Here is a 72,089-nt window from a genome sequence, read left to right as displayed (position 1 = left end):
TGCTCAATAACGTGAATAGGAGGTTTAGCAATCAATGATCCTTCTCAGTGTAACAGCACAGCACTCTGCACTCCTGCCTTTCCCTAATGCTGATGTGACTAGCAGTTGCAGTATAACGCTGTGGTATGAGCTATTCACACACACGCAGTCCCGTCCTCTCCATCTGAGTGCATAGATGAAATGAAGAGAAACAAGATGGCTGCCGATTATATAGGGGCTGTGACATCACAGGCTGCATCTCACATGTGATTCAGGGTCAGCCCGCCTACCTTCATTCCCGCCGCTGTTTCCCACTCTCCCATAATCCACTGCCTCATGTACTCACATATGGATCCGCCATCTTAGGTTTCCAATAGCCTGGAATGCTGTAAAATGGAGTTTAATGAAGCGATTCGTGCAATAGAATTGCGGCGATATTCTTATTCGTTGCAAATAGAATTTTTCATGAAATTCGTAACGAATTTGGGTTCATCAACTTTGATTCGCTCATCTCTACTGATAACGGGAGCTCAGGCCTCTCGCTGCGACTCCTGCTGCCACTCGCCCAAGTCTGCTGCCAATTCTGCCTGAAGTGTTTAGGCCTCTGCCACTCCTCTGTGCACGTCCTGGCACTTCTCTGCCTGACATACTTAGTGCATTTATGAGGGTATTACAATACGCTACACTACTTTTTAAACAGTATTTGTCTAGAACAGCAGCAGGTGATTACTTACGGCTGTCCTTTCACAGTATGTAGGCCCTTTACTGATTAACAGGTACAAGATGGTACACTACTTGGATGTACTTATGCAGTATGCACTGATGAGGGCAGTAATATGCGTAACTATCTGCAGAAAAAACTCAGTATTTTTGTAAAACACCAGCCGGTGGATACTATTGTTTGGACTTTGAAGGTATGGAGCACCTTGACAGATTAACAGGTATTAAATGGTACAATACTTGGATGTACCTATGCGGTATGCACTGATGAGGGCAGTAATATGCGGAACTATACGCAGAAAAAACTCTGTACAGTGACCCCCCCGACCTACGATGGCCCCGACATATGATCAAATCGACATACGATGGCCTCTCAGAGGCTATCACATGTCGATGTCAGCATCGACATACGATGCTTTTTTATGTCGGGCCATCGCATTAAGTGTCATCCGGCAGCACAAAATGCTTAAGCTGCTGCCAGATAGCAGCTTAATAATCCCCGTGTGGTGTGGTAAGTATTACTTACCCCTCTACGATGCTCCGGGGTGCCCTCCGGGTCCAGCGCTGGTCTTCCGGTGTCTTCTCTGCCCTCTCCAATGACGTCAATACGCTGCTGTGCATTCAATAGGAATGGCGTATGCAGCGGCGTAATGACGTCGCAACGTAGGCCCAGTAAGGCCTTGCGGAAGACAGCAGAGGACCGGAGAAGACCAGGAGAGTCCAGCGGAGGCCCGGGGTCACCATCGGGAGCGGCGGGGACACCATCACAAGCGGTGGGGACAGGTGAGTACAGCTTCCTATACTTTACATTGCACGAATCCCTCAACATACGATGGATTCGACAAACGATGGCTCGTTTGGAACGAATTACCTTCGTGTGTTGAGGGACCACTGTATTTTTGTAAAACACCAGCGGGTGTATACTATTGTTTGGACTTTGACGGTATGGTACTTGGATGTACCTATGCGGTATGCACTGATGAGGGCAGTAATATGCTTAACTAGATGCAGAAAAAACTCAGTATTTTTTTAAAACACCAGCCGGTGGATACTATTGTTTGGACTTTGACGGTATGGAGCACCTTGACTGCTTAACAAGAACTAAATGGTACAATACTTGGATGTACCTCTGCGGTATGCACTGATGAGGGCAGTAATATGAGTAACTATACACAGAAAAAACTCTGTATTTTTGTAAAACACCAGCGGGTGTATACTATTGTTTGGACTTTGACAGTATGGAGCACCTTGACAGATTAACAGGTACTAAATGGTACAATATTATGATGTACCCAGGGCCAGCCTTAGATGTGTGCGAGCTGTGCGGCCGCACAGGGCGCCATATCAACAGGGGTGCCGGGCGGCCGACACAGCTCCCACCAGGTATATGTAATTTGTATTGCCCGACGTGCAGTCCGGGCGCCGGGCAGGTAACTTCTTCAGACATTTAGCGCTGCTTTGGGCAAGCAGCGATAAATGCCGGTGTAATGAAGAAAACTGTGCCCTGTAGCGGAATGTGACCCTCCGCACAGGGACACAGTTTTCTGCTTTACAGGCCGCTCCCTCTCATTCCATTCCCACTACCCTCCCTCAACTGTGTCCCTATGCAGAGGGTCACATTCCGCTTCAGGGCACAGGTTTCTTCATTACCCAAGTAGGTTTCATTTACCCCGCCCTTCTTTGCGTCTCAGGTTTGCTGGCGGCCGGAGTCTGAAGAGGGACGTCGCGCATGTGACGTACCTCCGCAGACCCGCACAGGAGGACGTCAGTGACGTCACTCGTCAGGCCAACGCCGGAGAGAAGCGCAGTGGAGGACAGGTAAGTGTGTCTATGTGTGTGTGCATGTGTGGATGTCTGTGTGTGTGTGCATGTGTGGGTGTCTGTCTGTGTGTGTGTGTGTCTGTGTGTATGTGTGGGTGGGTATCTGTGTGTGTGTGTGTGTGTGTGTGTGTGTGCGTGCATGTGTGGGTGTCTGTCTGTCTGTGTGTGTGTGTGCATGTGTGGGTGTCTGTCTGTCTGTCTGTGTGTGTGTGTGAGTCCGTGGGGGGGGGGGGGGGGGGAGGGAACCTGCTACTACCTAATGTGGGGAACCTGCTACAACCTAATGTGGGGAACCTGCTTCTACCTAATGTGGGGAACCTGCTTCTACCTAATGTGGGGAACCTGCTACTGCCTAATGTGGGGAACCTGCTACTACCTAATGTGGGGAACATGCTACTACCTAATGTGGGGACTATACTGCACCAAATGTGGGGAACTATACTGCCAACCTAATGTGGAGAACTATATGGCACCTAATGTGGGGGGACTATACAGCACCTAATGTGGGGAACTATACTGCACCTAATGTGGTGGAACTATACTGCATCTAATGTGGGGGAACTATACTGCACCTAATGTGGGGAACTATATGGCACCTAATGTGGGGGAACTATACTGCACCTAATGTGGGGAACTATATGGCACCTAATGTGGGGAACTATACTGCACCTAGTGTGAGGGAACTATACTGCCAACCTAATGAGGGGTACTATACTGCACCTAATGTGGCGGAACTATACTGCATCTAATGTGGGGGAACTATACTGCACCTAATGTGGGGAACTATATGGCACCTAATGTGGGGGAACTATACTGCACCTAATGTGGGGAACTATACTTCACCTAATGTGGGGAACTATACTGCACCTAGTGTGAGGGAACTATACTGCCAACCTAATGAGGGGTACTATACTGCACCTAATGTGGGGAACTATACTGCACCTAATGTGGGAAACTATACTGCACCTAATGTGGGGGAACTATACTGCTAACCTAATGTGGGGAACTATATGGCACCTAATGTGGGGGAACTATACTGCACCTAATGTGGGGGAACTATACTGCACCTAATGTGAGGGAACTATACAGCACCTAATGTGGGGAACTATACTGCACCTAATGTGGGGGAACTGTACTACACCTAATGTGGGGAACTATGCTGCATCTAATGTGGGGGAACTATACTGCACCTAATGTGGGGAACTATACTGCACCTAATGTGGGGAACTATACTGCACCTAATGTGGGGGAACTATACTGCCAACCTAATGTGGGGAACTATATGGCACCTAATGTGGGGGAACTATACTGCACCTAATGTGGGGGAACTATACTGCACCTAATGTGGGGGAACTATACTGCACCTAATGTGGAGAGCTATACTGCACCTAATGTTGGGGAACAATACTGCATCTGATTAAGGGGAGCAGGGGACTGGTGAAGGGGTACATGGGACTGATTAAGGGGGCAGGGGACTTATTAGATGTAAAAATATTTGTCACAAATATTTTTTTCCTCTTTGTGTACGTTTATGGGGGGGGGGGGGCGGCACAAGGTTAGCTTGCACAGGGCGCCTGAACACCTAAGGCCGGCCCTGCATGTACCTATGCGGTATGCACTGATGAGGGCACTAATATGCGTAACTATACACAGAAAAAACTCTGCATTTTTGTAAAAAACCAGCCGGTGGATACTATTGTTTGGACTTTGACGGTATGGAGCACCTTGACAGATTAACAGGTACTAAATGGTACAATATTTGGATGTACCTATGCGGTATGCACTGATGAGGGCAGTAATATGCGTAACTATACGCAGAAAAAACTCTGTATTTTTGTAAAACACCAGCAGGTGTATACTATTGTTTGGACATTGACGGTATGGAGCACCTTGACAGCTTCATAGGAACTAAATGGTACAATACTTGGATGTACCTATGCGGTATGCACTGATGAGGGGAGTAATATGCGTAACTATAAGCAGAAAAACTCTGTATTTTTGTAAAGCAGCAGCGGGTGTATACTATTGTTTGGACTTTGACGGTATGGAGCACCTTGACAGCTTAACAAGAACTAAATGGTACAATACTTGGATGTACCTATTCGGTATGCACTGATGAGGGCAGTAATATGCGCAACTATACGCAGAAAAAACTTAAATTCTGTAAAACACCAGCCGGTGGATACTATTGTTTGGACTTTGACAGTATGGAGCTCCTTGACAGATTAACAGGTACTAAATGGTACAATATTTGGATGTACCTATACGGTATGCACTGATGAGGGCAGTAACATGCATAACTATACGCAGAAAAAACTCTGTATTTTTGTAAAACACCAGCGGGTGTATACTATTGTTTGGACTTTGACGGTATGGAGCACTTTGACAGCTTAATAGGAACTAAATGGTACAATACTTGGAAGAACCTATGCGGTATGCACTGATGAGGGCAGTAATATGCGTAACTATACGCAGAAAAAACTCTGCATTTTTGTAAAACACCAGCCGGTGGTTACTATTGTTTGGAATTTGACGGTATGGAGCACCTTGACAGCTTATCAGGTACTAAATGGTACAATACTTGGATGTACCTATGCGGTATGCACTGATGAGGGCAGTAATATGCGTAACTATACGCAGAAAAAACTCTGTATTTTTGTAAAACACCAGCCGGTGAATACTATTGTTTGGACTTTGACGGTATGGAGCACCTTGACAGATTAACAGGTACTAAATGGTACATTACTTGGATGTACCTATGCGGTATGCACTGATAAAGGTAGTAATATGGGTAACTATACACAGAAGAAACTCTGTATTTTAATTTAAAAAAAAACAGCCGGTGAATACTATTGTTTGGACTTGCACAGTATGTAGCCCCTTGACAGATTAACAGGTACAAAATGGTACAAATGCACTATAGTCCACTGAACAATCACGTAATTCTGAACAGCAGCAGGACCCAACAGTGCAGCACCACAAAAAAACAAAAAATCCAGGGATTAAACCCTAAATTGCACTCTGTCACACAATTCTGAGCAGCAGAAGATTTGTGGAGCAAAAAAAATGAAAGAAAAATGAGGAGATAAGATGCTTCAGAAAGTTCAGGCAGCTTGGAGATCTGTATGAGGCAGCTGACAGCTATCTGCCCCTCTCTGCTGCAATGCTCAATAAAGTGAATAGGAGGTTTAGCAATCAATGATCCTTCTCAGTGTAACAGCACAGCACTCTGCACTCCTGCCTTTCCCTAATGCTGATGTGACTAGCAGTTGCAGTGTAACGCTGTGGTATGAGCTATTCACACACACGCAGTCCCGTCCTCTCTATCTGAGTGCATAGATGAAAAGAAGAGAGGCAAGATGGCCGCCGATTATATAGGGGCTGTGACATCACAGGGGTCAGTGAACACTGATAGGCTGCATCTCACATGTGATTCAGGGTCAGCCCGTCTACCTTCATTCCCGCCGCTGTTTCCCGCCCTCCCATAATCTCCTGCCCCATGTACTCACATGTGGATCTGCCATCTTAGCTCTACAATAGCCTGGAACGCTGTAAAATGGAGTTTAATGAAGCGATTCGCACGATCGTATCGCGGCGATATTCGCATTTGTTGCGAACATAGGCGTGCGCAGCCTATTGCATTAGGGTGTGCACCCTAAAGCACAAACTCACTCCGCGCACGCGTGTGTATATGTATATGTATATACATATACACACACACACACATACATACATATACACACACACACACACACACGCACTCCTGCTTGCATAGTGTAGGAGGATTGGATCCAGGGCCAGTTTTAGGCTTAGCGTGGCCCTGGGCAAAATCAGAAGTGGGGTCCCAAAAGTTGTAATAGTGCACTAATCAGATTAGCACATTTTTGGTCACTTCAAATACCATAAAAAATATCTAAAAAGCAAAAAAAAAAAAAAAAAATGGTACCGATAAAAACTACAAATCACAGCGCTAAAAATGACCCTCATACATCCCCATATACAGCAAAATAAAAGTGCTATAGGGATCAGAATAGTACAATTTTATATTTGTGTATTCACATTAGGTTGGCAGCATAGTTCCCCCACATTAGGTTGGCAGTATAAATCTCCCACATTAGGATGGAAATATATTTCCCCCACATTAGGTTGGCAGTATAGTTCCCCCACATTAGGTGCAGTATAGTTCCCCCACATTAGGTTAGTAGTACAGTTCCCCCACACTAGGTGCAGTACAGTTCCCCCACATTAGGTTGGCAGTATAGTTCCCCCACATTAGGTTGGCAGTATAGTTCCCCCACATTAGGTTGGCAGTACAGTTCCCCCACATTAGGTTGGCAGTACAGTTCCCCCACATTAGGTGCAGTACAGTTCCCCCACATTAGGTGCAGTACAGTTCCCCCACATCAGGTGCAGTATAGTTCCCCCACATTAGGTGCAATATAGTTCCCCCACATTAGGTGCAATATAGTTCCCCCACATTAGGTGCAATACAGTTCCCCCACATTAGGTGCAATACAGTTCCCCCACATTAGGTGCAGTACAGTTCCCCCACATTAGGTGCAGTACAGTTCCCCCACATTAGGTGCAGTACAGTTCCCCCACATTAGGTGCAGTATAGTTCCCCCACATTAGGTACAGTATAGTTCCCCCACATTAGGTGCAATACAGTTCCCCCACATTAGGTGCAATACAGTTCCCCCACATTAGGTGCAGTACAGTTCCCCCACATTAGGTGCAGTACAGTTCCCCCACATTAGGTGCAGTACAGTTCCCCCACATTAGGTGCAGTATAGTTCCCCCACATTAGGTACAGTATAGTTCCCCCACATTAGGTACAGTATAGTTCCCCCACATTAGGTACAGTATAGTTCCCCCAAATTAGGTTGGCAGTATAGTTCCCCCACATTAGGTACAGTATAGTTCCCCCACATTAGGAACAGTATAGTTCCTCCACATTAGGTTGGCAATATAGTTCCCCACATTAGGTACAGTATAGTTCCTCCACATTAGGTGCAGTATAGTTCCCCCACATTAGGTGCAGTACAGTTCCCCCACATTAGGTGCAGTATAGTTATAATTGTAGGGAGGAGGACAAGTCTAGAATTTACCATGAGGCTTACGGGACTAATTCTACCGCTGATCTTATATTTGCCAAGGGGTTCAATGGGCGGAGCCAAAGGGTTGTCAAAATTAGGTTTTGCCTAGAGTGTCAAAAATCCATGCACCAGCCCTGACTAGACCTCCCACTTGTGTGTATGTTTGGTGGTCGGTGTTTATAGGGAGGCATTTCATGTGGATTTGAAAATAAAATTGTAAGTTGAATGGTAAAACTCATGTTTTTCTTTACTTGGCAAACAGAAGAACACTTTTACTATAAGATGGTGGCACAGAGGGGGGAATATTCCAAATTACATTTTTTTTTGCACCAGATTGGTTGAAAAAGTCTGCAGCTGACCCAAAACTAGGACTCCCAGCATGTTGCACCATAATCTAAATTGTACTCCTATATAGTGCAAGATGTGTGGAGTTGTAGTTTTGGTCATCATAGATTGTATCAGGGCATGCTGGGAATTGTAGTTGGTAACTGCACCTCCCAGCATTGCATTCCTTGAAGGAATGCAATGCTGGGATTTGCAGTTACCAACTACAATTCCCAGCATGCCCTGATACAATATATGGTGACCAAAACTACAACTCCCATTATGTTGCACTATACTATAGTATAGGTTATATGGTGCTACATGCTGGGGGGAGCTGTAGTTTCGGTTCAGCTGCAGAGATATAGGCTGGAATCTGGATCAAGGAAATTTCTTGATCCAGATTCCAGCCTATATCTCTGCAGCTGAACCGAAACTACAGCTCCCCCCAGCATGTAGCACCATATAACCTATACTATAGTATAGTGCAACATAATGGGAGTTGTAGTTTTGGGTCAGCTGCAAAACATAAGCTGCATCAGGGCATGCTGGGCATTACAAATAGTAACTGCAACTCCCAGCATGCCCTGATACAATCTTGGTCTGCTCTGCAGCTGTCCCAAAATTAATGCATTGCTTCCCCAGGACTTAGGAGTATAGTGCAACATAATGGGAGTTGTAGTTTTGGGTCAGCTGCAAAACCATAGACTGTATCAGGCTGATGCAGCCTATGGTTTTGCCGCTGACCCAAAACTAATTTTGGGACAGCTGCAGAGCAGACCGAGATTGTATCAGGGCATGCTGGGAGTTGCAGTTAATACTAACTGTAATGCCCAGCATACCCTGATACTATCAGGACATGCTGGGCGTTACAGTATTAACTGCAACTCCCAGCATGCAACTCCCAGTATGCCCTGACCACACCACACATGCCCAGGCTCACAGCTCAAGACTACATCCCCATCATGTATGATTGTGACTGTCTATTATATGTAGGCTCACAGCTCAGGACTACATTCCCATCATGTATGATTGTGACTGTCTATTATATGTAGCCTACATATAATAGACAATCACACATGATGGGGATGTAGTCCTTAGCTGTGAGCCTACATATAATAGACAGTCACAATCATACATGATGGGGATGTAGTCCTGAGCTGTGAGCCTACATAATGTAGGCTCATAGTTCAGAACTACATCGCCATCATGTATGGCAGCAGGTCAGCAGCCACTTACCGGCACTTGCTGCTGCTGCAGGCCTCTCTCTCCTTAGCCGCCCTCTCCAGCAGCCCAGATTCCAGAGCTGGGGGCCCGGGTTTCTCCTGTCCTGGCCCTGGCAGCAGCCTCTCCTGTGCGGGCTCTCCAGAAACAGTGCGCGCGTGCGTCATGACGTCATGTGCAGCCGTGCGCACTGACGCCGGACCCATCAGCCCCCGCGCTCTGTAAGGTCAGTCAGCGTAGGGATAATGTGTGTAGTAGCGGTTGCGGCGCCGAGCGGGGGGTGGTGGGGGGAGTGGTGTGTGGGTGGGGGGTCAAGCTGGTGATGTCGGCGATGTCCGGTGGGGCTGGTGTTTAGTAGTGAGAAAAAAAAAAAAGTTCTGCAGCAGCGGGCCGCGGCTGCGGTGATTAGGGTGTGCCTGTGCACACCCGGCACACCCCGTGCGCACGCCTATGGTTGCGAATAAAATTTTTCATGAAATTCTTGAGGAATTCGGGTTCGTCAACTTCGATTCGCTCATCTCTACATTCCATCTGTACTGAGAGGCCTAACCAGCTGTTTGCTCTGGATCATGTGAAGTTATTTCCTACTCGATCTGGATACACCTATGCCTTGACTATGGTGGATCATTATTCCAAGTGGGTGGTTGTCGTGCCCGTCAAGGATCTAACTGCCAGGACAGCCGCCCAGGTCTTCTACAGCCATTGCGTCCAACCCCTCAGGTGTCCTGAATCGGTCCTCACTGATCAGCACGAAGAGTGGCCCCGACTACTGCCTGAACTGTTGGAAATCTACAATAATACTATCCACTGTTCCACCTGGTACACTCCCTTCTTCTTGATGATGGGCCGACACGGCCAACTGCCTAAAGATAGAGCCTTCGGCTTGCAAGCACCTTTCAACAACTGTCTTCAGGCTTCTCAAGACTGGGTTTCTGAACACCAAAGGAGGATTAAAGAAGCTAAGGATATGGTGGAGAAGAAAATGGGTGAGGCTCAGTACAGACAGCAAAAGGACTACAACCGGCATGCACCACTGCAACTTGGGGATAGAGTCTGGCTCTGAAAGTTTCCTCGGTCGCATAAGCTGGACTCTCTGTGGGAGACGGAGCCTTACACTATTACTGCCATGCTATACCCCGACGCAGAATTTTATGAAATACAGAAGGAGGGGTTCCAGCCACAGGTAGTCCACTGAAATAGGATAAAGTTGTGCATGAAGGATGACTTGCCCGAGCCACCTCCTTCAGCTTCCTCAAGGCAAGGCCGACAAGAGAGTATGTTCCAGGACAAGGAATCCACCCAACAATGGATGTTACACTGTTTTCCTCTCATCGCCCTACCACGTTCTTTGGGGTACAGTGTCCGGCTGCAGCACAACCGGCTTTGATCTCTTCGCCTGGCACTGAGTGCCCTACAGTGACAGTTCCAAGTACACCCGTGCTTGAACCACGTACTCCAGGACTTCCCTCACCAAGCCTGATGGGCCATACCAGTCCTCCAGAAGATATGACTCCTGTTTCTAGTCCTCGAGAGGGTCCCACACTAAAGTAAATGCTTTGGAGCTAATGTCAAATTGTTCCAATTCCTGCCACTGTCATGTACACTAATTCTCTGTTCTTATACGTGTGCGAGATGTTCTGCCTGGCCAGTAGATACTCTTGCGAGCTGAAATTAATGCACGTAATTAAAGGTAACCTAGGTAAGGTTTATCTGTTGTGTTCTAGGGATAGGAGTGTGTAGCCAATAGTAGCCAGATTTATTGGTAGAAAGCCTCAGGCAAGCCCATATACTTCCAGTGTACTAAACAGGTAGCTAATATGGCAAAAATGCATGGTGAGATTTAACTTGTCTAGTGAGCTAGAGAAAGGAAAAAATGTTAAGTGGGATGTCTCTCATGTGAATAATATCATCCTGTTACTAAATTCATGAACCAATCCTATTCGTGAGTTTACCCAAACCAATGTATGTACACAAAAAAATAAATGTTAAGTAGCTTTATAGGTTGTACCCGACCTTCACTTCGTCCCTCTGTCTTAGGGGACTGACGTCGAGGCCGACTTATCTTAAGTAAGGGGGTTTGTGGTGTCCCGGTACCGTATTGCATACTGTTCCTAGTGTAGAGGTCCCCAAAGTCAGAGTAACTACATTCAGGAAGGGTTCATCAGGTGGGAAAGCCCCTAGTCACCTCTCCTAAAGTCTAACTTTAATGTTAATATATGTCTATATTTAATAATTATATCTATATTTCATAGGAATGTATAGTACTTACCTTGTTCAGCGCCGCAGGACCTTCGGTCATGTGACCATGCTAGTAGCCTCTATGGTATGTTGTAGGACCGTAGGAGGTCCTTGGGTCACGTGTTACCCACAAATCTCTGTAATGGTGATTGACATCGGTATGGACCAATTAGCGTTAGTCCAGACCCTGCCCATATAAGGGAGCTGCGTCCAATTATCGCTCTCTTGATTTGCTGCTCTCGTGGATGCCAGACTAACAGGACGGTGTGCTACGCAACTTTCAAAGAAACGCTAGGCCTCAAAACCTACGGCCTCAGCAGAACCAAAATTGTGAGTTCAAATCTAAATTCCTGCTAATGCTAGCGTGACTACTGGACCGCAACTAATTCTCCTAAATCCAGTGGAACAGCGCAATAGACTAAATGACTCTGAATGCTAAAGTCCCAACCATTGTCAATCTCCAAAGGAAGCTGTTGTTATGATAAGAGACTATTATGTTAATGAAGTGTACAGAAAATCTTCAGTAAAAGTTAACACTGTTTACAGAAGCTCTCCGGTTGTGGACAATCTATTATTCTCTGCCTCAAACCCATTATCATCTACCTCCCTATTGTTCTTGGGAAGGGCGGCGGTAGGAAAAGCTTTGAGGAGCCCACACCCTGGTGTCACGAATAGCAAGGGTTAACAATCACCCTTTAATTACCGCGCAGCTACACTCCCGATCCCTTACAACCCCCAGGCTACCACATACACTTACAGGCACACACTAAAGACAGATACACTTAGCGACACATTCTACAGACAGATACACTTACAGACACACACTAACAGACATTTACTTAAAGACACACAATAACAGACATACACTTACAGAAACACTACAGACATACACTTGCAGACACACACTACAGACAGATACACTTACAGACACACACTAACAGACATACACTTACAGATGCACGCTACAGACATACACTTACAGACACACACTACAGACATACACTTACAGACACACACCACAGACATACACTTACAGACACACACTAACAGACATATACTTACAGATACATGCTACACACATACACTTACAGACACACACTACAGACATAAACTTACAGACACACACTACAGACATAAACCTACAGACACATGCTACAGACATACACTTACAGACACACACTACAGACAGATACACTTACAGACACACTAACAGACATATACTTACAGATACACGCTACAGACATACACTTAAAGACACACACTACAGACATACACTTAAAGAGACACGCTACAGACATAAACTTACAGACACGCTACAAACATTCACTTACAGACACACAATACAGACATACACTTACAGACATACACTTACAGACATACACTTACAGACACACACTACAGACATAAACTTACAGACACACACTACAGACATATACTTACAGACACACACTACAGACACACACTCAGGGCCAATATTAGGCCCTGAGTGGCCCTAGGCAAAATCAAAAGGGGGGCCCCAAAAGTCGTAGTAGTGAACTAACCAGATTTGAATATTTTTGGTCACTTCAAATAATATAAAAAAATATCTAAAAAGCTATTGAAAAGTCTGATCAAAACAAAAATGGTACAGATAAAAACTACAAATGACAGCGCAAAAAAATGACCCTCATACATCCCTATATACAAAAAAATAAGAGTTATAGGGATCAGAATAGTACAATTTTATATTTTTGTATAGTTCCCTCCACATTAGGTAAAGAGTATAGTCCCCCACATTAGGTTGGCAGTATAGCTCCCCCACATTAGGTGCAGTATAGTTCCCCACATTAGGTGCAATATAGTTCCCCCATATTAGGTGCAGTATTCAGTAATCCCCCCACAATAGGCACAGTATACAGTAGTCCCCCACATTAGGTGCAGTATACAGTAGTTCCCCACATTAGGTGCAGTATACAGTAGTTCCCCACATTAGGTGCAGTGTACAGTAGTTCCCCCACATTAGGTGCAGTATACAGTAGTCCCCCACATTAGGTGCAGTATATAGTAGTCCCCCCACATTAGGTGCAGTATACAGTAGTTCTCCACATTAGGTGCAGTATACAGTAGTCCCCCCACATTAGGTGCAGTATACGGTAGTTCCCCCACATTAAGTGCAGTATACAGTTGTTCCCCATATTAGGTGCAGTATACAGCAGTTCCCCACATTAGGTGCAGTATACAGTAGTCCCCCCACATTAGGTGCAGTATACAATAGTTTCCCCACATTAGGTGCAGTATACAGTAGTTCCCCCTCATTAGGTGCAGTATACAGTAGTTCCCACATATTAGGTGCAGTATACAGTAGTTCCCCCACATTAGGTGCAGTATACAGTAGTTCCCCCACATTAGGTGCAGTATACAGTAGTTCCCCCACAATAAGTGCAGTATACAGTTGTTCCCCCATATTAGGTGCAGTATACAGCAGTTCCCCACATTAGGTGCAGTATACAGTAGTCCCCCCACATTAGGTGCAGTATACAATAGTTTCCCCACATTAGGTGCAGTATACAGTAGTTCCCCCTCATTAGGTGCAGTATACAGTAGTTCCCACATATTAGGTGCAGTATACAGTAGTTCTCCCACATGAGGTGTAGTATACAGTAGTTTCCCCACATTAGGTGCAGTATACAGTAGTTCCCCCACATTAGGTGCAGTATACAGTAGTTCCCCACATTAGGTGCAGTTTATAGTAGTTCCCCCACATTAGGTGCAGTGTACAGTAGTCCCCCACATTAGGTGCAGTATACAGTAGTCCCCCCACATTAGGCGCAGTATACAGTAGTTCTCCACATTAGGTGCAGTATACAGTAGTCCCCCCACATTAGGTGCAGTATACAATAGTTTCCCAACATTAGGTGCAGTATGCAGTAGTTCCCCCACATTAGGTGCAGTATACAGTAGTTCCCCCACATTAGGTGCAGTATAGTCCCCCACATCAGGTGCAGTATAGTCCCCCACATTAGGTGCAGTATACAGTAGTCCCCCACATTAGGTACAGTATAGCTCTCCACATTAGGTGTAGTATAGTTCTCCACATTAGGTGCAGTATAGTTCCCCCACATTAGGTGCAGTATAGTTCCCACACATTAGGTGCAGTATAGTTCCCAACATTAGGTGGAGTATACAGTATTCCCCCCACATTAGGTGCAGTATACAGTAGTCCCCCCACATTAGGTGCAATATACAGTAGTTCCCCCACATTAGGTGCAGTATACAGTAGTTCCCCACATTAGGTCCATATACAGTAGTTCCCCACATTAGGTGCAATATACAGTAATCCCCCCCCCCCACATTAGGTGCAGTATAAAGTAGTTCCCCCACATTAGGTGCAGTATACAGTAGTTCCCCCACATTAGGTGCAGCATACAGTAGTTCCCCCACATTAGGTGCAGTATACAGTAGTCCCCCCACATTAGGTGCAGTGTAGTTCCCATACATTAGGTGCAGTATAATTCCCCACATTAGGTGCAGTATACAGTAGTCCCCCACATTAGGTGCACTATGTTCCCCACAGACATACAGCCTTCAGACATATACAATGTATGGCTGGAGGCTGTATGCCTGTTTACTGCCCCACTTGAGTATTCCGACCACCGCTCCGGGGTCACGATCTACTGCTATGGCCTATGGGCCATAGCAGTAGATCCCAGGAGCGGTGGTCGGAACACTGAAGATGACCGCTGGTCACTTACCATACCCGCCCGTCCTCCTCACAGCTCCACTCCGTTCTACTGTTGCAGTACAGCACTGGGGCCGCTGTACTGTTTCTCCCAGCGGCCCCAGTGATTTTAAAGTTAACCCGGGGCCGCTGTGAGGTAAACAGGGCCTCCTTGTGTGCTGAAAAGATTTTTCGGATCTGGTCACTGTTTTAAAGTGTCCGCGGCTGGGCTGCTAATCTTTAACAAGAAGCCAATGCTGCGGCCACAACAGTTACCCCCCCCCCCCCCTACTGAGTAGCCGGCGGGACGGGGGCCCTAGGCAATTGCCTGGTTTGCCCCACCCTAACGCCGGTCCTGCATACACTAACAGACATACACTTACAGACACACACTACAGACATATACTTACAGACACACACTACAGACATACACTTACAGACACACACTACAGACATACACTTACAGACACACTCACCTGGCCATCCCTGGTTTCCTCTTTCCTGGATTGGCTGAGACTGACGTGTGATTACGGTGACGTCCTCCTGCGCGGGTCTCCGGAGGAACGTCACTTGTGCGGTGTCCCCTGTTTGTCCATGCCGCAGGCTCACTGTTTTAAAGGCCACTGTGCCACTTTAGAACAGTGAGCCGCAGTGTAGTGGCAGGGCCGGCCCTCTCTGGACCGGCGGCAATGGCTAGCTGCTTTAGCATGGAGTTAGCTGCTTTGGGTCACCAGGAATGACAGTGCCCAGGGCAGCTGCCCCTAGTAGTTCTAATTCATTGTCGGCTGTTTTAGATACATGCAGATATCGGTGTAAATCAAATAAATGCTACAGACAAGGTTTCTTCGGGGGAAGGAAACATTTATTTTTTTAAGTTTTTTGTGGTTTTTTATTTTTTTTTCTTTGTTTTTGTTTTTTCATCTTTTTTTTTCTTCTTTTTTTTTTGTGTGGCCACATGATCTTACAGCCTTTACACTGGCGAGATATCCTTAGCCTTTTTTGATTTTCTTAAGTACATGAAGATACTGAAAGAAAAAATAAAGATATTATTACATTATTTGATACCTACATGTAAATTCCACCACCTTGAGAATGGGTGGAGTGTGAGCAGACATCATTAAATGGATTTATTGTACTGTATAGCTGAGGATGTCTGTTAGTTAGAATGACTGATCCCTTTGTTATATGGCAATGTAAATACTACTAAGTGTTACAAACCCTAGGCCAGCGAACAGTGATAAGGTGATGGCACCAGCTACATATGCTGCAATGTCGGGTAACTTAAGTGTGGGATCCTCAGCTAGTGGCTCGGAGGTTGACATTTCTGTCTCTGCGGGAAGTGTTGGCACAGGCTTGTCTATTTCAGTCACTGCTCCTAATCCGCTGCCAACTAAATATTAAAGAAATTGTCTTAATAGTACAAACCATCAGAATAAAGTATAACATAACAATATTGGTCATAAAGGATTTTCATACCATATGAAACATAGAGCTGCAGGTTGAATACAATTGTACAGGTCTTAGGGTCTATTCACACAATAAAATTTCTGCCTCAAATGAAAGCCCAATACACTTCTACAGGCGTAACCTGTAGCTTCTGGGCCCCCGTGCAAAATCTGCAACAGGGCCCCATGTGTCAATTATACTACTGGTCTCTTATGGGGCATATGTGCTTTGGGGCCCCCTTAGGCATCAGGGCCCCGGTGCGACTTCTACCTTTGCACCCCTTATAGCTATGCCCATGTATATAATTGCCAAGCTTCATTATCAGCTCCAACTAGAGATGGAATCTCCGCTCAGAGAATAAAATACACACCGAATATGATACAGTGTGAACCCAGTTTAATTTATAATTAAAGAACAGCCATCATTTAACCTTAATCCGTTTTACTATTAAAGGGGTATTCCAGGCAAAACCTTTTTTTATATATATCAACTGGCTCCGGAAAGTTAAACAGATTTGTAAATTACTTCTATTAAAAAATCTTAATCCTTCCAATAGTTATTAGCTTCTGAAGTTTTCTGTCTAACTGCTCAATGATGATGTCACGTCCCGGGAGCTGTGCATGATGGGAGAATAACCCCATAGGAACTGCACAGCTCCCGGGACATGAGTCATCAGAGAACAGTTAGACAGAAAACAACAACTCAACTTCAGAAGCTAATAACTATTGGAAGGATTAAGATTTTTTGATAGAAGTAATTTACAAATCTGTTTAACTTTCCGGAGCCAGTTGATATATATAAAAAAAAGTTTTGGCCTGGAATACCCCTTTTAATTTACCAACCTCTAAATAGAGCCCATGGTAGTGCTCTTCACTCCCTGCTTCACCCCTCAATTCATCTCATTGTATGAGATCCTAATTCTCTGGGGCCTGTCTCCTACAACAAGTGGGAGCGAGAAGTACACTGGGGAGTGAAGGCCGCTACCATACACTTCTACTGACTATATCTAGAGATGGGTATTTTCTTAAATAACTGTAACACTATAAATAATATTATAGTCATGTATAACAGAACTAAATCCAAAATCCAGTAAATTGTCCGTAATAATGGGCTCTTACCTTTCACGTTATAAGTATATTTAGCAATTGGCACACCAGAATTAAGAATGGTGGTACATATGTATTGGCCAGCTTCATATTTCTGAATTTCTTTCAGCTCAATATAAGGATCCTCAGTTACCCCTTTGTGCAGGATGAGAAGTCTGGAGAGATAATAAGAGTGTTTCAGATATGTCTCAATGGCTTATAAACTATAGATTTATACGCCCAAAGCAGGGTCTGCCACGCCCCCTCCATATATCTCTATGGGAGAACGGAAGATAGCCGAACAGCTCTCTCATAGAGATATGTGGAGGGGGCATGGCGCCTCCGCTTCGGGCAGGGGTCCTGATGCGCCGTTCCAGGGGAGAGCCATGGCTCCGTACAGGAGGTTGTGGGGACCCCCTGCGATCCAAACCCTATCCCCTTCTTTTGTATGACATATCTCCTTTTATGACAATAATTTTCTACTTTACACCTATATTATTGACAATTTTAATGGTTTTTACCTTACTGAAAATGTTTTTATATCCGTCCTCAAGCCTCGGATACCATTCTAAGTTACAGGCAAGGAGAACATCGTGATCTTCTGTAACTGCAATATTTCTCTCTAAAAAGTGACATGAAATATTATAGTCATAATTTTGTAGCTAGTCTGTCTCTGCACTTAGTATATATATATATATATATATATATATATATATATATATATATATATATATATATACTATCATAGCGTATGAATGTGCTGGGGTTCCTTACATGGGACTACATCTGTCTGTCATTACAGAGAGATGCCTTTACATTGTATATGCTAGTGACTGGTTTATTTTATACTATCTACTTACCTCCACAGTCTATAACCTCTGCAAGACGTGATGTCATATCTTTGCACGGAGTGCATTTATCTCCGGACTTTAAATCTGATGAAAATAAAAAAAAGTAAAGTGTGATCCGAGTATTAAAGTCTCTGTAGAATTTTTCCTTAGAATCAATCTCCTGATAAAGGGGTGATGGGTATCACCCCTCTGTCACATGGACAAAACACAGGCCGCCATGAATGAGGCTTCTATTCTGCTTATGGCACCATTGGAGAGGTATAGTAAAGTAAATGTCCTTCTGGTTCAGCAAGATTTTCTAATAGCAGGGTACTGAATATTGAAGGGGTACTCCGGTGTAAAAAAATGTTTTTTTAAATGAACTGGTGCCAGAAAGTTAAATAGATTTTTAATCTCGTTCTATTTAAAAATCTTAAGCCTTCCAGTACTTATCAGCTGCTGTATACTACAAAGTTCCTTCTAGTTTAAAAAAAAAAATTCTGTTTGACCACAGTGCTCTCTGCTAACACCTCTGTCAGGAACTGTCCAGAGGAGATGTTTGCTATTGGGATTTGTTCCTGCTCTGGACAGTTCCTGACATGGACAGAGGTGTCAGCAGAGAGCACTCTGGTCAGACAGAACAGAACAATACAACTTCCTGTGTAGTATACAGCAGCTGATAAGTACTGGAGGGATTAAGATGTTTAAATAGAGGTAAATTAAAAATCTGTATAACTTTCTGAACCCAGATTACTCCTTTATGGAGATGTTCACACATTGGCTCTAATGTTGTTTTTGCAAACCCGACATGTTTTGTCGGGTTGTGCCCTTTGTGCCAGAAATTCTGTCTGCACCAGATTTTGCACCAGATTTTGCTCCAGAATTGAGAAAAACCCGACTAAGTCTCCATTTTACTGAGAACACCCGAAAGGGGCATGGTCAAAAAAGGGATGTGTTCCTGACATTTTTTCAAAAACCAAACATATTGGCCCTATTTTACTAACATGATTCTGGCTCTTTTTGTCAGGTTTAGCACCTAAATTCTTTCTTACGGAATGTGCGACAGTGATGTCATGCCCCGCCCCCTCTATACAAATCTATGGAAGTGCATAGACTTCATTCATCGTATGGTTAAACTAACATGTAATCTTGATACTTTAGGTTGGCACAATTAGAACAATACTCAAATTATATTGTTTGCATTATGTTTTACTGATTAAAAAAAATTCTAAACTTTTTAGAAAAAATAAAATAAAAATGGAATTTCCATTTTCTGACCACTATTACTTTTTTCTTTCTTTTTTTTTTTTTCCCGGCTCTATGAAATGGTTAATGTAATGGTTAATGTGTGGGTTAAACCTTTATAACTTTTTTTTTCACTTTATTGGTCACTTAGGGGACTTTTAGGAGGAATCATTAAATTCCTCATACAAGTCAATGTAGTTCCATAAAACTGCATTGATCTGTGTGCTCTGCGCTTAATTCATAGAGCCGGGCTGTATCAATCACAGAGCCATGGATCACAGGGAAAGAAAGGTAAGCCCTCCGGTTACCTTAGTAGTGAATCCTTTAGATCATGTTGGCTATTATTGGTGGCCCTCAGCTACAGGAGTCAGGTGAGGGCCGCCCGGTATGTATAAACGTCATTGGTCATTAAGGGGTTAAAAAAAACTGAAGCTTTGTATAAATTTGCAGCTACCCATTATACTGCCATTTTTTCCTTCTCATTTTACAATGTAGCCTTTTAATATTGTACAAAAATGTACTGGATTTTATGTTCTATGTTTTCTACTTCCTAAATATAAGTGGATATTTACCGAAACATTTGTTCTGGGTGGTGCATATGCAGGTGCACTTGTCAAAGAATTCTGTGAAGAGAGGGAAACATAATATAAAAATTACATCATCAAGACACAATATTGTAATTTCTATAGAAGGAGGATATGCACAATGTCCAGGCCCTGTGATTTATTTTACATAGTGTAAGTGTGGTGCTCTAGTACAAGACATGGCCCTGTCAGGTAAATGCTGCCTCAGGTGCCTTTGCTTGGCCCCACTGCTCAGGGTTCTGTATTGTGCTCTAATTTGCCATATCTTGTTTTTCAATGTATTTATTATGTTGCATTTAATAACTGTTTAACATTCCTCATGCAGAGAAAACCATGTGATCCTTATGCCCGATGGGATGCCCCTAAGCCTGTGCTTTAAGTAGTGTAGGGGGGGGGGGGGAGATATTCTGTTGAGGAGAACTGAAAAAGCAGTGTGGAGAGGAGTGGGGAGGAGTCTGTAGTAACCTGAAGAGTTCCTGTGGAAAAGTCAAAACCCTTCAACCATCTGCAAGTACCCCTCCACACAGGTCCAGTCTAAAAGTCTACAATAGCAGGAGATAGAAAGCCCCAGCCAACTCTTGATCCAAAAGTCTAAAGTCAAAGCATGGCGGGAAGCACTGCAGTGAGTCTCAAGTCAGCGCGGGTGGTCTCAAGTCTATAGTGTAATAGTTCCTCTGCATCTCCCCTCTTTCAATTGCATTGTAAGGGATTGTAACAGTTATCTTGAACCTCAGTATAGGCAGTTTTCCTTAACCCTGCATCTGATGTTGTTATTCCCCAGTGCTTGGCCCAGGAGAACTGTTGTACCTTGGAGCATGGTGGTTAACGCTACCCTGATGTCACAAGTGACTATTTGTCTGTAGCTGCACTCCAATACTAAAACTATAACATGTCATATTAGCCCACCACCTAAGCTAATGTCCCCTGTCCAATAACAAAGCTTATATTCTCCCAAACATGTCCTCTATATATAGTGTCCTCTACATAGCACCCTCTATACTGTGCACAAATGTCCCCATAGACTGCTGACCATAGTGACCTCCATAAAGTATCAGCCAGTAGTCTAAAATAACACGATCCAAGCAGCCAGCACTAAAGATAGAGACAACCCAAGTGTGCCCCAACAAAACAGCTGCCTGTTTATTCTCACTTTCCTCATGTTCCTTTTCTGATGCCCTCTGTTATAAATAAATATTGGAAGCCAGTCAACAGCAGCTCCTATTTACTGGTTTTAGATTATTTTTTCACAGAGAGGAGTATAGCAGATATGTAGAGCTGCGTATTCCTGTATAATAGTCATATTCTGATACCAATGTGAACTTTTAATACAAATCTTATGTACATGCACAGCAGTGACTTATGGAATAATAAGGTTGATGATGATGCGATCGTAGTCATTCTGGTCACTATTAAGAGTCTTACTATGAAGCTTACAATTATTTTACTTTACTATTAACCTTACCTTGATTTCCAGAAGATCCTCCAGCGCAAATGGTCTTCTCCTTTTCACAGGTCCTGCAGTTGGTCAATGTTTGGACCAATAAACCTGAGGAAAGGCAGTTGTTTAAAAAACTTACAATGTTAGGGTATGTTAACATGGGCAAATTTGCTAATTTTGGAAGGGGAAAATTTGCTAATTTTGGAAGGTTTTGTTTTCACGCCGTACAATTTACGGTAAAAATGTCATGTGTTCTTTATTTTTGGGTCAATACGATTAAAATGATACCCCTGATAACATACTTTTGTATTACTGTTGCGCTTAAAAAAAATCGCAAACTTTTTAACCAAATTAGTATGTTTAAAATCCCCATATTTTGAAGACCTATAGGTTTTTCATTTTTCCGTATAAGCGGCGGTATGAGGGCTCCTTTTTTGCGCTGTGATCTTTACTTTTTATTGATACCATATTTGCTTATATAGAACTTTTAATCCATTTTTTATAAATTTTTGGGGGAATAAAAAAGCATCTATTTAGAATTTTTTTAATTTTTCCGTTCACGCCGTTCGTCGTACGGTATCATTAACATTTTATTTTAATAGTTCAGATATTTACGCATGCGGCGATACCAAATATGTATTTAAAATATTTTTAAACACTTTTTGGGGATGAAATAGGGAAAATGGGACAAGTTACATTTTTATTGGGGGAGGGGGTTTTTCAAATTTTTTTTACTTTATTTTTTTACTTTTTTTACTTTTATTTTTACACTTTAATAGTCTCCATAGGGGACTATTTATAGAAATCACTCGATTGCTAATACTGTTCAGTGCTATGTATAGGACACAGCACTGATCAGCATTATCGGTCATCTGCTCTGGTCTGCGGGAAGGCAGATCAGAGCAGAAGATGCCGGGAAGGCAGCAGAGCCAGGTGAGGGGACCTCCGTCTGTCGTGCTGGATGATTGGATCGCCGCGGCCACGCTGTGGGCGATCCGATAATCCATTTTAGTGACCGCTATGCTGCAGATACCGTGATCTGTATTGTTCACTGCATCTGAGGGGTTAATGGCAGACATCCGTGGGATCGCGGATGTCCACCATTACGGGCGGGTCCCTGGCTGCGATCAGCAGCCGGGACTTGCCGCGCATGATCCGAGCATCGCTCCAATGCTCGCGGTTATGCTTAGGTTGTAAATGTACGTCCTGGTGCGTTAAGTACCACCGCACCAGGACGTACATTTAGGGCGCTCGTCGTTAAGGGGTTATATACATTACTGTACCATAGCTTTCTTCAAACTTTGGTCAGACCGGGGAGGGTTCCTGTCCTGAAGTTGCTATTGATTCTAATGGGTGCATAAATTCGGGACTGGATGGCCACATGTCACTTCTTTTTTTCTTCATTGTTAAACATCCCTCATTGAGATCAATGGCAGCAGGGATTTTTTTAGTGATAGGACATGGTTTTGATGTTGAAATCATTGTGCTTGTTTTACTTTAAAAACCCACATGGTTAATGTTCATGTGAATATGGTCCTATAAAATTATTTTATAATATTTATATAAGAAATATAAAATCTACTTACCACAGTTGTCAAAATCTGAAAAATAACATAAAAAAGGAATATTAATATTTCATTGTCATATACTTAAACTGAAAAAACTATAATAGTGAAAAAAATTATAAACAACAGTCTAAATTACCAATAGCGACTGAGGTGACTAGTAATTCTCAGTCCCAGAAATGGTGAGTTACTATGAGTTGTTACTTTGTAACTCACTTGTAAAATAAATATAGAATGTTTTCATAGAAAAATATCTATAAGAACTCACCTTTCTTGTTAGGGCATCTCCCTAAAAATGGAACATAAAAAAAAAAATGTAAATGACAAATAACAAAACAGAATATTAGTAAAACACACTATATATTATAGCTATATACATATGTAAACCAAGGCCGATGCCACCTATAGGCAATGTAGACTCCAGCCTAGAGCGCACATTGAATAAGGGTGCTGCGCTCAGGAAGCAGGTTTTTTTTGTTTTTCCTCTGCCGGGGCACACTCATCTCCAGTATGCAGAGCACTCAGATATTTCCCCTCCCCCTCTCAATGCCAATGGCCTCCATTTTCAACTTTATTTGTGTCCTTTAGCAGACACTATTGCTGTAGTGAGACTATCGCCATGATTAAGGCTTTCTAACAAACCGAAACGCGTCAGTGTTTCATTTAGCTTTTAAATGTTTGTTTTTGAGCACAAGATTTTTAATGGATATTATGAAAGTTTGAATTTTTAGGGGAGCTGATATTCCACAATTTTTTTGTTCCTGGACAAGCTCCTTATGAGTACCGGCTCCTCTGCATGGTTCCGTGCCTTCCCAGCCTACCCCCTGATGTGTCTCTAGTGAACCTTATCTGTGGTGAGCAAAAACTTTGTTTGGATTTTAGTTTACTTTTAGCCCCGCTGTCAACTTCCTCCCCTCCACAAATTCAACAGATGTGCAATGCCGTGACCTCACAAGGCCCCAACATAGAGAATGGTGGAGGAGTTTGCACCTCTCTACTCTGTGAACCATTCTGGCACATTTTTAGTCAAGGAAAGTGGGTGAGGTGGCAGTTTCTAAGACAAAGATACCAGATGCTTTAGGCTGCGTCAAGGCATGCTGGGCATTGTAATTAGCAACTTCCAACATTCTTTGACACAACCTATGGCTCTGTAGCTCACTCAAAGCTACAATTCTCAATATGTTGCACTGCAACCTATACTATTTTACTATATAGTGCAACATGCTGGGAGTTGTAGTTTTGGTTTTGGGTAGCTACAGAGCTGTGTGAGGGCATGCTGGAAACTATCTGCAACTCCCATATGTAATAAAAAGAGATCAAAAAGTCACATGAAAAATGGCACAGTTTAAAACTGCAGATCACGGTACAAAAATGAGCCCTTCCTTATACAGCACCGTATACAAACAAATAAAAAAATTATAAGGGTCAGAAGAGGACAAAATTTCCCCCCACATATGTATTGTATTTCTTCCTTTGATGTCACACATATATCATCAAATATGCAAATTAGCATGGCTGGTATTTTTTTGCAAGATAAAGATGGCAACTCTACAGATGATGCATGCTAGGGACGTCTTTTATGTGTCCTGTTTAGACTGCCTCAGAGGTTGCGTGGGAGATTGAGGCACCCGGCACATGTTAGGAAGGGGGAAAGGGTGTGAATATGGTTGGGACAAAAATCACTCAAAAAAACACCACACTTACTGGTTACTGGTACAAGGGCTGGTTAGGCACCTATTCCCACAATGATGCAGGTCAGCCACAATGCTATATAAGGGGAGGTCGCACAGGTGTAAAATACTGATGAACAACCACTCACACGCCTACTATTCATGAGGGGGGTACTTGCCTAGTATTATAGTTGCACACAGATAAGGCATACACAGGGTGGCAGTTACATGATAATGTGTAGTGCACCATGCTGCCTTACAATCTATTAGTGACACCCATACTATTCAATCAGGCGGGCTGCCCAGCATCTTCTATGTGCACCCCACATGCACTGACACCCCAGGCTCCCCCCAGCATCACAGTGTTAACAGTGCGGTGTTATTCATTGTATGGTGATATCGTTCACAAACAAATGTGGGAACACAACCTACTAAGGCCATGCTTACACACCGGCCAAAATATATTTCTTTAGACCAAAGTGTTTTTTTTTTTTTATTTTTATTTTCAGGGGTGGGGGGGGGGGGGACGTAATGAGGTTTTGCCTAGGGTGGCAAAAATCCTTGCACCAGCCTTGATATCAACTCTATGGCTGTGTTACCTCACAGTATTTTGGCCTATAAGGCGATATTCCCACATAGCCATCCACATTCCACAAGCCAGGAATGGATCTTAAAAGAGGAGAAGATAAATTGTCTCCTCTGTACGTGTCCTTCATATATGAGCTGTTTTTGGCTTTGATTTTAATCATTAAAAACCTGAACGTGTGAACACAGCCTCAAGCAGCCCAATGACACAGGAGGATTGTTGTGTTTTCTTAATTTCTTTATTTCATGTTTCTGGTAATGATATGTGAGAAGGTGAATCACACATATATGAAGCACAATTTGTAATGGGTATGCCAAATAGGAAAACAAATTATATTAGTAAATCTGAGCCATTGTATTACATCAATATCACTTACATATCTAAACTACCAAACTAAAATACTGACCTCGCTGCCATGGCAACCATTCTTTGTCCAGCTGTCAACATTCTAATGCTCAGCTGTGAGTGGTTGCCAGGAAAAACAAGTACAGGTCTTAGTTAGTTTTGATATATAAGAGCCAAATAAGTTATCATGGTTCACAAAAGTGGCAAGTAAATGACAAATTGAGCTCTGATACATCTGTAAATGCATTAATATACATTTTGGGGAAATCTGTGGGGGAGGGAAACCCTTTATCAGATGTAACATACAGGGGAAGGCTATCCATGTCATCCCAAGACTGGTTCTGTATAGACTTACGTTTCTCTGCCTCCTGCACAATATTCTCAATCTTCTCCTTGAGTCTTTTGAACTGGTGTTCAAGGTCATTGAGAAGATTCACACCTGGAATAAATAGAAGTGACAGATATATCAGCCTCTGCTCCCAAACTAAAGCCATTTCATTTCTATTCATCTACATTGAAAATTCAGCAATTACCTGTAGAGTCCAAGTCCACGATGATATTGACTGATATTTTATATTCGGACCCTATTTCGGATAGGGCATACTCATCTGGAATATAAATACAGAACAATCATTATTAATAATGCATCCTTTTTGAATTTTCACAGAAATCATAATAGTAAAATTAAAAGAATTACCCAGAGTCCCCACATCCTCCAAGTATTGTTCAATTTGCCTTTTGGCAGCGTTTGCAAAATTTTTGATAGTCACATAGGCGGCGGTTTCTTCTACCAGAACCTGGTCCTGAATAAAGATCTTCAATTTCTCAAGAGCCTCCAAACCCCTTTTATTGCAGGGTATGCATCCAAGGGACTGTGCTATCAGGAGCCATGTACCAAATACTACGCTCCACATCATTTTATTTTTGGTCAAAACCAAAAAGTCTTTATGAATTTGCTTCCAGTAGTTACTGGTCGCTTAGTCCTGTCAATAACTTCTCTAACTGAGAAAATGATAGAACTGATACATTCTACAGCCTTACACACTGTCTTAGGGGAACATGTGTTTATGACATCATGATGACATGATGATGTTATAACGCATATGCCAACAAGGCACTGTAAGACATAAGCAACTGAAAGGATTTTATTAAAATAGATCTTTCAGGAGCGTCATTATAGTGTCTTTAACCCCTCAAGGGTTAAAAAATATGGCTGCAATTTGGAGACTGATCTGATAGGATAGTGATGGAAAACATGACTTATGCTCCATTCATATTTTTGCTGGAAGCTCAAATAAAGCAAACTCTGCCACATTGGATACAGCAGTATTCTTACCATCATAACATATCTTGAGAACTGAACATGACATCCCTGTTTTAAGTGAATGGGGTCCTTCAGGAGACTGATATTTGTTTTTACATATTTTGAATTATAAAACACATAGACAGTGCTTTTCTTAACATGTTAAGGACCAAGGGGTCTGGCCCCAGCATTTCTTTTGGGTGCAGACCTTTTCTTTTTTTGCTAACTGTGTGGCCGACCCTCTTCTGTATAAAAGAGTGGCCGGCCATTGTTAGCTAATCGCCCACCCACCGCTGATCAGTCCCGTAGTACGTTGTGCGGGTGCATTTTTGGGGATCATAAGCGACTTTTTTATTTTATTTTGCACCAGTTAGGCAGTTCATGCCACCAGCAGCAGGCTAGTGCTGTGTGGATGGACCGTACCTGTGTGTGTGCGACCTTCCCCACCACTGTCAGTGATTTATCACTGATCAGTGTTTTTTTTGGGTTCAGCCAGGTGCTTTTTATGGGGTTTCAGCTTTTTTAAATTCTATCTTTCAGTTTTTTTGTGTGGGGGTCTGTGTACGTGCCACCAGCCACTCTTCTGGGCTGAGTGGCACGACCCCCCACTGACTTCTGCACCCCCTGCCACTACCAAGCACTAATCAGTGTGCACAGCACTGATTAGGTAAACATTTTTTTGGGGGGGCACAGGGCTTTTTGCGCTATAAGCCCCTTCTTTTTTTAAAGCTTTCATTTCCTTTTTTTAGTGTAACAGGGGGATTGTGCAGCTTGACTAGGTAGAAAATAAGATAACCGAGGTTAACTGAATAGCACCTAATACCCAAGGTGCTTGGCCAAAAACATGAAGTGTGAAAAATAAGGTAACAGTCCTCAAGTGATCTAGTGAGAGGGGGAAGGGGGTGCGAAGAGGAGGAGGGAGAGGGGAGGGGAAATGGGAAGAGGTGGGAATCAGATAATAGAGGTGAGCAAAAAAGAGATTAGACCATAGAGTAAAAAGTGTATGAATTTAATGAAAAAATGTGATAAAATACAAAAAGGGTAGATGTAAGCAGGAGGGGGGCCCTTGCGATTCCCCCTCCAAAAATGAAAAATAAGATATAATAAATAGGATAAATTCAATATAAATAAACAAAAAATATGCAAAAATAAAACGTCAATTCTGAATCCCCAGATGGTGCATATAATGTCCTATAGATCAAAGTTCATGGATATGCATAGACATTCAGGTGCAAAAACTGTCAACACGTATATACGGTGTAATATGAGGCACAGGAATATGTAGCTGCACTGTTCCAATATGTTACATGTGCGATAAATAAGTGCAGAAGGTATGTATCCTGTAAAAGAAGGGCACAGCAATATGGTGTATCGATATGTACAGTCCTGTAAGTAAAGAGATATTCTGTAGATTCCTGCACTTCCAACTGTGTGGGGGGGCCACTTATCAGGCAGACCGTCTCACCCAGTGAGCGCACAGGAGCAGGAGCGTGTTCGCAGTGGTGAGTGGGTTCGGCGTCCTTGTTGGTCCGGCTCCAATCCTGTGTGGGGCTGAGCGCGCTCAGGAGAAAGAAAAAAAGTGCTAAGTTTGAATGCTGGCCAGTGATGGGAGTCTCTCTGTTGGTAGATAGTCCATATCAGGCTCTAAAGGGCAGTTGGTATAATCCTGGGGATTCAGGTAAAAACACTAGGGCTAGACGCGTTTCAGGAGACTACTCCTTTCTTCAGTAGCTGATTCATGATAGAGGTAGTGATCCTTTTATACTATGCAGTGGTCTAAGGCCTAATTAGAAAAAAGAGGAAAGTGGATTGCAGGAAAGGAGAAAAGGAAAAGAGAAAAGCAGGAGTGGATGGGAGGAATGGGGTTGACAGTAAGGGACATCTGATCAAAGCAGGAGGTTTTCAGCAATGTGTTATTGCCCATAAACTAGAATAGACTTGTGTATAAAATTTTAGTATGGTAACATTAATACAGTAAAAAGGAATCAAAGTAAATGAGGAATGGAGGATAATAATAAAGTTTAATTTAAAAATAACGGATATATGAATAAATAAAGTAAAAAAAAAGTTACCAAAAAACTAAAAATAAATAAAAAATTAAGGATATATGAATAAATAAAGTAAAAAAAAAAAAAAGGGGTTAGCACAGCAGAAGGTTTGCTGCAATGTGTTATTGCCCATAAAATAGAATGGACTTGTGTGTAAAATTTAGAATGATACCGTTCCAAGTGAGAGATGGATATCAATGAGTTTGTAAATATAAATATAAATCTAGAAATACAGTAAGAGTGAATTGGAAAAAATGAGGCATGGAGAATAATAATAAAGTAAAAAAAAAAATAAAATAAAAAATAAAAGGGTTAGCACAGCAGGAGGTTTGCTGCAATGTGTTATTGCCCATAAAATAGAATGGACTTGTGTGAAAAATTTTGAATCATAACGTTCCAAGTGAGAGATGGATATCAATGAGTTTATAAATATAAATATAGTAATACAGTAAGAGTGAATTGGAATAAAGGGGGAATGGAGAATAGTAATAAATAGAGATGAGCGAACTTTTCAAAAATTTGATTCGGCCGATTCGACAAATTTTCCTGAAAAGTTTGTTTTGATCCGAATTTATTCGCGGTGAATCGATGTTAAAAAAGGCTATTTCTAGCCTACATACAGCCTCTATAGGGGTATAGAACACTTTGCTGTGTCCTAAAACACATATGGAGTGTGCTGGGGTAGTGAAATAATACTGTTATTCAGAATAGCATGCAGATTACCGGCATCGCTCTTAGAATCACTGCCGAACAGCAGCACAATTACAGAGCCTGGTGGTGGCATCAGTGTCAGGAGACCATATAGTGACTGAATTACATAGCGTGGACATGTTGGCAGCATGAGGACACCATTTAGTGGCTGAATGGCACAGCGTGGAGTTGGCTGATGCACTAGTACACTACACACCAGGGCTTCACAATCCCCTCCAAAAAACAACACAATATATGACATTTTTGTCAAAGATTTTTCATTGGTAGCACCCGCTATCCAAAAATTTGAAATTTCCAGAACCAGGCCCCACCCCTGCGGCATCAGTAACTCATATATTGCCTGCATGACACAGCATGGAGTTGGCTGATGCAAGAGTACACACCAGGGCTTCACAATCCCCCCCCCCCAAAAAAAAACAACACAATATATGACATTTTTGGCAAAGATTTCTCATTGGTAGCACCCGCTATCCAAAAATGTGAAATTTCCAGACCCAGGCCCCACCTCTGCGGCATCAGGAACCCATATATTGCCTGAAGGACACAGCCTGGAGTTGGCTGATGCACAAGTACACACCCGGGCTTCACAATCCCCTCCAAAAAACATCAACATTTTAGAAATGTTTTAAAGAAATACCTTTGTGTAAGAACAAGCACATATCCAACAGTTCACAAGACTGTAAAATGCAGGACGGTGGACCACCCAAAGACATACTTCTCAAAAATAATAAACCACACAATGTTTGAATTTTTTTTACAAAAACTAATTCAATATGTGTGTAAGCGCATCTGTCTCCAAAAGATCAGATCACCAAAGGACTTTTTTCGCCCAAAATGATGAAGCAGAGTTAATCCCTGTCCGTATTTTTTATTTTTATTTTTTTCATTAAAAAATCACACGCAATTAGCGTTCCGTCGTGTAACGATTAGCATTCTGGAAAATGCAATTTTATTACTGATAAAATTATCAGTAAATGAAAAAAAAAACACTACCCAAGAGTGTTTAATTAATCCATACATTGCACCAGGAGCAGTCAAGAGTAGGGACCACCTAAAGACATTCTTCTATAATATAATAAACCACACAATATGTTCAAATTTTTTTAAATAATTGAAATTCCAAGACCCCACTGCTGCATCAGTAACCCATATATTGCCTAACGGACACAGACTGGAGTTGACTGATGCACGAGTACACACTACACACCCGTCACCCGGGCTTCACAATCCAGCCCAAAAAAACGCAATTTTTTTTCGAAATTGTCTGACAAAATACCTTTTTGTAAAAACAAGCGCATATACAGCAGTTCAGAAGACTCTATAATGCAGGATTGTGGACCACCCAAAGACATTCTTCTCAAAAGTAATAAACCACACAATGTTTGAAATTCGGTTAAAAAAATTATTACATGTGTGTAAGTGCATCTGTCTACAAAAAATCAGATGGCAAAAGGATTCTATTCGCCAAAAATGATTAACCAGAGTTAATCCCTCTCCATCTATTTTTTTTTTCATAAAAAAAATCACACACAACAAGCGTTCCATTGTGTAACGGTTAGCATTCTGCAAAATTCAATTTTATTACGGATAAAATTACCAGTAAATTTAACAATAACACTACCCAAGAGTGTTTAATTACCCCATACATTGCACCAAGAGCAGTCAGGAGTAGGCCTCAGCAGTACCCAAGAGGCTTTAATAACCCCTTACCTTGCCCGATCAATTGCGAGATCGAGCAATCACAGGTTTGTTATGGCCTCAGATGTCCTGGGCCGCACTAGCGCTCCACTAAACGGATTAGCGTCTCTCTATCTTTCAAGGACAGGGTCGTGTTGCACGCTGAAACCAGTTCGTGATAGGGATCTGTGATTGCAATTATTTAATCTTAAAACGAGGAATTACCAGTAAGTGAGGGTCATAAGCTGGCGTTTATTAAGTCCCTGCCCTTTGTACACACCGCCCGTATCTATAAGCGTTGGATTAGTTAGTGAGTTGGTTAGTGAGGTCCTCGGATCGGCCCAGGCGTGGTAGGAGAAGGCCCTGGCAGAGGGCCGAGAATTTAACGATCATTGTTGAAATTTGCATTAAGCATGTATTTAGCTACTGCTAAACATCCAAAAATTTAAGGCCCAAGGCCAGAGGCACCAGGGAGGCAAGTAGTTCCTGAAAGACACAGAATGAGTCTGGAGCATGCATGTGCAGTACCCAAGAGGTTTTCATAACCCCTTACATTTAAAGATCAATGTTTACATTTGCATTAAGCATGTATTTAGCTACTGCTAAACTTCTAAAAATTATAGGCCCAAGGCCTGAGGCACCAGAGAGCCAAGTAGTTTGTGAAAGACACCGAATGAGTCCGGAGCAGTCATTCGCAGTACCCAAGAGGGTTTCATAACCCCTTAAATTTAAAGATCAAACTCCGCTAGTTGCGGCCATAAATCGAGTTTGGCTGCCCAGAAGTCCAGCGGATCTTCAACGGTTGTTGGCAGGGTCATGTCGAGGTAAGCCATCCCCTGCTGGTTCAGGTCCTGCTGCATGTCCACCTGCTGCTGATGAGTAGCTTCACTATGCGGCTGAAGGAAGCTACTCATCAGCGACTATAGACTCAGGCTGCTGCTGATTGAGCCGGTACTGCTCCTGCCACCCCTCCCCTCCCCAGCAGCCGTGGCAGTGGAAGGTGAGCGCAGAGGGCCCCCCGAGTCAGACCTGCGAGTGGATGGACCATGTGGCCAATAGGCATCGGCCAACCGACTACGTAGAAGCTCCCTGAAGTAGGTCAGTTTGTCCTCCCTCTCAGTGGGTGTAAAAAAGGCCCCCATTCTTGGCCGGTAGCGAGGGTCTAATAAGGTGGAGATCCAGAAGTCATCGCGCTGACGAATTTTGACAATTCGGGGGTCACTACGCAAGCAACTCAGCATGCATCGTGCCATTTGTGACAGTGACTCGCTGGGACTACCTGCCTCCATCTCTACTGCATACTGCCACGGTGTGTCTGGGTCCTCTGTCTCGCCTCCCTAGTAATAACCCTCCAGCTCCTCTGGCTAATCCTGCTCCTCCTCTCCTGTCCAATGACCAGAAACACCGGCCATCTCATCCACCGTAAACTGTGCTCCGCTCTGCCCCTCATCATCCTCCTCCAGTTCATCCCCCACAGGACTCATTTAGCCTTCTGATGTAGGCGCAACATCTCCATTGCCGTGACCAGCAATGTTTTCAATAATTTTTCGGAGTAAATGTAGGAGTGGAATTACGTCGTTCATGGCGTAATTCGAGCGACTAACAAAATATGTGGCTTCCTCAAAGGGCCTCAGCAAACGACAGGTGTCACGTATGAGCTGCCACTCGTTCACATTGAAGTTACACAGGGGAGTACTCCTATCTGCTTGTATCATCAAAAAATCGGTGATGGCTTTTCTTTGTTTGTATGGTCTGTCCAACATATGGAGGGTGGAATTCCAACGTGTGGCAACGTCACAAATGAGACTATGTTGTGGGATACCGTTCTGACGCTGCAGCTCAAGCAAAGTGTGCTTGGCGGTGTACGAGTGGCTAAAGTGCATGCACAGTTTCAGAGGCGGACATATCGCCTGTGCAGCCGGTTCAGCTGCACAGGGGCCCAGTGTGAGAGGGGGCCGCTGCCCTCTCCAGGTCCGGCCCCAGAGGCGAGCATTAGGCCACATACCACCTCATACTCCCCGACCACAGCAAGTTTGACAGCACCCAGATGGACGCTGCGTTCAACCACCCCTGCAGCCAGTGGCGTCTCTAGGGGTGGGGGGGGGGGCACGCCCCCCCTTACATCATGATTGGCCCCCCCTTGTGTCCCTGCTAGCAGCAGTAGGTCACTAGCAGCTCTCATGGCCATCAGGGGGGTACAGCTAGTTCACCAGTAAGGGGCCCGAGCCCCCGCTGCACCCCCTGCCCCCCGAGCCATCTACTCCGGCATCCTTTTTTTTAATAAACCTTCAGCCAGCAGCCCTGTCACCACGCATGGGCCGCGCTATGCAGACTGGGAAGAGCAGACAGGAAGCTCCTCCCCCTCTCTCACTCCACTGTATGCTGCTGCTGGACCTTGTGGAGCAGGCCCACTGTGTGTGTGTACAGGCCCGGACACCACCACTATGGAAGACTTACCTGCCCAGTGCCCACTGCTGATGCTGCCCTTTTAAAGTAAGTAACTTGCTTGGGGGAGAGGGGGAAAGTTGTAGTTCGGGAGACAGTGGGAGGTAGTTCAGTGTTTCCCACCCAGGGGGCCTCCAGCTGTTGCAAAACTACAACTCCCAGCATTCCTTTGGCTTTATGAGCATACTGGGAGTTGTAGTTTTGCAACAGCTGGAGGCCCCCAGGTTGGGAAACACTGATCTATCTCTCTATCTCATATCCATCCATGCATCTATCTATCTATCTATCTATCTATCTCATATCTATCTATCTATCTAGCAAACAAAATGTAGAGCAGCGCCCAAGTGGATAGTAGATGGTGCAGGCAGCGATGAAAAGGTCCTAGGTCAAGGTAGGTTACACATCCAAGAAGAGGCTGCAGCACTCAAGGTTATGAGTGTAAAAAAGGTGTTTATTCCATATCAATACAAAAAGTGCAACGTTTCTGCTGCCAATGCAGCCTTTTTCAAGGCTTGAAAAAGGCTGCATTGGCAGCAGAAACGTTGCACTTTTTGTATTGATATGGAATAAACACCTTTTTTACACTCATAACCTTGAGTGCTGCAGCCTCTTCTTGGATATCTATCTATCTATCTATCTATCTCATATCTATCCATCTATCTATCTCATATCTATCTATCTATCTCATATCTATCTATCTCATCTATCTATCTAACTCAGATAGATGAGAGATAAATAGATGAGAGATAGATAGATAGATAGATAGATAGATATGAGAGATAGATAGGTAGATAGATGATATATAGATAGATACATAAATAAATATATATATATATATAGAGAGAGAGAGAGAGAGAGAGAAATAGAAAGATACATAAATAGGTGAATAGATAGATGATAGACAGATCGATAGATAGATATGATATAGACAATTAAATAGATGATAGATAGATAGATAGATAGATAGGAGATAGATGGATATGATATAGATAAATTTATATGATATAGATAGGAGAAAGATAGATAGATAGATCAGTTTCCCAACCAGGGGGCCTCCAGCTGTTGCAAAACTACAACTCCCAGCATTCCTTTGGCTTTATGAGAATACTGGATGTTGTAGTTTTGCAACAGCTGGAGGCCCCCCTAGTTGGGAAACACTGATCTATCAATCATCTATCTATCCCTCATCTATCTATCCATCTATCTCCTATCTCATATCTATCTATCTCATATCTATCTATCTATCTCATATCTATCTATCTATCCATCTATCTATATCCATCTATCTATATCCATCTATCTATTTATGTATCAATCTTTCTATTTATCTATCTATCTATCTCATATCTATCTCAGATAGATGAGATATAGATGAAAGATAGACAGATATGAGAGATAGATAGATAGATGATAGATAGATAGATAAATAGATGGATATATAGATATGAGATAGATAGAAAGATAGATAAATAGATGACAGATAGATGATAGATAGATATGATATAGATAGATAGGAGATAGATGAATATGATATAGATAGATTGATATGATATAGATAGGATATAGAAAGATAGATAAAGAACAATATGATGCAGCACGCCACAGGTTTGCAGAAAATGGTGGTTTATTCCATCATGTGCATAGACTATGCACATGATGGAATAAACCACCATTTTCTGCAAACTTGTGGCGTGCTGCATCATATTGTTCTTTGTCTGGATTGAGGAACCAGTGGACACAGGTTCCAAGTATGCGGGTACCCCGAATTCTCTCTAATTTCTGGATTTTGGTTGTGACGTTTTTATTTGTTTTAGATAGATAGATAGATAGATAGAGATAGTATCTATCTATCCCTGTTTGGACTTGATGGACGTATGTCTTTTTTCAACCATACTAACTATGTAACTATCTATTTATCTATCTTTCTATCTATATATCCATCTATTTATGTATCTATCTATATATTTCAGCTATCTATCTTTCATCTATCTATCTTTCATCTATCTATCTCATCTATCTCTCATCTATCTGAGATAGATATGAGATAGATAGATAAATAGAAAGATAGATACATAGATAGATAGATGGATATAGATAGATAGATGAATGGATAGATAGATGGATAGATAAATAGATAGATAGATGATTGATAGATAGATAGATCAGTGTTTCCCAACCAGGGGGCCTTCAGCTGTTGCAAAACTGCAACTCCCAGTATGCTCATAAAGCCAAAGACATGCTGGGAGTTGTCATTTTGGAATAGCTAGAGGCCCCCTGGTTGGGATACACTGATCTATCTATCACATGTCTATCATCTATCTATCTATCTATCTATCTATCTCATATCTATCTATCATCTATCTATCTCATATCTATTATCTATCATTTATCTATCTATATATCATCTATCTATCTATCTACAAAAATAAAGATCCAGCGGCACTCCCAGATAAGGTGCAAAAACAAAGTGCTTTATTCCCCCATGTATGTGTGACGTTTCGATAGCATCCCGCCATCTTTATCATACGTACAGTTGTACATTCTGTAGTCTCTGTGACATCGCTGTGCTTCATAATAAACTGTGACATCACTGTGCTTCATCCTGTAGTTTGATATCACTGTGTATAACAACCCTGTAGTGACATCACAGTTTATTATTCTTGAATGCTGACTTCACTGTGTATATTTTCCCGGTACAATGACATCACTGTATAGTTACCCTCTACTGTGACAACACTGCGTTTATTAACCTTGTAGTGGCAAAACTGTTTATTGTCCCTGTACAGAGACATTACTGTTGATATTAACTCTGAACTGTGATGTCACTGTGCATATTTACCCTGTATTGTCACTCGCAGTGCAAGGTAAATATGTACAGTGACATTAGGGTATACAGGCTTAATATATACAGTGATGTCACAGTGCAGTGCAAGTATCAACAGTGATGTTGCAGTATAGAGATAACACACAGTGATGTCACAGTACAGGAATAATACACAGTGATGTCACAGTGCAGGGATAATACACAGTGATGTCACAGTACAGGGATAATACACAGTGATGTCACAGTGCAGGGATTATATACAGAGTGATGTCACAGTACAGGGATAATATACACAGTGATGTCACAGTAAAGGGATAATATACACAGTGATGTCACAGTACAGGGATAATATACACAGTGATGTCACTGTACAGGGATAATATACACAGTGATGTCACAGTACAGGGATAATACACACAGTGATGTCACAGTACAGAGATAATACACACAGTGATGTCACAGTACAGGGATAATACACAGTGATGTTATAGTACAGAGATCATACACAGTGATGTCACTGTACAGGGATAATATACACAGTGATGTCACAGTACAGGGATAATATACACAGTGATGTCACAGTAGAGAGAATATACACAGTGATGTCACAGTACAGAGATAATACACACAGTGATGTCACAGTTCAGATATAATACACACAGTGATGTCACAGTACAGGGATAATACACAGAGTGATGGCACAGTACAGAGATAATACACGGTGACGTCACAGTACAGGCATAATACACAGTGATGGCACAGTACAGAGATAATACACAGTGATGTCACATTACAGGGATAATACACAGAGTGATGTCACAGTACAGGGATAATACACAGTGATGTCACAGTATAACCATCTCACAGCCGGACCACCATGTAATTTCAGCAGAAAATAAAGCAGGGCCTCATGTTCAAGTTTCGCCTAAGGCCTCACAAAGTCTAGAGCCGCCTCTGGTTGGCCCTACCATGGGACCCAGTGGGACCCATAAGTCCCAATTGGCACTTTTCAGGAGCGGCATTTTGCTGCCCCCTTTTTTTTTGTGCCTAGTAGGTTCATGGTAGAGTTGGCGCCGCCGCTGCTCACTGTTCTAAAGCAGCTGCGTGGTATAATAGCACAGCGTGCACTTTAGACAGTGAGTCAGCCTCCGGCCGACCGGGGTCTGACGAGGGACGTCGCACAAGTGACGTACTTCTGCAGACACGCTCAGGAGGATGTCAGTGACGTCACTCGTCAGGCCGCCGCCGGAGAGGAGAAGCGCTGTGCAGGGCAGTTAAGTGTGTCTCTGTGTGTGTTTGGGGGGGCTATGGCTACCTAATGTGAGGAATCTATGCTACCTAATGTGGGGAAACTATGGTACCTAATGTGGGGAATCTGTGCTACCTAATGTGGGGAAACTATTCTACCTAATGTGGAGAAACAATGTTACCTAATGTGGGGAATCTGTGCTACCTAATGTGGGGAAACTATGCTACCTAGTGTGGGGAAACTATGTTACCTAATGTGGGGAATCTGTGCTACCTAATGTGGGGAAACTATGTTACCTAATGTTGGGAATCTGTGCTTCCTAATGTGGGGAAACTATGCTACCTAATGTGGGGAAACTATGCTACCTAATGTGGGGAAACTATGCTACCTAATGTGGGCAAACTATGCTACCTAATGTGAGGAAACCACTACCTAATGTAGGGAATCTATGCTACCTAATGTGGGGAAACTATGCTACCTAATGTGAGGAAAATATGCTACCTAATGTTGGGAATCTATGCTACCTAATGTGGGGAATCTATGCTACCTAACGTGGGAAAGCTATGCTACCTAACGTGGGAAAGCTATGCTACCTAACGTGGGGAAACTATGCTACCTAATGTGGGGGGCTTGAATGAGCTGCGGCATATGGGAGGCCTTAATAAATAATTAGAAACTTATACAGGGGGGGTCCTCCCAAGCAAGTGACATATGGGGGTCCACCTGAGTAAGTGACACATGGAGGGGGGTCCTGAACAATTGATGTTTGGGGGGGGGGGGGGCAGGCACATTCTTTGCACAAGGGCCCTCTGCTGTCTGTGTCCGCCCCTGCACAGTTTACTTGCAATTGTCAGGATTTCTTGCAAATCGGGTGAAGACTTGATGAACTTCTTGACAACCAGATTCAACACATGTGCCATGCAGGGTGAATGGTTCACACTTTCTTTTCGCAGCGCGGCCACAATGTTCTTCCCATTGTCTGTCACCATGGTTCCCATTTCCAGATTTCGTGGAGTAAGCCATACTCGGATTTCTTCCCTAATGAACTTCAGCAGTTCCTCCCCTGTGTGACTCCGTTCGCCAAGGCAAACCATGTGAAGGACGGCTTGACACCGCTGTGCCCTACACACGTGGTACGATGAAGGGCCACCGAGATTTGGATGTGCAGTGGAGGCCGAGGACACGGGGGAGGAGGAGGCGCACACTTTAAAAGGATCAACTGCCTGGGAGCGAGAGCGTGGAGGAGGAAGCAGTGTGACCTGTCCAAGTTGCTGTTGTGGCTGTGCAGGAACAACATTTACCCAGTGGGCCGTAAAAGACATGTATTGTCCGTGCCCATAGTTACAGCTCTACACGTCGGCGCTGCCGTCCACTTTTGAACACACCGACAGGCTCAAGGACTGGTCCACCTCCTCTTGTACAAACCTATGCAGGGCTGGTACTGCCTTCTTCGCAAAGAAATGACGGCTTGGGACTCTCCACCTCGGCTCGGCACAAGCCATCAATTCCCTGAAAGCTGCAGAGTCCACCAGTTGGAAAGGGAGGGACTGCAACACCAGCAACTTGGACAGGAGCACATTCAACTTCTGCGCCGTTGGATGAGTGGGCGCATACTGTTGTCTCTTGGACATGGCTTCGCCGATCGATTGTTGGCAGAATGGCTGACTACGAACGGAGGAAGCAGGAGCGCAAGAAGGATGGTTTGACACAATGCTCCCTTCTGCTGAGGTGGTGGAGCCTTGGCTGGATGACGGAGGGAGCGGATGGCCACTGGGTGATGCGGCAGGCTGGACCACTACCTCGGAGCCACGGTTATCCCGGGCCGCTTTAAGGTGGCGAATCAGGTGTTGACTCAGGGCCGTGGTGCCGAGATTGGGACCCTGGCCACGCTTCAATTTCTGCCCACAGATTTTGCATGTGACTACGCTAAGGTCCTCCGGATTCTTTATGAAGAACAACCACACCGCTGAGTAGCTGATTTTCCCACCCGTAGTTCGCACTATTTCACTGCTATTGGCGCCGTCTCCAGGAACCCCTGTTCCACTACCTCCCTGAATGGTAGCTTGCAGCGAAGCAGGTGGTCTCCCCCTGGCACGTTTGGCTCCTGAATTTCCACTACTGCCACCACCACGCTGATTGCCAACCGTGCTACCGCCTTGCTGCCTCATAGACAAAGAGCAAATCTCTTCTCCTGATGATGAAGCCCCGGCTTCTGCACCCGGCTCCCAATTGCGATCGGCTTCATCATCATCAAAAGATGTGTGCACGTCACTGATGTCCTCCTTGTGTTCCACAACAGTGTCTGCCTCAGGACCCTGAGCAATTGAAACACCGCCTCCCACGTCACTCTCCTCATCACTACTTGGCCGCCTTGCGGAGCAAGGGACGCATGTCTCCTCACATTCTTGGCTGCCCATTAGATGCTGACTGTCCTCTATTACATCATCCTCGCTAAATAGTGGAGCTGAACCCAAAGCATGAGATGCTTCTTTGGGAGAGAGAACAGCATAGGACAAAGGCAATGGGATTATAGAGACTGCTGAGGGTTGTGTCTGAGGAACCCACCGACTCTTGACTGGGGTTGTCAGATGTCGCTTGTGATGATTGGAATGAGTGTGCAAACCAATTGACGAGGAGAGATGGGTCGACGACACGACCGCTGGGTGTTAAAGGGAGCTCGGGCCTATTGCTGCGACTCCTGCTGCCATTCGCCCCAAGTCTGCTGCCAACTCTGCCTGACGTATGTAGGACTCTGCCCCTTCTCTGTGCACGTCCTGGCACTTCCCTGCCTGACATACTTAGTGCGTTTATGAGGGTATAGAACTGCAGCAGGCAATTACTTACGGCTGTCCTTTCAAAGTATATTGGCCCTAGACAGAATAACAGTTACTAAATAGTACACTCCTTTGTTGTATGAATGCCGTTTGCAATGATGAGCGCACTGTTAAGCGTATTTGTACGCAGGGAAAACTTTTTTTTTCTTTAATACACCGGCAGGTGTATAACGTGTGGTATAACACTGAATTTAGCACATAGACAGAAAAAAAGGTGGTATATGGTACGCTATTTGCTTGTATTTAGGCCCTTTGCAATGATAAGGCCACTGTTAAGCGTATTTTTACGCAAGAAAACCTTTTTTTTCTTTAATACACTGGCAGGTATATAACGTGTGGTATAACACTGAATTTAGCACAGAGACAGAAAAAAAGGTGGTATATGGTACGTTATTTGCTTGTATGTAGGCCCTTTGCAATGATAAGGCCACTGTTAAGCGTATTCTAACGCAGGAAAACCTCTTTTTTTCTTTAATACACCGGCAGGTATATAACGTGTGGTATAACACTGAATTTAGCACAGAGACAGAAAAAAAGGTGGTATATGGTACGTTATTTGCTTGTATGTAGGCCCTTTGCAATGATAATGCCACTGAAAAAGCGTATTTGTACTCAGGAAAAACTTTTTTTTCTTTAATACACCGGCAGGTGTATAACGTGTGTTATAACACTGAATTTAGCACAGAGACAAAAAAAAGTAGTATATGGTATACTATTTGCTTGTATTTAGGCTCTTTGCAATGATAAGGCCACTGTTAAGCGTATTTTTACGCAGGAAAACCTTTTTGTTCTTTAATACACCGGCAGGTGTATAACGTGTGGTATAACACTGAATTTAGCACAGAGACAGAAAAAAGGGGGTATATGGTACGCTATTTGCTTGTATTTAGGCCCTTTGCAATGATAATGCCACTGAAAAAGCGTATTTGTACTCAGGAAAAAAAAAAAATCCTTAATACACCAGCAGGTGTATAACGTGTGGTATAACACTGAATTTAGCACAGAGACAGAAAAAAAGGTAGTATATGGTACGCTATTTGCTTGTATTTAGGCTCTTTGCAATGATAAGGCCACTGTTAAGCGTATTTTTACTCAGGAGAAACTTTTTTTTCCTTTAATACACCAGCAGGTATATAACGTGTGGTATAACACTGAATTTAGCACAGAGACAGAAAAAAAGGTGGTATATGGTACGCTATTTGCTTGTATGTAGGCCCTTTGCATTGATAAGGCCACTGTTAAGCGTATTTTTACGCAAGAAAACCTTTTTTTTTCTTTAATACACCGGCAGGTATATAACGTGTGGTATAACATTGAACATCACAGGGGTCAGTGAACACTGATAGGCTGCATCTCACATGTGATTCAGGGTCAGCCCGTCTACCTTCATTCCCGCAGCTGTTTCCCGCCCTCCCTTAATCCCCTGCCCCATGTACTCACATGTGGATCTGCCATCTTAGGTCTCTAATAGCCTGTAACGCTGTAAAATGGAGTTTAATGAAGCGATCATTATTCCAAGTGGGTGGTTGTCGTGCCTATCATGGATCTAACTGCCAGGACAGCCGCCCAGGTCTTCTACAGCCATTGGGTTCAACCCCTCGGGTGTCCTGAATTTGTCCTCACTGATCAGCACGAAGAGTGGCCCCGACTACGGCCTGAACTGTTGGAAATCTACAATAATACCATCCACAGTTCCACCGGGTACAATCCCTTCTTCTTGATGATGGGCCAACACAGTCAACTGCCTAAAGTTCGAGCCTTCGGCTTGCAAGCATCTTTCAACAACTATTCTCAGGCCTCTCAAGACTGGGTTTCTGAGCACCAAAGGTGGATTTATCCCTTAAGGAAGCAGCCCATTTTAACCACTAGGACGAAGCCCTTTTTTTGCAATTCTGACCACTGTCACTTTAAACATTAATAACTCTGGAATCCTTTTACTTATCATTCTGATTCTGAGATTCTTTTTTTCGGGACATATTCTACTTTAACATAGTGGTAAAATTTTATGATAACTTGCATCCTTTCTTGGTGAAAAATCCCAAAATTTGATGAAAAAAATGAAAATTTGGCATTTTTCTAACTTTGAAGCTCTCTGCTTGTAAGGAAAATGGATATTCAAAATAAAAAAAATATTGATTCACATATACAATATGTCTACTTTATGTTTGCATCATAAAATTTATGAGTTTTTACTTTTGGAAGACACCAGAGAGCTTCAAAGTTCAGCAGCAATTTTCCAATTTTTCACAAAATTTTCAAACTCGATATTTTTCAGGGATCAGTTCAGTTTTGAAGTTGATTTGAAGGGTCTTCATATTAGAAATACCCCATAAATGACCCCATTCTTGTAGACCGAATTTTTGAATTTTTGCAAGTGGTAAAAGGAGAAAATGTATACTTGTATTTGTAGCCCAATTTCTTTCGAGTAAGCACATACCTCATATGTCTATGTAAAGTGTTCGGCGGGAGCAGTAGAGGGCTTAGCAGGGAAGGAGCGACAAGGGGATTTTGGAGAGAACATTTTTCTGAAATGGTTTTTGGGGGGCATGTCACCTTAAGAAAGCCCCTAGGGTTTCAAAACAGCAAAAAAAAAAAAACATATGGCATACCATTTTGGAAACTAGACCGCTCGGGAAATGTAACAATCATCCCCTTGTCATCATCCCCTCCCCCCTTCATCATCCCCTTGTCATCATCCCCACCCCCCTTCATCATCCCCTTGTAATCATCCTACACACCCCTTCATCATCCCCTTGTCATAATCCCACCCCCCCTTCATCATCCCCTTGTCATCATCCCACACCCCCCTTCATCATCACCACATGTCATCAGCCCCCCCCCTTCATCATCACCGCTTGTCAATGTCTTATACAGTGGTCTTCAACTTGCAGACCTCCAGAGGTTTCAAAACTACAACTCCCAGCAAGCCCGGGCAGCCATCGGCTGTCCGGGCTTGCTGGGAGTTGTAGTTTTGAAACCTCTGGAGGTCCGCAGGTTGAAGATCACTGCCGCCTTCGACATCATCCAGCCCTCTCTCATCCCCTTTAGTTCTGTACTCACCTCCGCTCGGCGGGATGTTAGGGTGCGCTGGTCCGGTGCTGCAGGACTGTCTGGTGGGGAGGTCGTCCGGTGGGATAGTGGTTTCGGGCTGCCATCTTCACCAGGGGGCCTCTTCTCCGTGCTTCGGGCCCGGAATAGAGGCGTTGCCTTGATGACGACGCAGAGGGACGTTGGTAATGAATGTACCTCTGCGTCGTCGTCAAGGCAACGTGACTATTCCGGGGCCGGGCCTGAAGCGTGGAGGAGAGGCCCCCTGGTGAAGATAGCATCCCGGAACCACTATCCCACCGGATGACCTCCCCACCGGACAGTCCTGCAGCACCGGACCAGCGCACCCTAACGTCCCGCCGAGCGGAGGTGAGTACAGAACTAAAGGGAGTGAGAGGGGGCTGGATAATGTTGAAGGCCGCAGTGGTCTTCAACCTGCGGACCTCCAGATGTTTCAAAACTACAACTCCCAGCAAGCCCGGACAGCCGATTGCTGCCCGGGCTTGCTGGGAGTTGTAGCTTTGAAACATCTGGAGGTCCGCAGGTTGAAGACCACTGAGGGCGGAGAGTTCACTCGAGTATAAGCCGAGGGGGGTGTTTTCAGCACGAAAAATCGTGCTGAAAAACTCGGCTTATACTGGAGTATATACGGTAGTCACATTTGGCATTTTGGAAGCAAATTTTGCTCTGGGGGCATGCCGCATTTGGGAAGCCCCTATGGTGCCAGAACAGCAAAAAACAAACACGTGGCATACTATTTTGGAAACTAGACCCCTCGGGGAACCTTTATACCCCACATGTGTTTCACGACTTTTGCATATGTAAAAAAAAAAATGTACCTAAAATGCTTGTTTTCCCAAAAATTTTACATTTTTAAAAAGGGTAAAAGCAGAAAATGGCCCCCAAAATTTGTAACCCAATTTCTCACGAGTACGGCGATACCCCATATGTGACCCTAAACTGTTGCCTTGAAATACGACAGGGCTCCAAAGTGAGAGTGCCATGCCCATTTGAGGCCTAAATTAGGGACTTGCATATGGGTGGACATAGGGGTATTGTCACGATTCGGCTTCCAGGTAGTGGATCCTCTGTGTCAGCGAGGGATTGGCGTGGACCGTGCTAGTGGACCGGTTCTAAGAGGCTACTGGTTTTCACCAGAGCCCGCCGCAAAGCGGGATGGTCTTGCTGCGGCAGTAGCAACCAGGTCGTATCCACTAGCAACGGCTCTACCTCGCTGACTGCTGAGAAGGCGTGGGACAGAAGGACTAGGCAGAGGCAAGGTCAGACGTAGCAGAAGGTCGGGGGCAGGCGGCAAGGTTCGTAGTCAGGATGGGTAGCAGAAGTTCAGGTACACAGGCTTTGGACACACTAAACGCTTTCACTGGCACAAGGCAACAAGATCCGGCAAGGGAGTGCATGGGAGGAGGTCAGATATAGTCAGGGACCAGGTGGAAGCCAATTAGGCTAATTGGGCCAGGCACCAATCATTGGTGCACTGGCCCTTTAAGTCTCAGAGAGCTGGCGCGCGCGCGCCCTAGAGAGCGGAGCCGCGCGCGCCAGCACATGACAGCAGGGGACCGGGACGGGTAAGTGACCTGGGATGCGATTCGCGAGCGGGCGCGTCCCGCTGTGCGAATCGCATCCCCAACGGCCATGACAGTGCAGCGCTCCCGGTCAGCGGGACTGACCGGGGCGCTGCAGGGAGAAAGACGCCGTGAGCGCTCCGGGGAGGAGCGGGGACCCGGAGCGCTAGGCGTAACAGTACCCCCCCCCTTAGGTCTCCCCTTCTCTTTGTCCGGTAACTGCCTCCCCTGGGATGAGGACACCGGGAAAGAATGGAGGGTTTCCTCAACGGCAGGCAGTACAGCAGGAGTGGGAATGGGGAGGGAGGGCAGAGGGCGAGGCCTGGCACGGGGCAGTGTGACACCAGGACGGGGGCCATGGGGAGGCACAGAGGCTTGCCTGACGGGACTGGGAGGGGGGGAGAGGCACTTCCTGTGGCAGGCAGAGTCCCAGTTCCTGATCTCCCCGGTGGTCCAATCAATGGTGGGGGAATGAAGCCGGAGCCAAGGCAGACCGAGGAGGACCTCAGAGGTACAGTTGGGGAGAATGAAGAACTCAATCCTCTCAAGGTGGGGTCCAATAGACATGAGGAGGGGCTCTGTGCGGTAACGCACGGTGCAGTCCAATCTGGCTCCGTTGACCGCGGAAATGTAGAGCGGCTTGACGAGACGGGTCACCGGGATGCTGAATTTATTAACAAACGACTCCAAAATAAAATTTCCAGAGGCACCAGAGTCCAAGCAGGCCACGGCTGAGAGGGAGGAGTTGGCTGTAGAAGAAATCCGCACGGGCACCGTGAGACGTGGAGAAGAAGACTTAGAACCAAAAGATGCAACACCCACGTGAGCTGGGTGCGTGTGTGCGTTTCCCAGGCGTGGAGGACGGATAGGGCAATCCACCAAGAAATGCTCAGTACTGGCACAGTACAGACAGAGATTTTCTTCTCTACGGCGATTCCTCTCTTCCTGGGTCAGGCGAGACCGATCCACTTGCATGGCCTCCTCGGCGGGAGGCCCAGACGAAGACTGCAAAGGATGCTGTGGGAGAGGTGCCCAGAGATCTAAGTCTTTTTCCTGGCGGTGCTCTTGGTGTCGCTCAGAAAAACGCATGTCAATGCGGGTAGCCAAATGGATGAGTTCTTGGAGGTTGGCAGGAATCTCTCGTGCGGCCAGCACATCCTTGATGCGACTGGATAGGCCTTTTTTAAAGGTCGCGCAGAGAGCCTCATTATTCCAGGATAGTTCAGAAGCAAGAGTACGGAATTGTATGGCGTACTCGCCAACGGAAGAATTACCCTGGACCAGGTTCAGCAAGGCAGTCTCAGCAGAAGAGGCTCGGGCAGGTTCCTCGAAGACACTTCGGACTTCAGCGAAGAAGGACTGGACTGTGGCTGTGGCAGGATCATTGCGGTCCCAGAGCGGTGTGGCCCAAGACAAGGCCTTTCCTGAAAGAAGGCTTACTACGAACGCCACCTTAGACCGTTCTGTAGGAAACAAGTCCGACAACATCTCCATATGCAGGGAACACTGAGACAAAAATTCACGGCAGAGTTTAGAGTCCCCATCAAATTTGTCCGGCAGGGACAAGCGTAGGTTAGGAGCGGCCACTCGCTGCGGAGGAGGTGCAGGAGCTGGCGGAGGAGATGGTTGCTGCTGTAGCAGAGGCAGAAGTTGCTGTAACATGGCGGTCAACTGCGACAGCTGCTGTCCTTGTTGGGCAATCTGCTGCGATTGCTGAGCGACCACCGTGGGAAGATCAGCGAGACTTGGCAGCGGCACCTCAGCGGGATCCATGGCCGGATCTACTGTCACGATTCGGCTTCCAGGTAGTGGATCCTCTGTGTCAGCGAGGGATTGGCGTGGACCGTGCTAGTGGACCGGTTCTAAGAGGCTACTGGTTTTCACCAGAGCCCGCCGCAAAGCGGGATGGTCTTGCTGCGGCAGTAGCAACCAGGTCGTATCCACTAGCAACGGCTCTACCTCGCTGACTGCTGAGAAGGCGTGGGACAGAAGGACTAGGCAGAGGCAAGGTCAGACGTAGCAGAAGGTCGGGGGCAGGCGGCAAGGTTCGTAGTCAGGATGGGTAGCAGAAGTTCAGGTACACAGGCTTTGGACACACTAAACGCTTTCACTGGCACAAGGCAACAAGATCCGGCAAGGGAGTGCATGGGAGGAGGTCAGATATAGTCAGGGACCAGGTGGAAGCCAATTAGGCTAATTGGGCCAGGCACCAATCATTGGTGCACTGGCCCTTTAAGTCTCAGAGAGCTGGCGCGCGCGCGCCCTAGAGAGCGGAGCCGCGCGCGCCAGCACATGACAGCAGGGGACCGGGACGGGTAAGTGACCTGGGATGCGATTCGCGAGCGGGCGCGTCCCGCTGTGCGAATCGCATCCCCAACGGCCATGACAGTGCAGCGCTCCCGGTCAGCGGGACTGACCGGGGCGCTGCAGGGAGAAAGACGCCGTGAGCGCTCCGGGGAGGAGCGGGGACCCGGAGCGCTAGGCGTAACAGGTATTCTACGCCAGTGATTCCCAAACAGGGTGTCTCCAGCTGTTGTAAAACTCCCAGCATGCCTGGATAGTCAGTGGCTGTCTGGTAATACTGGGAGTAGTTGTTTTGCAACAGCTGGAGGCTCCGTTTTGAAAACAGTGGCGTACCAGACGTTTTTCATTTTTATTGGGGAGGGGGGCTGTGTAGGGGTATGTGTATATGTAGTGTTTTTTACTTTTTATTTTGTGTTAGTGTAGTGTAGTGTTTTTAGGGTACAGTCGCATGGGCAAGGGTTCACAGTAGTTTCTCGCTGGCAGTTTGAGCTGCTGCAGAAAATTTGCCGCAGCTCAAACTTGCAGCCGAATACTTACTGTAAACCTCCGCCCATATGAGTGTACCCTATACGTTCACATTGGGGAGGGGGGAACATCCAGCTGTTGAAAAACTACAACTCCCAGCATGCACTGACAGACTGTACATGCTGAGAGTTTTAGTTTTGCAAAAGCTGTTGGCACACTGGTTATGTATCACTGATTTTGTGTCCTAACTCAGTGTTTCACAACCAGTGTGCCTCCAGCTGTTGCAAAACTACAACTCCCAGCATGTACGGTGCATGCTGGGAGTTGTAGTTTGCAACTGCTGGAGGCACACCGGTCGTGAAACACTGAGTTGGGGAAAAAAACTCTGAGTTTCACAACCAGTGTGCCTAGAGCTGTTTCAAAACTACAAATCTCAGCAGTCACCGACAGCCAACGGGCATGCTGGGAGTTGTAGTTATGCAACCAGCAGATGCACAACTACAACTCCCAGCATGCACTTTAGCTGTTTGTGCAAGCTGGGAGTTGTAGTTATACAACAGCTGAAAGTACACTTTTCCATAGAAAAAATGGGCCTCCAGCTGTTGCAAAACTATAAGTCCCAGCATGCCCATAAGGGAATGCCCTTTTTGCATGCTGGGAGCTGTTGCTAAGCAACAGCAGGAGGCTGTCTCTCAGCTGATCCATGCTGCCGCTGCAGGTCAGTCCCTCACAGCCGCCGCCGCTCCTGGGGCCTTGATCCCAACAGGGACGCCGGAGATCGGGGTCCCCAGCTGCCGGGGTCCTCTTCCCGCACCTGATCACGTCCTCCGGAAGAGGGGTGGAGCGGGTTGCGGGAGTGACCCCACAACAGGTGCCCTGATTGGTCGGCCGGTAAACCGGCCAACGAATCAGGGCGATCGTGAGGTGGCACCAGTGCCACCTCACCCCTGCTGGCTATGGCTGTTCGGGGCCATCAGAGTCAGGTCACTGGAGACCCGATTGACCCGGAATCCGCCTCTGAATTATCCAGCGATCTGCATCCATCGCCGACATGGGGGGGGGGGGTTCATCATGACCCCCCTGGGCGATATGCCGCGATGCCTGCTGAACGATTTCAGCAGGCATCCGGCTCCGGTCCCCAACCGGCTAGCGGTGGGGACCGGAATTCCCATGGGCGTATGGATACGCCCTGCGTCCTTAAGGACTCGGAATGCAGGGCGTATCCATACGCCCTGCGTCCTGAAGAGATTAAAGAAGCTATGGATATTGTGGAGAAGAAAATGGGTGAGGCTCAGTACAGACAGCAAAAGGACTACAACTGGCATGCACCACTGCAACTTGGGGATAGAGTCTGGCTCCGAAAGTTTCCTCGGTCCCATAAGCTGGACTCTCTGTGGGAGACGGAGCCTTACACTATTATTGCCATGCTATACCCCGACGCAGAATTTCATGAAATACAGAAGGAGGGGTTCCAGCCACAGGTAGTCCACCGAAATAAGATAAAGTTGTGCATGAAGGACGACTTGCCCGAGCCACCTCCTCCAGCTCCCTCAGAGGCAAGGCCGACAAGAGAGTATGTTCCAGGAGAAGGAATCCACCCTACAATGGATGTTACACTGTTCTCCTCTGATCGCCCTACCACGTTCTTTGGGGTGCAGTGTCCGGCTGCAGCACAATCGGCTTTGATCTCTTCGCCTGGCCTCTACGCCTGAGTGCCCTACAGTGACAGTTCCAAGTACTTTTGTGCTTGCACCATGTACTCCAGGACTTCCCTCACCAAGCCTGATGGGCCATGCCAGTCCTCCAGAAGATATGACTCCTGTTTCTAGTCCTCGAGAGGGTCTCACAAGGACCAAAGTTGCCAGAGAATTGTCCTTCGAAGAAGTCCCTGAGAGTAAGGAAGTTGTGTTGCGTCAGTCTCAAAGGTCCACTCAAGGGAAACTACCACTAAGGTATCAAGACTGACCTTACACATAGTACTAAACACATAGGGGGACATGTATGCAAAATTTTACGCAAGCCCTTTTTTTGCGCATTTTTTTGGCGCACGTTTTGGTAGAGCATGTCCTCCAGATGTGGCCGACTGAGGGTACCTTGGAGTGACATCTATAGTACACATGGACTTATTAACTGCGTACTTTTCCTTTACACCAAAAATTTTGCCGCAAGAGCTGTTTTTTTTGCGCAAATATAAGCCATCTTGGACTTAACGTGGCAAGATGCTCTAAATCATCAATTCTATTTTCCAAAGAGTGGATTGAGGAGATTACTATATTTACCCGCAATTTATGAAGCTCATTGCGCTTGATTGATAAATTTAGCGCTTCTGCTCATAATTTAGAATTCGGGAAAAGGGGTAAACTGCTTCTACCATACAAAAATAATGATACATGTCCCCCATAGTACTTCACAAAACAATCACTTAAGTGTACTTACCTCACTTAAACTTATTACACAAAACAAACGAAAACTTATCTCACACTAAAGTAAATGCTTTGGGAATATGTCAAATTTTTCCAATTCCTGCCACTGTCATGTACACTAATTCTCTGTTCTTATACGTGTGCGAGATGTTCTGCCTGGCCAGTAGATACTCTTGCGAGCTGAAATTAATGCATGTAATTAAAGGTAACCTAGGTAAGGTTTATCTGTTGTGTTCTAGGGATAGGAGTATGCAGCCAATAGTAGCCAAATTTATTGGTAGAAAGCCTCGGGCAAGCCAATATACTTCCAGTGTACTAAACAGGTAGCTAATATGGCAAAAATGTATGGTGAGATTTAACTTGTCTAGTGAGCTAGAGAAAGGAAAAAATGTTAGGTAGGATGTATATCATGTGAATAATATCATCCTGTTACTAAATTCATGAACCAATCCTGTTCGTGAGTTTACCCAAACCAATGTATGTACACAATAAAAGAAATGTTAAGTAGCTTTATAGGTTGTACCCGACCTTCACTTCGTCCCTCTGTCTTAGGGGACTGACGTTGAGGCTGACTTATCTTAAGTAAGGGGGTTTGTGGTGTCCCGGTACCGTATTGCATACCGTTCCTAGTGTAGAGGTCCCCAAAGTCAGAGTAACTACGTTCAGGAAGGGTTCATCAGGTGGGAAAGCCCCTAGTCACCTCTCCTAAAGTCTAACTTTAATGTTACTATATGTCTATATTTAATAATTATATCTATATTTCATAGGAATGTATAGTATTCACCTTGTTCAGCATCGCAGGACCTTCGGTCATGTGACCATGCTAGTAACCTCTATGGTATGTTGTAGGACCTTAGGAGGTCCTTGGGTCATGTGTTACCCACGAATCTCTGTAATGGGGATTGACATCTGTATGGACCAATTAGCGTTAGTCCAGACCCTGCCCATATAAGGGAGCTGCGTCCAATTATCGCTCTCTTGGGTTGCTGCTCTCTTGGATGCCAGACTAACAGGACGGTCTGCTACGCAACTTTCAAAAGACACGCTAGGCTTCAAAACCTACGGCCTCAGCAGAACCAAAATCGGGAGTTCAAATCTAAATTCCTGCTAATGCTAGCGTGACTACTGGACCGCAACTAATTCCCCTAAATCCAGTGGAACAGCGCAATAGACTAAAAGATTCTGAATGCTAAAGTCCCAACCATTGTCAATCTCCAAAGGAAAGCTGTTGTTATGCTAGGAGACTATTATGTTAATGAAGTGTACAGAAAATCTTCAGTAAAAGTTAACACTGTTCACAGAAGCTCTCCGGTTGGGGACAATCTATTATTCTCTACCATAAACCCATTATCATCTACCTCCCTATAGTTCTTACAGACATACACTTACAGACACACACTACAGACATACACTTACAGACACACACTACAGACATACACTTACAGACACACACTACAGACATACACTTACAGACACACACTACAGACATACACTTACAGACACACACTACAGACATACACTTACAGGCACACACTACAGACATTCACTTACAGACACACACTACAGACATTCACTTACAGACACACACTACAGACATATACTTACAGACACACACTACAGACATACACTAAGACACACTACAGACATACACTTACAGACACACACTACAGACAGATACACTTACAGACATTCTACAGACAGATACACTTACAGACACACACTAACAGACATATACTTACAGACACACACTACAGACATACACTTACAGACACACTAAAGACATACACTTACAGACACTCAATACAGACAGAAACACTTACAGACACATTCTACAGACAGATACACTTACAGACACACACTAACAGACATACACTTACAGACATACACTTACAGACACACACTACAGACATACACTTACAGACACATGCTACAGACATACACTTACAGACACACACTACAGACATACACTACAGACACATACTTACAGACACACTACAGACATACACTTACAGACACACACTAAAGACATACACTTACAGACATACACTTACAGACACACTACAGACATACACTTACAGACACACACTACAGACATACACTAACAGACATACACTTACAGACACACACTACAGACACACACTACAGACATACACTACAGACATACACTACAGACACATACTTACAGACATACACTTACAGACACACACTAAAGACATACACTTACAGACATACACTTACAGACACACTACAGACATACACTTACAGGCACACACTACAGACATACACTAACAGACACACACTGACAGACATACACTTACAGACACACACTAACAGACATAGGGTGGGTTCACACTACGTTTTGTCCCATACGGGAGCGCATACGGCAGGGGGGAGCTAAAAGCTTGCGCTCCCGTATGTCACCGTATGCGTTCCCGTATGTCATTCATTTCAATGAGCCGACCGGAGTGAAACGTTCGGTCCGGTCGGCTCATTTTTGCGCCGTATGCGCTTTTACAACCGGACCTAAAACCGTGGTTGACCACAGTTTTAGGTCCGGTTGTAAAAGCGCATACGGCGCAAAAATGAGCCGACCGGACCGAACGTTTCACTCCGGTCGGCTCATTGAAATGAATGACATACGGGAGCGCATACGGTGACATACGGGAGCGCGAGGTTTTAGCTCCCCCCTGCCGTATGCGCTCCCGTATGGGACAAAACGTAGTGTGAACCCAGCCATATACTTACAGACACACACTACAGACATACACTCAGGGCCAGTTTTAGGCTTAGAGTGGCCCTAGGCAAAATCAAAAGTTGGGCCCCAAAAGTCGTAGCAGTGCACTAACCAGATTTGAATATTTTTGGTCACTTCAAATACTATAAAAAAAAAAATTCTAAAAAGCTATTGAAAAGTCTGATCAAAACAAAAATGGTACCGATAAAAACTACAAATCACAGCGCAAAAAATGACCCTCATACATCCCTATATACAAAAAAATAAGAGTTATAGGGATCAGAATAATAAAATGTAATATTTTTGTATAGTTCCCCCCTCATTAGGTAAAGAGTATAGTCCACCACATTAGGTTGGCAGTATAGTTCCCCCACATTAGGTGCAGTATAGTTCCCCACATTAGGTGCAGTACAGTTCCCCCCATTAGGTGCAGTATAGTTCCCTCATATTAGGTGCAGTATTCAGTAGTCCCCACACATTAGGTGCAGTATACAATAGTCCCCACATAAGGTGCAGTATACAGTAGTTCCCCCACATTTGTTGCAGTATACAGTAGTTCCCCCACATTAGGTGCAGTATACAGTAGTTACCCACATTAGGTGCAGTATACAGTAGTTCCCCACATTAGGTGCAGTATACAGTAGTTCCCCCACATTAGGTGCAGTATACAGTAGTCCCCCCACATTAGGTGCAGTATACAGTAGTTCCCCACATTAGGTGCAGTATACAGTAGTCCCCCCACATTAGGTGCAGTATACAGTAGTCCCCCCACATTAGGTGCAGTATACAGTAGTTCTCCACATTAGGTGCAGTATACAGTAGTCTCCCCACATTAGGTGCAGTATACGGTAGTCCCCACATTAGGTGCAGTATACAGTAGTCCCCCCACATTAGTTGCAGTATACAGTAGTTCCCCACATTAGGTGCAGTATACAGTAGTTCCCCAAATTAGGTGCAGTATACAGTAGTTCCCCCACATTCTGTGCAGTGTAGTTCCCACACATTAGGTGCAGTATAGTCTCCCACATTAGGTACCGTATACAGTAGTCCCCCACATTAGGTGCAGTATAGCTATCCACGTCAGGTGTAGTATACTTCCCCACATTAGGTGCAGTATAGTTCCCCTACATTAGGTGGAGTATAATTCCCCCACATTAGGTGCAGTATAGTTCCCCCACATTAGGTGTGGTATAGTTCCCCCACATTAGGTGCAGTATAGTTCCCCCACATTAGGTGCCGTATAGTTCCCCACATTAGGTGCAGTATAGTTCCCCCTATTAGGTGCAGTATACAGTAGTCCCCCCACATTAGGTGCAGTATACAGTAGTCCCCCCACATTAGGTGCAGTATACAGTAGTCCCCCCACATTAGGTGCAGTATACAGTAGTCCCCCACATTAGGTGCAGTGTACAGTAGTCCCCCCACATTAGGTGCAGTATACAGTATTCCCCCCACATTTGGTGCAGTATACAGTAGTCCCCCACATTAGGTGCAGTATACAGTAGTCCCCCCACATTAGATGCAGTATACAGTAGTTCCCCACATTAGGTGCAGTATACAGTAGTTCCCCACATTAGGTGCAGTACACAGTAGTCCCACCACATTAGGTGCAGTATACAATAGTTTCCCCACATTAGGTGCAGTATACAGTAGTTCCCCCACATTAGGTGCAGTATACAGTAGTTCCCCCACATTAGGTGCAATATACAGTAGTTCCCCCACATTAGGTGCAGTATACAGTAGTTTCTCCACAATAAGTGCAGTATACAGTAGTTCCACCACATGAGGTGCAGTATACAGTAGTTTCCCCACATTAGGTGCAGTATACAGTAGTTTCCCCACATTAGGTGCAGTTAAAGTAGTTCCCCCACATTAGGTGCAGTATAGTCCCCCACATCAGGTGCAGTATAGTCTCCCACATTAGGTGCAGTATACAGTAGACCTCACATTAGGTGCAGTATAGCTCTCCACAATAGGTGCAGTATAGTCCCCCACATTAGGTGCAGTATACAGTAGTTCCCCCACATTAGGTGCAGTATACAGTAGTTCCCCCACATTAGGTGCAGTATACAGAAGTTCCCCCACATTAGGTGCAGTGTAGTTCCCACACATGAAGTGCAGTATAATTCCCCAGATTAGTTGCAGCATACAGTAGTTCCCCACATTAGGTGCACTATGTTCCCCCACAGACATACAGCCTTCAGACATGTACAATGTATGGCTCCCGGGAGCGGTTCTCAGAACACTGAAGATGACCGCTGGTCACTTACCATACCCGAGCGTCCTCCTCACTACTCCGCTCCGCTGTACTGTTGCTATAGGCGCCCGCACGGGACGTGAGAGACGTCCCTGCATGCGCTTCCTCCCAGCTAGCTGCTTTGGGTCACCAGGAATGACAGTGCCCAGGGCAGCTGCCCCTAGTAGTTCTAATTCATTGTCGGCTGTTTTAGATACATGCAGATATCAGTGTAAATCAAATAAATGCTACAGACAAGGTTTCTTCGGGGGAAGGAAACCTTTATTTTTTTAAGTTTTTTGTGGTTTTTTCTTTTTTTTTCTTTGTTTTTGTTTTTTCATCTTTTTTTTTCTTCTTTTTTTTTTTTTGTGTGGCCACATGATCTTAAAGCCTTTACACTGGCGAGATATCCTTAGCCTTTTTTGATTTTCTTAAGTACATGAAGATACTGAAAGAAAAAATAAAGATATTATTACATTATTTGATACCTACATGTAAATTCCACCACCTTGAGAATGGGTGGAGTGTGAGCAGACATCATTAAATGGATTTATTGTACTGTATAGCTGAGGATGTCTGTTAGTTAGAATAACTGATCCCTTTGTTATATGGCAATGTAAATACTACTAAGTGTTACAAACCCTAGGCCAGCGAACAGTGATAAGGTGATGGCACCAGCTACATATGCTGCAATGTCGGGTAACTTAAGTGTGGGATCCTCAGCTAGTGGCGCGGAGGTTGACATTTCTGTCTCTGCGGGAAGTGTTGGCACAGGCTTGTCTATTTCAGTCACTGCTCCTAATCCGCTGCCAACTAAATATTAAAGAAATTGTCTTAATAGTACAAACAATCAGAATAAAGTATAACATAACAATATTGGTCATAAAGGCTTTTCATACCATATGAAACATAGAGCTGCAGGTTGAATACAAATATACAGGTCTTAAGGTCTATTCACACGATAAAATTTCTGCCTCAAATGAAAGCCCAATACACTTCTACAGGCGTAACCTGTAGCTTCTGGGCCCCCGTGCAAAATCTGCAACAGGGCCCCATGTGTCAATTATACTACTGGTCTCTTATGGGGCATATGTGCTTTGGGGCCCCCTTAGGCATCAGGGCCCCGGTGCGACTTCTACCTTTGCACCCCTTATAGCTATGCCCGTGTCTATAATTGCCAAGCTTCATTATCAGCTCCAGCTAGAGATGGAATCTCCGCTCAGAGAATAAAATACACACCGAATATGATACAGTGTGAACCCAGTTTAATTTATAATTAAAGAACAGCCATCATTTAACCTTAATCCGTTTTACTATTAAAGGGGTATTCCAGGCAAAAACTTTTTTATATATATATATCAACTGGCTCCGGAAAGTTAAACAGATTTGTAAATTACTTCTATTAAAAAATCTTAATCCTTCCAATAGTTATTAGCTTCTGAAGATTTCTGTCTAACTGCTCAATGATGATGTCACATCCCGGGAGCTGTGCATGATGGGAGAATATCCCCATAGGAACTGCACAGCTCCCGGGACATGAGTCATCAGAGAACAGTTAGACAGAAAACAACAACTCAACTTCAGAAGCTAATAACTATTGGAAGGATTAAGATTTTTTGATAGAAGTAATTTACAAATCTGTTTAACTTTCCGGAGCCAGTTGATATATATATATATAAAAAAAAGTTTTGGCCTGGAATACCCCTTTTAATTTACCAACCTCTAAATATAGCCCATGGTAGTGCTCTTCACTCCCTGCTTCACCCCTCAATTCATCTCATTGTATGAGATCCTAATTCTCTGGGGCCTGTCTCCTACAACAAGTGGGAGCGAGAAGTAAACTGGGGAGTGAAGGCCGCTACCATACACTTCTACTGACTATATCTAGAGATGGGTATTTTCTTAAATAACTGTAACACTATAAATAATATTATAGTCATGTATAACAGAACTAAATCCAAAATCCAGTAAATTGTCTGTAATAATGGGCTCTTACCTTTCACGTTATAAGTATATTTAGCGATTGGCACACCAGAATTAAGAATGGTGGTACATATGTATTGGCCAGCTTCATATTTCTGAATTTCTTTCAGCTCAATATAAGGATCCTCAGTTACCCTTTGTACAGGATGAGAAGTCTGGAGAGATAATAAGAGTGTTTCAGATATGTCTCAATGGCTTATAAACTATAGATTTATACGCCCAAAGCAGGGTCTGCCACGCCCCCTCCATATATCTCTATGGGAGAACGGAAGATAGCCGAACAGCTCTCTCATAGAGATATGTGGAGGGGGCATGGCGCCTCCGCTTCGGGCAGAGGTCCTGATGCGCCGTTCCAGGGGAGAGCCATGGCTCCGTACAGGAGGTTGTGGGGACCCCCTGCGATCCAAACCCTATCCCCTTTTTTTGTATGACATATCTCCTTTTATGACAATCATTTTCTACTTTACACCTATATTATTGACAATTTTAATGGTTTTTACCTTACTGAAAATGTTTTTATATCCGTCCTCAAGCCTCGGATACCATTCTAAGTTACAGGCAAGGAGAACATCGTGATCTTCTGTAACTGCAATATTTCTCTCTAAAAAGTGACATGAAATATTATAGTCATAATTTTGTAGCTAGTCTGTCTCTGCACTTTCATATATATATATATATATATATATATATATATATATATATATACTATCATAGCGTATGAATGTGCTGGGGTTCCTTACATGGGACTACATCTGTCTGGCATTACAGAGAGATGCCTTTACATTGTATATGCTAGTGACTGGTTTATTTTATACTATCTACTTACCTCCACAGTCTATAACCTCTGCAAGACGTGATGTCATATCTTTGCACGGAGTGCATTCATCTCCGGACTTTAAATCTGATAAAAAAAAAAAAAGTAAAGTGTGATCCGAGTATTAAAGTCTCTGTAGAATTTTTCCTTAGAATCAATCTCCTGAGAAAGGGGTGATGGGTATCACCCCTCTGTCACATGGACAAAACACAGGCCGCCATGAATGAGGCTTCTATTCTGCTTATGGCACCATTGGAGAGGTATAGTAAAGTAAATGTCCTTCTGGTTCAGCAAGATTTTCTATTAGCAGGGTACTGAATATTGAAGGGGTACTCCGGTGTAAAAAAATGTTTTTTTAAATGAACTGGTGCCAGTTAAATAGATTTTTAACCTCCTTCTATTTAAAAATCTTAAGCCTTCCAGTACTTATCAGCTGCTGTATACTACAAAGTTCCTTCTAGTTAAAAAAAAAAATTATTCTGTTTGACCACAGTGCTCTCTGCTGACACCTCTGTCTATGTCAGGAACTGTCCAGAGGAGATGTTTGCTATGGGGATTTGTTCCTGCTCTGGACAGTTCCTGACATGGACAGAGGTGTCAGCAGAGAGCACTCTGGTCAGACAGAAAAGAACAATACAACTTCCTGTGTAGTATACAGCAGCTGATAAGTACTGGAGGGATTAAGATGTTTAAATAGAGGTAAATTAAAAATCTGTATAACTTTCTGAACCCAGATTACTCCTTTATGGAGATGTTCACACATTGGCTCTAATTTTTTTTTGCAAACCCGACATGTTTTGTCAGGTTGTGCCCTTTGAACCAGAAATTCTGTCTGCACCAGATTTTGCACCAGATTTTGCACCAGATTTTGCACCAGATTTTGCTCCAGAATTGAGAAAACTTGACTAAGTCTCCATTTTACTGAGAACACCCGAAAGGGACATGGTCACAGAAAAGGGGTGTGTTCCTGACATTTTTACAAAAACCAAACATATTGGCCCTCTTTTACTAACATGATTCTGGCTCTTTTTGTCAGGTTTAGCACCTAAATTCTTTCTTACGGAATGTGCGACAGTGATGTCACACCCTCTTGTGACATCATGCCCCGCCCCCTCTATACAAATCTATGAAAGTGCATAGACTTCATTCATCGTATGGTCAAACTAACATGTAATATTGATACTTTAGGTTGGCACAATTAGAACAATACCCAAATTATATTGTTTGCATTATGTTTTACTGATTAAAAAAATTCTAAACTTTTTTGAAAAAATAAAATAAAAATTGAATTGCCATTTTCTGACCACTATGACTTTTTTCTTTTTTTTTTTTTTTTCTTTTTTTTTTTACTGGGCTCTATGAAATGGTAAATGTAATGGTTAATGTGTGGGTTAAACATTTATAATTTTTTTTTCACTTTATTGGTCACTTAGGGGACTTTTAGGAGGAATCATTAAATTCCTCATACAAGTCAATGTAGTTCCATAAAACTGCATTGAACTGTGTGCTCTGCACTTGATTTATAGAGCCGGGCTGTATCAATCACAGAGCCATGGATCACAAGGAAAGAAAGGTAAGCCCTCCGGTTACCTTAGTAGTGAATCCTTTAGATCTAAAGGGTTAATAGCCACCCGCGGCATGTTGGCTATTATTGGTGGCCCTCAGCTACAGGAGTCAGCTGAGGGCCGCCCGGTATGTATAAACGTCATTGGTCATTAAGGGGTTAAAAAAACTGAAGCTTTGTATAAATTTGCAGCTACCCATTATACTGCCATTTTTTCCTTGTCATTTTACAATGTAGCCTTTTAATATTGTACAAAAATGTACTGGATTTTATGTTCTATGTTTTCTACTTCCTAAATATAAGTGGATATTTACCGAAACATTTTTTCTGGGTGGTGCATATGCAGGTGCACTTGTCAAAGAATTCTGTGAAGAGAGGGAAACATAATATAAAAATTACATCATCCAGACACAATATTGTCATTTCTAAAGAAGGAGGATATACACAATGTCCAGGCCCTGTGATTTATTTTACATAGTGTAAGTGTGGTGCTCTAGTACAAGACATGGCCCTGTCAGGTAAATGCTGCCTCAGGTGCCTTTGCTTGCCCCCACTGCTCAGGGTGCAGTATTGTGCTCTAATTTGCCATATCTTGTTTTCCAATGTATTTATTATGTTGCATTTAATAAATGTCTAACATTCCTCATGCAAAGAAAACCATGTGATCCTTATGCCCGATGGGATGCCCCCAAGCCTGTGCTTTAAGTAGTGTAGGGGGGAGGAGATATTCTGTTGAGGAGAAGAACTGAAGAAGCAGTGTGGAGAGTAGTGGGGAGGAGTCTGTAGTAACCTGAAGAGTTCCTGTGGAAAAGTCAAAACCCTTCAACCATCTGCAAGTGTTACGCCGAGCGCTCCGGGTCCCCGCTCCTCCCCGGAGCGCTCACGGCGTCTCTCTTCCTGCAGCGCCCCGGTCAGTCCCGCTGACCGGGAGCGCTGCACTGACATGGCCGTCGGGGATGCGATTCGCACAGCGGGACGCGCCCGCTCGCGAATCGCGTCCCAAGTCACTTACCTGTCCCGGTCCCCGGCTGTCATGCTCTGGCGCGCGCGGCTCCGCTCTCTAGGGCGCGCGCGCGCCAGCTCTCTGAGATTTAAAGGGCCAGTGCACCAATTATGGTGCCTGGCCCAATCTTCCCAATTAGCTTGATTAGTTTCCACCTGTGCACTCCCTACTTATACCTCACTTCCCCTGCACTCCCTCGCCGGATCTTGTTGCCCTTGTGCCAGTGAAAGCGTTCCCTTGTGTGTTCCTAGCCTGTGTTCCAGACCTCCTGCCGTTGCCCCTGACTACGATCCTTGCTGCCTGCCCTGACCTTCTGCTACGTCCGACCTTGCTCTTGCCTTATCCCTTGTACCATGCCTATCTCAGCAGTCAGAGAGGTTGAGCCGTTGCCGGTGGATACGACCTGGTTGCTACCGCCGCTGCAAGACCATCCCGCTTTGCGGCGGGCTCTGGTGAAGACCAGTAGCTACTTAGAACCGATCCACCGACACGGTCCACGCCAAACCCTCTCTGACACAGAGGATCCACCTCCTGCCTGCCGAATCGTGACAGTAGATCCGGCCATGGATTCCGCTGAGGTGCCGCTGTCAAGTCTTGCCGACATTTCCACGGTGATCGCCCAGCAATCCCTAATGATCACCCAACGAAATCACCAGCTGTCATACTTGACCACCGTGACACAGCAACTTCAGTCACAGATACAGCAGCTGCTGCCGCAGATACAGCTACTTCAGTCACAGACACAGCAGCTGCAACAGCAACAACCATCTCCTCCGCCGGCTCCTGCAGCTCCTCCGCAGCGACCGGCCGCTCCCAACCCCTGCTTGTCCCTGCCGGACAAATTTGATGGGGACTCTAGACTCTGCCGTGGTCTCCTGCCTGGGAAGGCCCTGCCATGTGCCACATCGCTCGGAGCACCTCTCTCACAGTATCCTTTGCAATCCACCCCTGTGCCTCCCGCAGAGGAGGCTATGCAAGTGGATCGGTCTCGCCTGACCCCTGAAGAGAGGACTCGCCGCAGAAAGAAAGAAGATTTACTTCTATACTGCACTGTGCGATTGAGCATGGAACTGTATCTCGGAAAAATTGAACTTTTTGTTTTGCCCAAATGCTCCTCTGAAGTCCTCCTCAGTCTGCCATGGTTCCAACGCCACTCCTCTACCCTTGTCTGGACCACCGGGGAGATCTTGAGCGGGGGTGCTTCTTGCCACAGAAAATGCCTCACGTCTGCTCCCAGTCCCGTCAGTCAAACCTTTGTGTCTCCTCCTTTACCTGGTCTCCCCAAGGCCTATCTGGACTATGCTGTGTCTCCTCCTCACAGCCCCCGTCCTGTTAACACTCTGCCCCGTGCCAAGCTTGACCCTCTTCCCTCCCTCCCCACCCCCACGCCTTCTTGTGTGCCCGCTGTTGATGTGGTTTCCCGGGGCTTCGCCACCATCTGGAAAAAGACTCTAAAGTCCCTCATACTAGCCTCATCCCGGGTAAAGAAGCTTGCCGAAGAAAAAAGAAGAACTCCTCCTGTTTTTGTGTGGCTCTCCACCAAGTATATCCGCTTCCGTGTCCCCAGTTTTAATCTCGGACCACGTTATCTTGGACCCTTTGTAGTTGTGTGCTCAGAGGAGAGATCTTGGGAACCTGAGGACAACATCCTGGACAAAAGTCTTATCCTCAGGTTCTCAGGCTCCAAGAAGAGGGGGAGACCCAAAGGGGGGGGGGGGTACTGTTACGCCGAGCGCTCCGGGTCCCCGCTCCTCCCCGGAGCGCTCACGGCGTCTCTCTTCCTGCAGCGCCCCGGTCAGTCCCGCTGACCGGGAGCGCTGCACTGACATGGCCGTCGGGGATGCAATTCGCACAGCGGGACGCGCCTGCTCGCGAATCGCGTCCCAAGTCACTTACCTGTCCCGGTCCCCGGCTGTCATGCTCTGGCGCGCGCGGCTCCGCTCTCTAGGGCGCGCGCGCGCCAGCTCTCTGAGATTTAAAGGGCCAGTGCACCAATGATGGTGCCTGGCCCAATCTTCCCAATTAGCTTGATTAGTTTCCACCTGTGCACTCCCTACTTATACCTCACTTCCCCTGCACTCCCTCGCCGGATCTTGTTGCCCTTGTGCCAGTGAAAGCATTCCCTTGTGTGTTCCTAGCCTGTGTTCCAGACCTCCTGCCGTTGCCCCTGACTACGATCCTTGCTGCCTGCCCTGACCTTCTGCTACGTCCGACCTTGCTCTTGCCTTATCCCTTGTACCATGCCTATCTCAGCAGTCAGAGAGGTTGAGCCGTTGCCGGTGGATACGACCTGGTTGCTACCGCCGCTGCAAGACCATCCCGCTTTGCGGCGGGCTCTGGTGAAAACCAGTAGCTACTTAGAACCGGTCCACCGACACGGTCCACGCCAAACCCTCTCTGACACAGAGGATCCACCTCCTGCCTGCCGAATCGTGACAGCAAGTACCCCTCCACACAGGTCCAGTCTAAAAGTCTACAATAGCAGGATATAGAAAGCCCCAGGCAACTCTTGATCCAAAAGTCTAAAGTCAAAGCCTGGCGGGAAGCACTGCAGTGAGTCTCAAGTCAGCGCGGGTGGTCTCAAGTCTAAAGTCTAATAGTTCCTCTGCCTCTCCCCTCTTTCAATTTGCATTGTAAGTTTTCCATAACCCTGCATCTGATGTTGTTATTCTCCAGTGCTTGGCCCAGGAGAACTGTTGTACCTTGGAGCATGGTGGTTAACGCTACCCTGGTGTCACAAGTGACTATTTGTCTGTAGCTGCCCTCCAATACTAAAACTATAACATGTCATATTAGCCCACTACCTAAGCTAATGTCCCCTGTCCAATAACAAAGCTTATATTCTCCCAAACATGTCCTCAATATATAGTGTCCTCTACATAGCACCCTCTATACTGTGCACAAATGTCCCCATAGACTGCTGACCATAGTGACCTCCATAAAGTATCAGCCAGTAGTCTAAAATAACACCATCCAAGTAGCCAGCACTAAAGATAGAGACAACCCAAGTGTGCCCCAACAAAACAGCTGCCTGTTTATTCTCACTTTCCTCATGTTCCTTTTCTGATGCCCTCTGTTATAAATAAATATTGGAAGCCAGTCAACAGCAGCTCCTATTTACTGGTTTTAGATTATTTTTTCACAGAGAGGAGTATAGCAGATATGTAGAGCTGCGTATTCCTGTATAATAGTCATATTCTGATACCACTGTGAACTTTTAATACAAATCTTATGTACATGCACAGCAGTGACTTATGGAATAATAAGGTTGATGATGATGCGATCGTAGTCATTCTTGCCACTATTATGAGTTTTACTATGAAACTTACAATTATTTTACTTTACTATTAACCTTACCTTGATTTCCAGGAGATCCTCCAGCGCAAATCGTCTTCTCCTTTTCACAGGTCCTGCAGTTGGTCAATGTTTGGACCAATAAACCTGAGGAAAGGCAGTTGTTTAAAAAACTTACAATGTTAGGGTATGTTAACATGGGCAAATTTGCTATGGGCAAATTTGCTAATTTTGAAAGGGGCAAATTTGCTAATTTTGAAAGGTTTTGTTTTCACTCCGTACAATTTACGGTAAAAATGTCATGTGTTCTTTATTTTTGGGTCAATACGATTAAAATGATACCCATGATAACATACTTTTCTATTACTGTTGCGCTTAAAAAAAATTGCAAACTTTTTAACCAAATTAGTATGTTTAAAATCCCCATATTTTGAAGACCTATAACTTTTTCATTTTTCCGTATAAGCGGCGGTATGAGGGCTCCTTTTTTGCACCGTGATCTTTACTTTTTATTGATACTATATTTGCTTATATAGAACTTTTAATCCATTTTTTATAAATTTTTGGGGGAATAAAAAAGCATCTATTTAGAATTTTTTTTTATTTTTCCGTTCACGCCGTTCACCGTACGGTATCATTAACATTTTATTTTAATAGTTCAGATATTTACGCATGCGGCGATACCAAATATGTATTTAAAATATTTTTAAACACTTTTTGGGGATGAAATAGGGAAAATGGGACAAGTTACATTTTTATTGGGGGAGGGGGTTTTTCACATTTTTTTTACTTAATTTTTTTACTTTTTTTACTTTTATTTTTACACTTTAATAGTCTCCATAGGGGACTATTTATAGAAATCACTCAATTGCTAATACTGTTCAGTGCTATGTATAGGACACAGCACTGATCAGCATTATCGGTTATCTGCTCTGGTCTGCGGGAAGGCAGATCAGAGCAGAAGATGCCGGGAAGGCAGCAGAGCCAGGTGAGGGGACCTCCGTCTGCCCTGCTGGATGATTGGATCGCCGCGGCAGCGCTGTGGGCGATCCGATCATCCATTTTAGTGACCGCTATGCTGCAGATACCGTGATCTGTATTGTTCACTGCATCTGAGGAGTTAATGGCAGACATCCGTGGGATCGCGGATGTCCACCATTACGGGCGGGTCCCTGGCTGCGATCAGCAGCCGGGACTTGCCGCGCATGATCCGGGCATCGCTCCGATGCTCGCGGTTATGCTTAGGTTGTAAATGTACGTCCTGGTGCGTTAAGTACCACCGCACCAGGATGTACATTTAGGGCGCTCATCGTTAAGGGGTTATATACATTACTGTACCATAGCTTTCTTCAAACTTTGGTCAGATCGGGGAGGGTTCCTGTCCTGAAGTTGCTATTGATTCTAATGTGTGCATAAGTTCGGGACTGGATGGCCACATGTCACTTCTTTTTTTCTTCATTGTGAAACATCCCTCATTGAGATCAATGGCAGCAGGGATTTTTTTAGTGATAGGACATGGTTTTGATGTTGAAATCATTGTGCTTGTTTTACTTTAAAAACCCACATGGTTAATGTTCATGTGAACATGGTCCTATAAAATTATTTGATAATATTTATATAAGAAATATAAAATCTACTTACCACAGTTGTCAAAATCTGAAAAATAACATAAAAAAGGAATATTAATATTTCATTGTCATATACTTAAACTGAAAAAACTATAATAGTAAAAAAAATTATAAACAACAGTCTAAATTGCCAATAGCGACTGAGGTGACTAGTAATTCTCAGTCCCAGAAATGGTGAGTTACTATGAGTTGTTACTGTGTAACTCACTTGTAAAATAAATATAGAATGTTTTCATAGAAAAATATCTATAAGAACTCACCTTTCTTGTTAGGGCATCTCCCTAAAAATGGAACATAAAAAAAAAAAATGTAAATGACAAATAACAAAACAGAATATTAGTAAAACACACTATATATTATAGCTATATACATATGTAAACCAAGGCCGATGCCACCTATGGGCAATGTAGACTCCAGCCTAGAGCGCACATTGAATAAGGGTGCTGCGCTCAGGAAGCAGGTTTTTTTTTGTTTTTCCTCTGCCGAGGCACACTCATCTACAGTATGCAGAGCACTCAGATATTTCCCCTCCCCCTCTCAATGCCAATGGCCTCCATTTTCAACTTTATTTCTGTCCTTTAGCAGACACTATTGCTGTAGTGAGACTTTCTAACAAACCGAAACGCGTCAGTGTTTCATTTAGCTTTTAAATGTTTGTTTTTGAGCACAAGATTTTTAATGGATATCATGAAAGTTTGAATTTTTAGGGGAGCTGATATTCCACAATTTTTTTGTTCCTGGACAAGCTCCTTATGAGTACCGGCTCCTCTGCATGGTTCCGTGCCTTCCCAGCCTACCCCCTGATGTGTCTCTAGTGAACCTTATCTGTGGTGAGCAAAAATTTTGTTTGGATTTTAGTTTACTTTTAGCCCCGCTGTCAACTTCCTCCCCTCCACAAATTCAACAGATGTGCAATGCCGTGACCTCACAAGGCCCCAACATAGAGAATGGTGGAGGAGTTTGCACCTCTCTACTCTGTGAACCATTCTGGCACATTTTGAGTCAAGGAAAGTGGGTGAGGTGGCAGTTTCTAAGACAAAGATACCAGATGCTTTAGGCTGCGTCAAGGCATGCTGGGCATTGTAATTAGCAACTTCCAACATTCTTTGACACAACCTATGGCTCTGTAGCTCACTCAAAGCTACAATTCTCAATATGTTGCACTGCAACCTATACTATTTTACTATATAGTGCAACATGCTGGGAGTTGTAGTTTTAGTTTTGGGTAGCTACAGAGCTGTGTGAGGGCATGCTGGAAACTATCTGCAACTCCCATATGTAATAAAAAGAGATCAAAAAGTCGCATGAAAAATGGCACAGTTTAAAACTGCTGATCACGGTGCAAAAATGAGCCCTTATACAGCACCGTATACAAACAAATAAAAAAATTATAAAAGTCAGAAGAGGACAAAATTTCCCCCCACATATGTATTTCTTCCTTTGATGTCACACATATATCATCAAATATGGAAATTAGTATGGCTGGTATTTTTTTGCAAGATAAAGATGGCAACTCTACAGATGATGCATGCTAGGGACGTCTTTTATGTGTCCTGTTTAGACTGCCTCAGAGGTTGCGTGGGAGATTGAGGCACCCGGCACATGTTAGGAAGGGGGAAAGGGTGTGAATATGTTTTGGACAAAAATCACTCAAAAAAATTACAGAAAAAACACCACACTTACTGGTTACTGGTACAAGGGCTGGTTAGGCACCTATTCCCACAATGATGCAGGTCAGCCACAATGCTATATAAGGGGAGGTCGCACAGGTGTAAAATACTGATGAACAACCACTCACACGCCTACTATTCATGAGGGGGGTACTTGCCTAGTATCATATTTGCACACAGATAAGGCATACACAGGGTGGCAGTTACATGATAATGTGTAGTGCACCATGCTGCCTTACAATCTATTAGTGACACCCATACTATTCAATCAGGCAGGCTACCCAGCATCTTCTATGTGCACCCCACATGCACTGACACCCCAGGCTCCCCCCAGCATCACAGTGTTAACAGTGCGGTGTTATTCATTGTGTGGTGATATCGTTCACAAACAAATGTGGGAACACAACCTACTAAGGCCATGCTTACACACCGGCCAAAATATATTTCTTTAGACCAAAGTGTTTTTTTTTTATTTTTATTTTTAGGGGGGGGGGGGGGGACGTAATGAGGCTTTGCCTAGGGTGGCAAAAATCCTTGCACCAGCCTTGATATCAACTCTATGGCTGTGTTACCGCACAGTATTTTGGCCTATAAGGCGATATTCCCACATAGCCATCCACATTCCACAAGCCAGGAATGGATCTTAAAAGAGGAGAAGATAAATTGTCTCCTCTGTACGTGTCCTTCATATATGAGCTGTTTTTGGCTTTGATTTTAATCATTAAAAACCTGAACGTGTGAACACAGCCTCAAGCAGCCCAATGACACAGGAGGATTGTTGTGTTTTCTTAATTTCTTTATTTCATGTTTCTGGTAATGATATGTGAGAAGGTGAATCACACATATATGAAGCACAATTTGTAATGGGTATGCCAAATAGGAAAACAAATTATATTAGTAAATCTGAGCCATTGTATTACATCAATATCACTTACATATCTAAACTACCAAAACTAAAATACTGACCTCGCTGCCATGGCAACCATTCTTTGTTCAGCTGTCAACATTCTAATGCTCAGCTGTGAGTGGTTGCCAGGAAAAACAAGTACAGGTCTTTTTGTTAGTTTTGATATATAAGAGCCAAATAAGTTATCATGGTTCACAAAAGTGGCAAGTAAATGACAAATTGAGCTCTGATACATCTGTAAATGCATTAATATACATTTTGGGGAAATCTGTGGGGGAGGGAAACCCTTTATCAGTTGTAACATACAGGGGAAGGCTATCCATGTCATCCCAAGACTGGTTCTGTATAGACTTACGTTTCTCTGCCTCCTGCACAATATTCTCAATCTTCTCCTTGAGTCTTTTGAACTGGTGTTCAAGGTCATTGAGAAGATTCACACCTGGAATAAATAGAAGTGACAGATATATCAGCCTCTGCTCCCAAACTAAAGCCATTTCATTTCTATTCATCTACATTGAAAATTCAGCCATTACCTGTAGAGTCCAAGTCCACGATGATATTGACTGATATTTTATATTCGGACCCTATTTCGGATAGGGCATACTCATCTGGAATATAAATACAGAACAATCATTATTAATAATGCATCCTTTTTGAATTTTCACAGAAATCATAATAGTAAAATTAAAAGAATTACCCAGAGTCCCCACATCCTCCAAGTATTGTTCAATTTGCCTTTTGGCAGCGTTTGCAAAATTTTTGATAGTCACATAGGCGGCGGTTTCTTCTACCAGAACCTGGTCCTGAATAAAGATCTTCAATTTCTCAAGAGCCTCCAAACCCCTTTTATTGCAGGGTATGCATCCAAGGGACTGTGCTATCAGGAGCCATGTACCAAATACTACGCTCCACATCATTTTATTTTTTGGTCAAAACCAAAAAGTCTTTATGAATTTGCTTCCAGTAGTTACTGGTCGCTTAGTCCTGTCAATAACTTCTCTAACTGAGAAAATGATAGAACTGATACATTCTACAGCCTTACACACTGTCTTAGGGGAACATGTGTTTATGACATCATGATGACATGATGATGTTATAACGCATATGCCAACAAGGCACTGTAAGACATAAGCAACTGAAAGGATTTTATTAAAATAGATATTTCAGGAGCGTCATTATATTGTCTTTAACCCCTCAAGGGTTAAAAAATATGGCTGCAATTTGGAGACTGATCTGATAGGATAGTGATGGAAAACATGACTTATGCTCCATTCATATTTTTGCTGGAAGCTCAAATAAAGCAAACTCTGCCACATTGGATACAGCAGTATTCTTACCATCATAACATATCTTGAGAACTGAACATGACATCCCTGTTTTAAGTGAATGGGGTCCTTCAGGAGACTGATATTTGTTTTTACATATTTTGAATTATAAAACACATAGACAGTGCTTTTCTTAACATGTTAAGGACCAAGGGGTCTGGCCCCAGCATTTCTTTTGGGTGCAGACCTTTTCTTTTTTTGCTAACTGTGTGGCCGACCCTCTTCTGTATAAAAGAGTGGCCGGCCATCGTTAGCTAATCGCCCACCCACCGCTGATCAGTTCCGTAGTAGGTTGTGCGGGTGCATTTTTGGGGATCATAAGCGACTTTTTTATTTTATTTTGCACCAGTTAGGCAGTTCATGCGACCAGCAGCAGGCTAGTGCTGTGTGGATGGACCGTACCTGTATGTGTGCGACCTTCCCCACCACTGTCAGTGATTTATCACTGATCAGTGTTTTTTGGGGGTTCAGGCAGGTGCTTTTTTGGGGGTTTCAGCTTTATTAAATTCTATCTTTCAGTTTTTTTGTGTGGGGGTCTGTGTACGTGCCACCAGCCACTCTTCTGGGCTGAGTGGCATGACCCCCCACTGACTTCTGCACCCCCTGCCACTACCAAGCACTAATCAGTGTGCACAGCACTGATTAGGTAAACATTTTTTTGGGGGGGCACAGGGCTTTATGCGCTAGAAGCCCTTCTTTTTTTAAAGCTTTCATTTCCTTTTTTTAGTGTAACAGGGGGATTGTGCAGCTTGACTAGGTAGAAAATAAGATAACCAAGGTTAACTGAATAGCACCTAATACCCAAGGTGCTTGGCCAAAAACATGAAGTGTGAAAAATAAGGTAACAGTCCTCAAGTGATCTAGTGAGAGGGGGGAGGGGGTGCGAAGAGGAGGAGGGAGAGGGGAGGGGAAATGGGAAGAGGTGGGAATCAGATAATAGAGGTGAGCAAAAAAGAGATTAGACCATAGAGTAAAAATTGTATGAAGTTAATGAAAAAATTTGATAAAATACAAAAATGGTAGATGTGAGCAGGAGGGGGGCCCTTGCGATTCCCCCTCCAAAAATGAAAAATAAGATATAATAAATAGGATAAATTCAATATAAATAAATAAAATGTGCAAAAAATATGCAAAAATAAAACGTCAATTCTGAATCCCCAGATGGTGCGTATAATGTCCTATAGATCAAAGTTCATGGATATGCATAAACATTCAGGTGCAAAAACTGTCAACACGTATATACGGTTTAATATGAGGCACAGGACTATGTAGCTGCACTGGTCATGTAGAAAATACCGCTCCAATATGTTACATGTGCGATAAATAAGTGCAGAAGGTATGTATTCTGTAAAATAAGGGCACAGCAATATGGTGTTTCGATATGTACAGTCCTGTAAGTAAAGAGATATTCTGCAGATTCCTGCACTTCCAACTGTGTGGGGGGGCCACTCGTCAGGCAGACCGTCTCACCCAGTGAGCGCACAGGAGCAGGAGCGTGTTCGCAGTGGTGAGTGGGTTCGGTGTCCTTGTTGGTCCGGCTCCAATCCTGTGTGGGGCTGCGCGCGCTCAGGAGAAAGAAAAAAAGTGCTAAGTTTGAATGCTGGCCAGTGATGGCAGTCTCTGTGTTGGTAGATAGTCCATATCAGGCTCTAAAGGGCAGTTGGTAATCTATGGTATAATCCTGGGGATTCAGGTAAAAACACTAGGGCTAGACGCGTTTCAGGAGACTACTCCTTTCTTCAGTAGCTGATTCATGATAAGGGTAGTGATCCTTTTATACTATGCAGTGGTCTAAGGCCTAATTAGAAAAAAGAGGAAAGTGGATTGCAGGAAAGGAGAAAAGGAAAAGAGAAAAGCAGGAGTGGATGGGAGGAATGGGGTTGACAGTGAGGGACATCTGAGCAAAGCAGGAGGTTTTCTGCAATGTGTTATTGCCCATAAACTAGAATAGACTTGTGTATAAAATTTTTGTATGGTAACATTAATACAGTAAAAATGAATCAAAGTAAATGAGGAATGGAGGATAATAATAAAGTTTAATAAAAAAAAAAAAAAAAACGGATATATGAATAAATAAAATTAAAAAAAGTTACCAAAAAAAATAAATAAATAAATAAAGGATTTATG

The 72,089-nt window shown here is 44.2% G+C and overlaps 2 protein-coding genes across 7 annotated transcripts; both read right to left on the bottom strand.

Annotated features, from left to right (window-relative positions):
* Positions 1 to 15,936: 15,936 nt before the first annotated feature.
* LOC130285366 (izumo sperm-egg fusion protein 1-like) lies at positions 15,937 to 26,934 on the bottom strand. 4 transcript variants are annotated; one of them, XR_008847317.1, is made up of 12 exons: positions 26,588 to 26,934; positions 26,424 to 26,498; positions 26,246 to 26,329; positions 23,558 to 23,578; positions 23,311 to 23,325; positions 21,749 to 21,832; positions 20,275 to 20,325; positions 18,488 to 18,562; positions 18,149 to 18,249; positions 17,661 to 17,803; positions 16,315 to 16,486; positions 15,937 to 16,121 (listed from the first exon to the last, which is right to left on the bottom strand). XR_008847317.1 is itself a non-coding variant. In XM_056536728.1 (10 exons), exons 1-10 carry the CDS (start codon positions 26,805 to 26,807, stop codon positions 16,086 to 16,088), a joined length of 762 nt encoding a protein of 253 aa, XP_056392703.1. In that variant the 5' UTR covers positions 26,808 to 26,934; the 3' UTR covers positions 15,937 to 16,085. The 4 variants fall into 4 exon arrangements, 1 of the variants encoding a protein (XP_056392703.1); XR_008847318.1 differs by lacking the exon at positions 16,315 to 16,486; XR_008847319.1 differs by lacking the exon at positions 17,661 to 17,803.
* A 29,111-nt stretch (positions 26,935 to 56,045) lies between these two features.
* Positions 56,046 to 69,656, bottom strand: LOC130309924 (izumo sperm-egg fusion protein 1-like). 3 transcript variants are annotated; one of them, XM_056552358.1, is made up of 12 exons: positions 69,335 to 69,656; positions 69,171 to 69,245; positions 68,993 to 69,076; positions 66,321 to 66,341; positions 66,074 to 66,088; positions 64,496 to 64,579; positions 60,450 to 60,500; positions 58,584 to 58,658; positions 58,258 to 58,358; positions 57,771 to 57,912; positions 56,416 to 56,587; positions 56,046 to 56,222 (listed from the first exon to the last, which is right to left on the bottom strand). In XM_056552358.1, exons 1-12 carry the CDS (start codon positions 69,552 to 69,554, stop codon positions 56,168 to 56,170), a joined length of 1,095 nt encoding a protein of 364 aa, XP_056408333.1. In that variant the 5' UTR covers positions 69,555 to 69,656; the 3' UTR covers positions 56,046 to 56,167. The 3 variants fall into 3 exon arrangements, with proteins under 3 accessions (XP_056408333.1, XP_056408335.1, XP_056408334.1); XM_056552359.1 differs by lacking the exon at positions 56,416 to 56,587 and having other exon boundaries at positions 56,076 to 56,222; XM_056552360.1 differs by lacking the exons at positions 56,416 to 56,587; positions 57,771 to 57,912.
* Between the last annotated feature and the right edge of the window lie 2,433 nt (positions 69,657 to 72,089).

The sequence above is a fragment of the Hyla sarda genome, chromosome 1, assembly GCF_029499605.1.
Source record: "Hyla sarda isolate aHylSar1 chromosome 1, aHylSar1.hap1, whole genome shotgun sequence".
Lineage (NCBI taxonomy): Eukaryota > Metazoa > Chordata > Amphibia > Anura > Hylidae > Hyla > Hyla sarda.
The sequence above is the reverse complement of the archived record's forward strand: the minus strand, read 5'-3'. Positions and strand labels throughout refer to the sequence as shown.

Coding starts and splice junctions, on each gene's coding strand:
- LOC130285366 (XM_056536728.1), bottom strand. CDS start 26,807: ATGATGTGGAGCGTAGTATTTGGTACATGGCTCCTGATAGCACAGTCC. Junction 26,330..26,423: donor CGTGGACTTGGACTCTACAG/GTAATTGCTGAA, acceptor TATTTATTCCAG/GTGTGAATCTTCTCAATGAC. Junction 16,122..18,148: donor ATAAAAACATTTTCAGTAAG/GTAAAAACCATT, acceptor TTTTTCTTTCAG/TATCTTCATGTACTTAAGAA.
- LOC130309924 (XM_056552358.1), bottom strand. CDS start 69,554: ATGATGTGGAGCGTAGTATTTGGTACATGGCTCCTGATAGCACAGTCC. Junction 60,501..64,495: donor AGGATCTCCTGGAAATCAAG/GTAAGGTTAATA, acceptor CTCTCTTCACAG/AATTCTTTGACAAGTGCACC. Junction 58,359..58,583: donor AGAGGTTATAGACTGTGGAG/GTAAGTAGATAG, acceptor GTCACTTTTTAG/AGAGAAATATTGCAGTTACA.